General features: G+C 44.9%; 1 protein-coding gene across 3 annotated transcripts; it reads right to left on the bottom strand.

The window, feature by feature from the left end:
- Positions 1–30,050: 30,050 nt before the first annotated feature.
- On the bottom strand, positions 30,051–71,364 carry LOC119379564 (uncharacterized). Of its 3 annotated transcripts, XR_005181244.2 has the most exons (5): positions 71,259–71,359; positions 48,711–48,848; positions 46,480–46,846; positions 37,301–37,795; positions 30,051–33,444 (listed from the first exon to the last, which is right to left on the bottom strand). XR_005181244.2 is itself a non-coding variant. In XM_037648868.2 (4 exons), exons 2-4 carry the CDS (start codon positions 48,711–48,713, stop codon positions 37,359–37,361), a joined length of 807 nt encoding a protein of 268 aa, XP_037504796.1. In that variant the 5' UTR covers positions 48,714–48,848; positions 71,259–71,359; the 3' UTR covers positions 37,281–37,358. The 3 variants fall into 3 exon arrangements, 2 of the variants coding, with proteins under 2 accessions (XP_037504796.1, XP_049267978.1); XM_037648868.2 differs by lacking the exon at positions 30,051–33,444 and having other exon boundaries at positions 37,281–37,795; XM_049412021.1 differs by lacking the exons at positions 30,051–33,444; positions 48,711–48,848 and having other exon boundaries at positions 37,281–37,795; positions 71,259–71,364.
- Positions 71,365–72,089: the final 725 nt, after the last annotated feature.

Below are 72,089 nucleotides of genomic sequence, written 5' to 3'. Positions count from 1 at the left end.
TTTTGCTGCGCCTCATTTATTTATTTTATTATCATTGCTAGCGGTCATTCGCACGCAATCAGCCGACATCTCGCAGCAACGCTAGCGAGGCGGGAGTACCAACAGTCAGCGGAACAGCGCCCCCCCTCTCCCCTCCAGTTTCGGCAGCGCCATCCACGTATCACCCTATCTCAGTTTTAAGGCTATTTTCCACATGCTCTCATGTTCGAGCTCATATTACTCACGATAGTACACGGTACAGAAACTGTTATTTACTGAAACAAATAATTGAAGTCTGCGTAGCGCTTTCCAGACAATGATCTTTTTATTTTTTATCATGCAGGGAGCGAGCGTTCCAATAACACCTTGCATTTGTGTACGATGGCCCCGATCTTCCCTATGCAAGCAAGCTTTTCCTCCATGTGGACAAAGAACGGCTCTTCAGTGGGTCCAGTGCCGAAGAATGAGTAGCTGCACTCATGGCAGCACATTGGCTGTTAAATATCGACTGCCATCACAAGGCGTTCAACGTTCTCGTCGCTGTTGAATGGCTCCTTCTTGGCCAGTGGGTAATGACTCCGAGGACACAAGTAGTAAAGCTCCTGAACATTTTCAAGAAAGCCTAGAAAATAGGCCTTAGCTTCTGCTTAAAGTATGTCGCCACCTGTGATTAACTCGAGCTTAAGCCATAAAGTTATATTGTCATATGGTAACGAGTAGTTATTTGTTTTACATTATACAGAAACGAATACTATGGCGGTACTAGTATTTCATTTCAATTTCTTGCTCATTTTCTTGCGACATTTTAATACAAGCCATATTGTCTCTGCCGATTTCAACATGTTCTCACAGGTCATTCCACTTTGTGGGTTATTGGCTTAGTTTTTATATTCAAAGGAGTTTGTGACTTTTTGCAGTAGTTTTAATAATTGAGATCTTTTGCTATTGAATCTTTTGCTTAACAAAACTGCCAGTACTTGTCAGTGAAATCATTGCATCGAATATTGTTTTAAAATTTATTCTTGAGCTATATGACAAGCTTTAAGTTTTGTCAATATTTTTAAAGGAAATAAATACTCGTTTTATTCAATTACCAATGATTCTGTTGTCTTTGCTTGGAAAGGGATAATCTTTAAATTTCTATGAACATGCCCGTGTAAAATTTGATTGAACTGTTGTTATGTAGGTAATGCTTCTGCAGGGCTGTCGTGGTCATAACGTCTCTATTCCCATGCATTTCCTGCATATTGCCGCATTCAGCATGCGCTGCAACGTGCGCGTCATGGCCCAATTGCTCACTTTTTTGTGTTGGAGCCACAATCCATTGCTTTTGAGAAAGTGGGAAAGATTTCATAATTCCAGCAATGTGCGCAGTTTTCTACTTCACTCATGTACTTTCCCAGAAAAGAGATAATATGGAGGCCTGCTGTGGAAAACAACATTCTGAGTGCTTAAAATGTTGCGTGAGTTGTCACGGAGCATTGATACCCTGCTCGTGTATCAGCTACAGCTTTGTGATGACAGTGTTTACCCTACTACGAAAGTCGACAACAGGCACAATGGTGTGGGCACTGCTGGAATTTTGAAACTTTATCAATCCACTTTCTCATCAAGGAATTGCACATTTCTGAACTATCTCTTTAACAGGAGAACGACCAGACCATACCTTGTGTGTTCCTGTTGATTTCAAACACATACACTGATGTTATGCAGCCCATTTAAGACGATGGCACCTTAATTTATCAACTGTATAAGTGCAGATATAAGAAGTGGCACCAATATTTCCCTTCATAGGAAGGGCAACTACAGCGGGAAAATTCATGCTGGGGTGCGCCCGAAGGGACCAGGTGTCTGTAGTGCCCCAAGGGGGCTGACAGGGAAGAAGGTTCATTTGTGCTTCTCCCTGTAACTGCTACCTTTTCGAGGGCGGTTTCATCTATTACACCCCACTCGCACGGGTGTAGCTTGTTCTAAGAGCCATACTGCACTATACGCCTGTGTTACAATGAAGCATGTTAAATTGAATTCCTCTTTATGAAGTGGAAATAATACCCTTGCTTCATATTTTGACACAAACGCCTTGGTCATTCGTGCTCCATGTCATTTGTGCTCCTTGTTTGGCGGCATACGCGATGCCGTTCTGCACACTTGAGAAAAGTCATTGAATACCATAGAATTTGTCTCGGATGTACGAGCTCTGTGTTTATTAAAGCTTGACTTTATTTTGTACTTTTGGATAATTGTGTGAACATCTTGCAATATGTGTCAACACATTTTAAGTAATGACTTTGTATTCAGTCACGATTGCACTGTATATGTAAGGGCCATATATGCCGTGCTTCATATGCACCATAAAATCGGTGCTGCTGCCAGGATTTTCCCTCTGTGGCAGGAGGCACTACAATAGGTCATGCGCCCTTGAAAGGACTAGCTAAAGGGTAAGCTTTCTAGCGTTTCAATGGGAGCCAACTGCGAGGGGGGAACCACTCGAATTATGGAAATTTTTGCCTGGGTGTTTGGGTGTAATTGTGCATAAACACCCCAACGCCCCTTTTCTCGTTTGGGTGTAATGTGCTTTTACACCCTACACCCTTTTTTTCATTTGGGTGTAATATGCTTTTACACCCAACCACACCCATTGGGTGAAAGTTTGAAATTACACCCATTGTATGGGTGTAATCCTGCTTGGTACACCTATTTTTTGGGGTGTAGGGGTGTGAGTTATAGACACCAAGTTACACCTATACGGGTGTAAAGTGGTTTACAGTGTACGACTCCAGAAAATTTGCCAAAATGTTTCATGTTTGCATTTTTTTCGTTATAATATTGCGCTATGTATGAATATCTGAGTAATGAATACTTACTCTACAGAAGGTATATTTTGCGGTAAAAATACTTTCAAGCCACTGACGTTTCTAAAATTTACGAGAAAAAAAATCACAAGTTTGAGAAAATCGTCATTATGGTAACCATTGAGACGCAATTTACACCACGTGGTGCTCCAATTAAAAATAAGCTTTATACCTCAATCTAAAGAGAATAAATAGTTCTTCTTATATGGCAAGTTTTATCATTACACTTTTTGTTTTAAGGAAGAAAATATTTTTTGAATTTTCTACGAAAGAGGGATCAACCATTAGTGAAAAACCTGCCTTCCCGTACCCGATGCCTTGGTGTACATGCCAAGGACGACTTGCATCGCTGATATGGCTCATGAGTTGTACCTTCGCTGGTTGATTGGTCCTAAAGGTCAGAATAATTATTTAATATGCATCACTTTGTGATGATGAAATGACAACACTGGTGCATTTCACCGCCATGGGCCCAATGCTTACATCACTGTTTGGCTTGTCTGTCTGAAAATTCCGTCCGTCCGTTGTCAAAGAACAGTGTGGGCCGATACTGGATGTGGTGCAATACCGGGTCAACGCGCGGCAGAGGTAAAGCTGGCTTTCACGCCTAAAACTGAGAATGGGTTGATTCCGGAGATCGTGAAAGACTGGGCCGACCTGCAGCTTGGTATTGACCCGTTTCCTAATTCAGGGGTAGAATGTGCGTAGTTCAAGCATATGCATAGGCGTATCTACCGGGGGGTGGGGGAGGCGCTACCCCCCCCCCCTAAGAAAAGCTAGGGGGGCGGAGCCCCCCCCCCCCCCCCCTTTGGACAGTTGTCACTGTCAGCTGCACACTGGAAAACCTTGACCTGAGACGAACATTTACTTCTACACAGCAATCACTTAATTATATAATGAAATTTGTCCTGCGCTTCTGCTATGAAGAATGCCTCCGTATCTCACGACCACGCACGGTAAGTCCTCTGCGGTGCAGGCCGCCTATGCGACGCTTTGCGCTACAGCGTTACAGAGAAGGCTGAGTAGGGGCTCTTAACCTTAGAGCACTCTGTCATGATTTTATTCTGCTCTGCCTGGCCTGAAATTTACATAATCGACGACGCAAATACGGGAAGGAACCTGTAAACGCTTCATGGACCGATCAAACGCTCTTCCTGCTTCAGGAAATTCATGTTCTTTCATAGGAAACGATAGCATCACCGTTGCTCTTTATCCAATTTGCTATTAGTCGATGAGTGTGTAGAACTGTTGAAGGTTTAAACGCGATAGCGTTAAAGAGCCCGCCTCGCAGAAATTCCGGTGTCGGCTTCGGCATCACTGGTTGTGAGCGAAAAATCATCATTGTTCGTGACCGAAAAATCGCCATGGAATCAAATAATAAAAAAAATATGTATGCGAGGTGGAATCGAACTTCGGCCTTCGGCGTGACAAAGGAGGTGTTCTAACACAGAGCCACGCCACTGCTTGGAACTGCACTGAAAGTAACTTTCCTGTTTCACAAACCTACGCGTCCTGTGTACAGGCGTCACAGTACGAGATGTAATATCGCAGAAAAACGTGGTGCAAGAGTGCATTGCTACCGGGCGTCACGGCATATGACTTGCATAAAGAGTTGGTGGTTTAAAGCCGGCCACCCATTACAAAAGGCCCACACATTACTGCGCGTATTCCTTACGACCAAGTTACAAAGGGCAGACACATTAATGCGCGCATTCTTTTACACACACGTAATGGGTACACTGTTGTCATAAAAGTGCTGTTGAATAGGGCAGAAACCTTTACGTTTACTATAGGTATGCCGTGTTTATGTTTGTGACTGGGTGACTGAACATAATGACAAGCGAGACAGAGCGCGACGAGGATAGGGCCGGATATCGATATCGCGTTCAACTCTTAAAGGCGAAGCTTATGGGTCCCCCATTTTTAAATTGAGCCGCATTGGGGGAGCTAAAGAATGTTTCCGCTTGAGTTTCCGATTAATCTGCTTCGCCTTGCCAACGTATTTAGATTAATCTAAAAACACATGGGCGTAATGTGATGGCCGTGCGATGGCTGCAGTGTCCGTAAAGGGCCCAAACTGACCCGCAAATAAAGTTTTTCCTGCCTTGGCCTTCCTTACCATGTGGTAGCTTGCAGCGATCGCGGCGTGTCGGAAAAAAAAATTACACCATTTCCCGCTAAAGGGGACCATGAGGCGATGCGAAGCCGTAGCACTTGCAAGATCGCGTTCCGTTGGCGCTCTTTGGGCATGCTACCGACCTCGCGTCGTGGAACGCGAAGAGGAACGCTACGCGCGCCTTGTCTTCCCTCTAGCCTGGCCGTTAATTCTCACAGGGCGAGCGGGGAACGCAGTCGGCAGGCGTGCGAGGAAGAGTGTGTTTCAGAGGAAGAGTGGAAAGGGGAGGGGAGAGAAGTGGAGAGGGGAGAGGGAAAGTGGAGAAGGGGAAAGGGGAGAGGGCGAAAGGGGGGAGCGGGAGGGGAGAGGGGAAGTGAAGGGGGAGGGGAGTGGGTGAGTGGAGAGGGTATCCGCATGCGCAGTAAGGGTGGTCACGCCGCACACCACCGGATTGAACTCCGCCATAAGATACTTCGCATCTAAAAGGTGAGGAATAGGGCAGTTGACTCGAGTACATCGGGAAGCCCATCTTTCAAGCTTGTCCCGCAACTTGATCTATATACCGACCAGGGAAATTCTCAAGGTGCACGGTTTTCTGGACTATTGGCCTCGAGGAGTTACGGAGTCTCCCTCTAGCGGACGCGCCTCGATTGCGTGCTAGGCAGGATACCGCCGGCGCGCTCCCCATAGGTTTTGCTGTCGGCGCTCTACAAAAACACATCGCGGAAGCCCTCCAGGGCATTTCTGTTAGTACTTTCGAAATGAACTGTGTTCTTTAATGTCAAAATAATCATTTTCGACAATCTGAAAGCAGAAGATAGTCTACAGTCGCTGTCTCTTTGCAAAAAACCGAGCACCCGCTTCACGCTGTCACCGCGTTGGAGACCCCTGAACCGGCTTCTTGCGTGAAAAGTAGTCACTCGCTGAGTGCAAACTATGTGAAATATCTCGTTAGAGTAGACTGCCTGTGTAACCAAACGGAGCATAGCAGAAAGAAGCCTCAAGCCAGCGATCGCACGGGTTCGCGACGACTGACGGTGATCTGCATGTATGAGCGTCTGCATGTATGTTCGTACTGATGGTTTCGCTTTTGCTACGAGCGCGTTTTGGCACCGCGCTGTGAACTTTAGGCCGAAAAATATGAGAATTTGTGAGTAAACAAACAACTACTGTTGCGCGGACGCTATCAGAGCTGTTCAAAAACGATTTCCTTACAACTGCGGCTTCGGTGCGCATGGTAACTTTGTGATCTGCCGTCCCGACGATTCAGTGTTTTTCTTTTTTTTTTCTTTTTCAGTCTAAATTCGGGTACGTTTCAATGTCATTTGACAAGTTGTCTCGCACTGCGTATTGATCGGTGTTCTCAGCGGGCAAATGCCGCTGCTTCTGTTTATTTATTCAGCGCATTCGTTTCGTTTGGTGCTCACACAAAACGTGAGCAAACGCGACGCCTTTTTTGAATGCTCCTTAATTATCGTTCCGTTTGCATTCCAGTGAACTTGCCGCTCTCTGTCATCAACAAATTCATAGACCAAAGCTTCACCACTTCGAGATTGCTGGTGGAAGAAGAACCAGTCTACGAGACCGAGCATGTAGTAGCATGCGACGCCTAGGAAAAGAAAGAAAATATAGTAACGTTTGCCGGACTTGTTGTGCAATCGTCGGCTGTGAACTAAGACCCACATGAACTTGAAATAGCGGTGAATAAAATAGAAGGTATTGCAGCAACCAGCAGCCGCAAAACAGGATAGTAATTATTTGGCGTGTACCCCAGCAATTTTGGCAGCAGTGTCGTGTCTTAACGCCAACAGCGTGGCATCTTTCCCACGTAAATAAATGAGGCTCCAAGAAAATACATGGGGTTGGCCGGTGGGCCGATCACGGAGGCAATGCAAAATTTATGTAGCTTATGAAACAATGCAGGCCTCATCAAATGGGAAGGTTGCCCATCGGCGTCCAGCGTCGGCGGCGTCAACACGAGTGATGCAAAAATAATCGTCACGTGATGGTGTCACCATATGACGTCATCATGACGTCACAGATCGCCAAAATAGTAGCGTCATTATGACGTCACATAATTTGACGTCACATGATGACGTATTCACACGTCATGGTCGCTTTGCATTACCTCCGTGATCGGTCACGGAGGCCGTGCAAAACCGCGTTAGGCGCAGAACGCTTTTGGAGGGGGGCGCGGGAGAATCAGTACATCGACTGACAAGAAGAAGATGGCTTTCGCCTTCTAGTCATCTGTAACGAATGCATAAGGGACCCTGTGCGTTTTTTTTAATTTAACGTATCTAAACAATGACTTGCGCATCTGCAGCCGATTTTGTGGACGCTGAACACGGGGCCGACGATGAAGAGGTCGCATTGGAGGGTTCTGAGATGGCATCGCACGTGGTAAAAGGTAGCACTTTTACCATCCTGTGGTAGATAAGCATCATTTGCCGGCGGGAAGCGCGCGCGAGCCATCGTCTCAGTGTGCACTGTCTGCTATTCACCGAACATCGCAGGCCCGACGCAGTAACAAAAGTCTTCGTCGCGGAAGTGCTTGTTGCACACAAGACTCGTAGCGGATGCCTACTTGCCGGTTCTTAGCTTTACAACCCATGCTTCACGCTGTTTCTTGTCCCGCGGTTACCAGTGCAGGCTGACACTCGGCTCCTTTGCGTAAGCGCGGCACTGCGGCACCGAGCGGTAGAGCCCCATGTTCGTCGCCTTCGGAGGCAGCCACTCTATTAAAATGGTTTCAATTGAGTAGAAAATGAGAGAAAACTTCCGAATTTGAACAGACCGCAGCGCATGTGGGACTTGAAACTCGTTTTCAAAGCACGCGGCAGTGCGCCACAAGCAGCCGACGCGGCCGCTGAGACCACGTGATCCTGCCAAGCACGTCACGCCGACGGTGGCGCCGGCGTTTCCAGTGGTGGGCCTCGAGGCCAATAGTAATTGTTGAGGTTTAACGTCCCAAAGTCACGATATCATTATGAGAGACCCCGTAGTGTAGGGCTCCGGAAATTTCGACCACCTGGGGTTATTCAACGTGCATCTAAATTTAAGCAAACGCGCCTCAAACATTTTCGCCTCAATCGAAAGTGCGGCCGCCGCAGCCGTGATTCGATTCCGGGATAGGGATTTTCAGGACTAAGGAGACAAGTGACAGCCGGGCCAGTTGGTCTTGAGTCATCTCGAGTTGACTTGTACAAGGCAACATAAATCTCGGACAGCAAAAAAGCACACACGCGCAGCGCTGTTTCTCTCCCTCTCTTCCTCTGTCTCAGCGAGGATAAGTTCACGGAGTTGTACACGTTCACGAACAGCTCAACATCGTTATACTACAACTGGAAATATTTATTATACTCATATATGAATCGATCTCGCCAGCTGCTATAAGTAGCCGCTTCCAATGTGATCGGCGGGCAGCCTTCTTGAATTAGATTCAGAATGAGACGTACACAGACCGGCTGTTCCAAAAAAAAAAATGTTTAGGTATTGTTCAGCATAGTAATGCGCTGTTTAGTGTGCGCACGTCATTTTAACACCACGAGATTTCACAGATTTGCGACGACGCGTAACTAGGGTTGCCACCTTTTACCGAAAAAAAAACCGGCCCTTATTCGGGGGGGAGGGAGGGGGGAGTTAACAGGAGATTAAAATAATGATGAACAATAGACGCTATGTCAATTCTTCGGCATTAGTGCCATTTAATGTAACATTGCTTTCATTGAGCCAAATAAACCCAATGCACAAACAAAAGCAGCACACTCAGCTAACCAACTAGCCTAATTGCTGACATAAAAGTATCCGTGATTGGAATGACGCTTCGCTTATTAGTCTGAATGTGCTGCACTGAAAAGGAACCACAATGCTTCGTCCCTAAAAAAGCTCTTATTTGCGTCTGAATCCAATAGGCCAGTGGCATTATAGACACAAAGGAACGTTAAAATGTACCTAGGCCACAAAAATGTCGGATATTCATGTACCATACACGTGCAATAATATGCTCTATTCCAATGATCGCTAGACTTGAAGGGATCCCAGAAAGTGCTTGACTAATAGCGTAAGAGTTTTGGTGATTGACGATAAATATTTACCGTCGTAGTTGTTGGACAACGCGGTCGGGGACTGACCGGCGGTCAGTCCCCGACCGCGCAGGTGGAATTCCTCAGTCAACACGTGCGGTCAACACGGAGAAGAGTAAAAAAAATACCCGGGATACGATGAGCAAAAAACCGGCCAATGACGGCCGGTCTTAGGTGCGGACCGGCGACCGGCCCCTTGTCTAAAAAACCGGCCCGGCCGGTCCAAAACCGGGCAGGTGGCAACCCTACGCGTAACAAGCGCGCGATTTTAAGGCGCACCGAAAATTTTTGACGAACGGCGAAAAAAATAATGACCAACACTATGCCGTACTGAAAACAGCGTATGCTTTCCTATTTTTTATGTAGTCGTGCTTGAGTGGTAATTACGGAATGGACCATTTTGGGGTCATTTGTTGCATCGCGTTACGAGCACGTGCCGTGTGTATGACCCAGAAAATTTCGACCAATCATAAACAGCTAACGACCAATGCGGAAGAAAAAAAATGCGTTGTATTGTTACGTTATAATCACCCATATTTTTTTTTCAAATAAAATTTGTGCATACACCGTTTGCATATAGGTGTATGCAATTGGAGGGGCCGGAGGGCCGTCCAAGCAAAGTAGAAAACAGCTCACTACAACGGAGGCAAAGACCAAACACGACCAGCGCTGTTCAGCGCTGGTCCTGTTTGGTTTTTCTTGTCTTCTATTATTGCGCTGTGTTCTACTATGAAGTTCGCACGCTTCAAGCAAAGTTGCAAATAGAAACACGATTAGTATTGGCCACGGATGGATGGATGGATGCTATGAGCGTCCCCTTTAAAACGGGGCGGTGACATGTCTGCCACCAGGCTCGAAGAAAAAAAAAAAAAAAAAAAAAAAAAAAAAAGCTTCCTTGTTTCATGTTGGCCTAATACCTTATCTACATTGATTAAATCTATGTTATTATACCAAAAATATAAATTCACGGTCCATCTCTCTGCCTCTTAAGGCAGAATGACCTTATTTTTCCCCCATTATTTATTTTTGTTCTTTATCTCTACTTTTCTGCCACCAATACTCTAACCGTCTCTTACTTATTTCTATCGCGGACGTGTTCAGCTTTCCATTGTTGTCCCTAAAACCCAAGGCTTCATGTAGACTCGTGCCCACACGTATACCTGGGTGAATATCGCCACATTCAATCAGTACATGTTCCATCGTTTCCTTAGTTCCCCCGCAGCATGTACATTGTTCTTCTTCGTTACTAAATCTCGCTTTATAACTACGCGTTCTAAGGCAGCCCGACCTTGCTTCAAACAGTAAAGCGCTTCCCCTTGAATTATCATAAAACCTTTCCCTCCTTATTTCGTTTTTTCCTTTTCGGTAGTTACTCAGAGCCGGCTTCTTTTCCATCGCTGTCATCCAATAAGTCCTCTCCGCCTCTCTGACCTTCCGCTTAATGCTCCTTGTTGCCATATCGCCCGCACTGCCAGCCGTATATTTACTGGTGAGCCTCCTAGTTCTTTTTCTCCACTGCGTGTCAACGCTTTTTCTATACAAATACCTGAAAACCTTCTCTGCCCATCTACTCTCCTTCATTTTCCTCAGCCTCTCTTCGAATCTCATTTTGCTCTGCGCTTCCCTCACTTCAAAGCCTGTCCATCCCATATCACCCTTTACCGCCTCATTTGTCGTCTTCCCGTGAGCGCCCAACGCGAGGCGGCCCACCGTCCTTTGATTTACATCCATTCCTGATTGCACCTCTGACTTCATGCACACCACTGAGTTCCCAAATGTAAGCCCCGGAACCATCACACCCTTCCACAGCCCTCGAAGCACCTCGTACCTATTGTATCCCCATAAAGCTCTGTGCTTCATAATTGCAGCATTCCTCTTTCCCTTTGCTACCGATGCTTTCTCTTGTACCTCCATATATCTATCCCCCTCATTTACCCATACTCCGAGGTACTTGTACTCGCTTACCCTCGGTATTTTTTGGCCCTGTATTAATACCGTATGGTCTCCGTGATCATTGAATACCATCAATCCACATTTTGTTGCACTAAATCCTAGTCCTAGAGCCTCACACTCCCTTCCGCATATATCTGCCAGTCGCTGTATATCATCTTGACTGTCCGCAAATAAGACAATATCATCAGCATAAAATAGACCTGGAAGCTTCTGCTCAACCATCGCTCCGACCTGTTTGTGTGACAAATTAAATCCAATGTTGCTACCTTCTAGCGCTTTTTCCATCCTCGCCATGTACAGCATGAATAACAGCGGGGACAAAGGGCATCCCTGTCTCAGCCCCTTGCTAATTTCAACGCTGTCCTTGCTACTTATTCCTTCCCATTCTATACAAACTGTATTTCCTCGGTATATTTCCCTCAAAAGCTGTACACAGTCGTCACCTATGCCCACTTCCTTCAATATATCCCACAAAATTTCCTGATTAACGTTGTCATACGCCCCGGTGATATCTAGATAAGCTACGTATAAGGGCCTGTTTTCTATTTTAGATATTTCTATACACTGGGTAAGAACAAACAGATTATCGTCTAACCGCCTGTCGATTCGAAATCCATTCTGAAGTTCTCCCAAAATATCATTTTGTTCTACCCACGCTTCTATTTTTAATTTTACTGCCTGCATCGCCAACCTGTATAGCACCGATGTAATTGTTAGCGGTCTATACGAGCGAATGTTATCCTTTTCTCCCTTGCCTTTATAGATTAAGTTCATTCTACTTTTTCTCCAACTGTCTGGTATTTCCCTCTCCTGTAAGCACTTTTCTACGGCTTTCAGCAGTGCTTCTTTAGTGTTATGTCCGAGTTCGTTAATGAGGCTGACGGGAACCCCATCTAAGCCCGGAGTAGTGCGCTTAGGAATTTTTCCTTCGGCCTTCTTCCAATTGAAATTCTCTAGTACTACCTCTTCGTCGGTTGCTCTCCTTTGCGTACTTTTACTCACCGGGGGAATCCCCTGGGGGACCTTTTTAAACGAATCGGCTGTTATCTTTCGGATGTAACCTAGCGCTTCATATCCTTCCAATTTATTTCCTCCTTCATCTACTATATGTTGTTGCATTGTGACAGACTTCCTACCCAGCGCTTTTAGGTGGCTCCAAAATATCCTAGGCGCGGCCTTCTTCTTTTCGCGAATCTCTGTCATCCAGCGTTCACTTTCACCTTTAATTTTTGCCTCGAGTCGCCAGGTGGCGACTCCGCACGAGATCGAGCGGAGTCGCCACCTGGCGGCCTCTGGCTGAACCGCGCCTAATGTGGATTGCTCCATGCGTCGTCTGCTAGCCACGTTGTGTTTGCATGTGCGCGTACGTCATGCAGGTCCTCAAAAGGCGGTTTGTTCCGTTGCGTTAGCGCAACTTTAACCACTCGTACGTATGCCTAACACGATGTAAAAAAGCATTTGGCCTTGATCGGCTGTCGAGTCGAGCAGTCTGCAAGAGTGCTTGCGAGTCTCCTTGCGGCGGATGGCATTGCAGATCAGCTTTTCTCGGGAGTCTAGTTTCGCCACCTGTGCAGGTGGTATTGAGCGGAGATCGACCAGTGTCGCATACGTCCTTGTAAACGTCCAATAGGGGGCCGCGGCTGTTGTTGCAAGCCGATGGTTTAAGAATGAACCACGATTCCAGTAGTTCTCCTTTGCCCCATTTTCGTTCCCGAGCCAACGTCGTCGCATCGTTTGAGTCGAAGCTATGTCCTGTGCAGGGGTGTGCATGGGTGCATATGTGGCGAGAAGTCTGTCATTTTGTTAATAATTTTTTTGTAAATTGGAGTAAACATTTTACAATAATGAATTCACCCGTATTTTAGAACATTTTTGCATTCAAAGAGATGTGTACATCCTGCACCTGCGATTTTCTCATAGAAACGGAGTGCTTTCTTCGTTCCCAGCCCGCGCGGCACACGGCCATTTCATAGTTTTATAGCCCTGACACAAGGGCACTCTAAAGTCCTTTACGTGAGGGGACATCTTCCGGAAAGTCCTTAATGTGTAGTGACACTGTTACAAGTTGCCACTCTAGCGTCGCCAGCGCGAAGTCGGCAGGTTAGGTCGTTCCGTACGCAAGCAAACACAGCGAAGAGATCAGAGATGTGTTTGGAAAACTAAAGAACAACTTTAATCTAGCGGTATCGCAGCTCAAGGAATTTCAGCAGTACAACACTTAAAGCAAACTAACATACGTATTTTCGAGCCATAAAACCCAACATAACTAACAAACGTATAAAATCGATCAATCAGCTTACAAGAGGCAAGTATCACACAATTACCAACATTAGTAGATATCAACGCAGGCTGTACATCTAGGTTAACAGCGGACGTTAATCGAGTTAACAGTAGCTAAAGATGTGAAACTTCGAAAGTATAAACAGATGGAGGCATACGTGCGATGACCGGAAGCGTTGAGTCCCCGACGATCGGATGAGAGAAGTCACAGAGAGGTCTGGCACCACTGCGATGTCGGCGGAGTTTCAACGTTATCTTTCCGGGGGCTGGGGCTTGAAAGTGATCTCAAGCAAGTTGAGCTAACTTGAGATTGAAGTTCCGATGCCTACATTGCAGATATTAATTACGCGTATCAACTAGATGAACGGCTAAGTTTAGGTGGCCAGCCGATACAGAGCCACACTAAAAACTTCCCGAAGGGATATTTGCTGATTTGCTTCTACACCATGTTAGACAAGCAACTAGACTGATTAGCAGGGCGATATCCCTTCGTGTCCCCCACTTCTCTTACTGGGGCAAGAGGGACCTCCACATGGGTCCAATCATGCGCTTTTTATTGTTACCAATTCGGCCCTAAAAATATATTGACCACGCCCCTTTTTAATTATGGGGGGGGGGTACTCAAATGAGCGAGAGTGACAACCTGTCAAGGCGATAACATACGGCTTGCCCACCTGCAGTTTTCACCGCGAGAATGGTCCATTTCCTTGGCTCTCAGCCGGTGCGTCTTTCAGTCTGGTTCGGGGTACATCGCGGCCTTCAACGACCCTGCCGTCGCCGCCGGTACAGGTACAAAGGATCAAACGTCAGCGGCGAACGTTCGAAGAAGAATACCCCTTTGGCTCTAAAGACAACCCTCTCATGATCAAGAGGTCCCACCTAAAGTCCCTAAGAAGAGGGAAAAATCTAGGGACTTTAGTCCCGCCGGTCAGCGGGGGTGCACGGCGTCCGTTGGTATTCAGACGGGGGACAAATCCTCGGGGGATAAAAGCGGAGCCTAGTGACGTCAGCTCGCGAGGAGAAGCCTCCACAAATGTCCCTCACTCACACGGACGAGGCTATAGGAGAGGGTCCGAAGCCTCCTAAATTTTCTTAAATTTGCAAGTGTATGTGTCCACGAATTAACATTTATAAATGGTGGCTCACCGCCTCCCCCATCTTCCCCAGAAAAAATTCCTGTCTACGCCCCTGTTAATGACATATACGTACATAAACTGCCAATTTACATCGCGATTCACGACATGCCACTGCCTGCTTAAAAAAAAAAACAAAGAAAACGCAGCAGGAGTATCCGTTGCTACTTACACAGCAGGCAAATTGACGAGCGCCAAGCACCCGCGTCCTAGCATAGCACACCAACCTAAAATAGAGGTCGGCCCACGCCCGTGTTCCGACCAAGCCCGAGTGGCGTTGGCAGAAGGTAAAAACGTCGGGCCAAGCGCACTGGCCAACTCGCTGCCGACCTGGTCGATGGCCAGTCACGGGCCGACCTCTTTCTTTGGTTGTATGGCCGACTAAATTGGCCAACGACTGCTTCCCAACCCGTTGCCAACCCTCGGCCACTGGCCATGTCCCCTTGGGGATGTACACATTGATGGCTAGCAGACGACACCAGGAGCAATCGACACTGAACGCGCTCCTGACGGCAACTCCACTAGATTTCGCTTGAACATTCAGCACAAATTGCTTTATGAACTTGCCCACTAATGTTTCCATAACTCGAGCAGGAGAGACTGGTCGGCAGCGTCGAGCAGCCTTCACGTAGCGAGAGCGCGCGCGAGGAGCAGCACCAGAGTCCTCTCTCTGACGTCACACGCGGAGGAAAGTCTGAGGAAAGTCGCTCGGAGGAGCTCACGTTTGACGTCTCGTCGTCCGCGATCCCGTCTAACCGCTCTCCGTCTTTCCTCTCTATCACTACTGCTGATGTGTCCTCCTCTAGACAATTGCGGGGTGCATTTTTTTTAAATGCGAAGCATTTCTTAGCGAACTTCTGCGACTTTGAGCGTATCTATCTATCTATCTATCTATCTATCTATCTATCTATCTATCTATCTATCTATCTATCTATCTATCTATCTATCTATCTATCTATCTATCTATCTATCTATCTATCTATCTATCTATCTATCTATCTATCTAGCCGCCTACGACTTTGTGCTCTCCTGGTCGCTTGGTTAATCGAATGTACACAAAAGTTGGTATGGCGTAACTTGACTGTATGACGAACATAAATGACAAGCCATAACATGAAAATCATGACACGCATGTCATGTACAGCATGATTTACATGCCACGCTCATGGTGCGCTGGTGGCCGTTTCGCTAGATTTATATACACCAAAATTGGTATCTTGAGACTTGACTGTGTGACGAACACAAATGACACGAGTTAACATGAAAATCATGGCACGCATGTCATGTACAGCATGACTTGCGTGCCACGCCCATGGGGCGCTGGCGGCCGTTTCGCTAGCTTGATCTACCTCGAAATTGGTATCTTGCGACGTGACTGTGTGACGAACATAAATGACACGAGTTAACAAGAAAATCATGACACGCATGTCATGTACAGCATGACTTACGTGCCACGCTCATGGTGCGCTGGTGGCCGTTTCGCTAGCTTTATATACACCAAAATTGGTATCTTGCGACGTGACTGTGTAACGAACATAAATAACACGAGTTAACATGAAAATCATGACACGCATGTCATGTACAGCATGACTTACGTGCCACGCTCATGGGGCGCTGGCGGCCGTTTCGCTAGCTTGATCTACCCCGAAATTGGTATCTTGCGACGTGACTGTGTGACGAACATAAATGACACGAGTTAACATGAAAATCATGACACGCATGTCATGTACAGCATGACTTACGTGCCACGATCATGGTGCGCTGGCGGCCGTTGCGCTAGCTTGATCTACCCCGAAATTGGTATTGCGCGACATGACTGCAGTGTGTGACGAACATAAAAACACAAGTTGACATGAAAATGATGACACGCATGTCATGTACAGCATGACTTACCTGCCACGCTCATGAGGCGCTGGCGGCCGTTTCGCTAGCTTGATCTATTCCGAAATTGGTATTGTGCGACGTGATTGTGTGACGAACATAAAAACACGAGTTAACACGAAAATCATGACACGCATTTTCTTTAGTGACATACAAGACGATGTATGCAGCTCTTTGCTGGCTGCTTCGCATTACATCGATTCCCACAATGCGTGGGATCTGCCGACTTTTTTCTCTTCATTTCCTGTTATTAAATGCGAAGCATTTCTTAGCGAGCTTCTGCGACATTGAGCGTATCTATCTATCTATCTATCTATCTATCTATCTATCTATCTATCTATCTATCTATCTATCTATCTATCTATCTATCTATCTATCTATCTATCTATCTATCTATCTATCTATCTATCTATCTATCTATCTATCTATCTATCTATCTATCTATCTATCTATCTATCTAGCCGCCTACGACTTTGTGCTCTCCTGGCCGTTTAGTTAATCGGATGTATACCAAAATTGGTATGGGATAACATGATCGTATTGCGAGCATAAATGACAGGTCATAACATGAAAATCATGACATGTCATGAACAGTATGATTTACATTCCACGGCCTTGGGGCTCTTGCGGTCGTTCCGTTAATTTAATAAATACAAAAATTGGTATGGTGTGACAACAGTTAATGACGAACATAATGACAGGTCCTAACGTGCAAATCATGACACGCATGTCATGTGCAGCATGATTTACATGACATGATCTCGGGCCGCTCGCGGCCGTTTAAATGAATGGATATATACGAAAACTGGTATGACGAGACATTTCTGTATAACGAACATAGCTGACACGTGGTAACATGAAAATTATGACATGTATGTCATGTACGAGATGATTTACATACCACGCTCATGGCGCACTCGAGGCCGTTTCGCTAGATTGATATACACCAAAATTGGTATTGCGCGTTGTGACTGTATGAAGAACATGAATAACAGGTGGTAACATGAAAACCATGACATGCATGTCATGTATGTCATGATTTACATGCCACGCTCATGGTGAATTCGCGGCCGTTTCCCTTGCTTGATATACACCAAAATTGGTATTGCGCGACCCGACTGTATGACGAACGTCAATGAGAGGTGGTAACATGAAAATAATGACATGCAAGTCATGTACGACATGAACCGCTCATAGTGCGCTCGCAGCCGTTTCGCTAGATTGATATGCACCAAAATTGGTATTGTGCGATTTTACTGTATGAAGAACATGAATAACAATTGGTAACATGAAAACCATGACATGCATGTCGTGTATGTCATGATTTACATGTCACACTCATGGTGCATTCGTGGCCGTTTTGCTAGCTTGATATACACCAAAATTAGTATTGCGCGACGCCACAGCATGACGAACGTAAACGAGAGGTGGTAACATGAAAATAATTACATGCAAGTCATGTACGACTTCATTTTCTCATGGTGCATTCGCGGCCGTTTCGCTAGCTTGATAGTATACACCAAAATTGGTATTGCGCGACGCGACTGTATGATAGCCATAAATGCCAGGTGGGATCTTGAAAATCATGATATGTATATCATTTACGGCATGATTTACATACCACACTCGTTGTCCGATCGCGGCCGTTTCGCTAGATTGATATACACCAAAATTTGTATTGCGCGACGCGACTGTATGACGAATACAAGTGGCAGGTGCTAATATGAAAAGCATGATAGGCATGTCATGTATGGCATGATTTACATGCCATACTCCAGGGCCGTACCCAGGAATTTTTTTCGGGGGGGGGGGGGGGGGTTTGCGTGTAGAACGGCTGCCATTTGTTAAGATTTATACTGTCTTATTTTCGTGAATAAAACAAGTACATCGCTTACTTGTAATAATTCGATGGTACTTTTCAATTATTTGTACCCAAATAAAGAAATTGGTATGTCAACCTCAAATGGTTAAAGCAAGAAATAAGTTTGGACAATAGCACCGCCAAAGCCGGGGACACCGCGACCAACGGCTCCTGATGAAGTAACACAATGTAACCGCGGTACAAAAACGGTATGTATGTGTTACAAGCTGCCACTCTAGCGTCGCCAGCGCGAAGTCGGCGACGGGAATGGCAGCAGGTTAGGTCGTTCCGTACGTAAGCAGAGACAGTGAAGAGATCAGAGACGTGTGTGGGGAAAAACAAAACTCTAGTGATATTGCAGCACTGCAGAGGAATCTAGGAATATTGCAGAGGAATCTAGTACAGCACTTAATACCAACTAACAAAATACATATAAAATCAATAAATCAGCTTACAAGAGAGAAGTATTACAAACTACACAAAACTAACCAACAATAAAACTACAGATGAGAAAGTCCGAAGGTATAAACAGGTGAAGGGATACCTGTGATGACCGGCAGCGTTGAGTCCACGACGATCGGATGCGAGAAGTCAGAGAAAGTTCTGGCACAACTGCGATGTCGGCGGTGTTGCAGCGCTGGTGTTTCCGGGAGGCTAGTGCTTGAAGCCGATCTCGGGCAGGTTGAGCTTACTCGAGATTCAAGTACCGATGCCTACGTTACAGACGTTAATTTCGCGTCACAACTAGACGAATGGCTAAGTTTAGGTGGCCAGCCGATACGGAGCCACAACCACTTAAGGGATACTTCTTGATCTCCTTCTACACCATGTTGGTCAGCAACTAGACTGCTTAGCAAGGCGAAATCCTGCGCTTAAATCGACCTCCGTGTCCCCTGATTCTCGTCCTGGGGGAAAAGAGACCTCTACATGGGTCCAATCATGCACGTTTCATTGTTAGAAACTCTACCCTAAAAATATATTGACCACGTCCCTTTTTAATTAGGAGAGGGTCCTCAACTGAGCGAGAGTGACAACCTGTCGGGGTTCTCTCATACGGCTTGTCCACAAGCAGTTTTGCCCGTGGGAATGGTCAGTTTCCTTGGTTTCAGCCGGTGCGTCTTGCAGTCTACAGCTGGTTCGGGGTGCATCGCGGCCTTTGACGACCCTGCCGACGCCGCCGTAGGTACAAAGGATCAAACATCGGCGACTAACGTTTGAAGAAGAACACCCCATTCAGTACTTCCCTGCACTAAAGGCCAGTCTTTTCATGAGCGAACGGTTCCACCGGTCAGCGGGGGAGTGCGGCGCCCGTTAATTTGCCGTTACGCCGGGTCGCAAAAATGGCAGTCCGTGACAGCATGTATGCAAGCAAACAAACAAGTCGCCCGACATTCCGATCTTCTTGTTACCGTTCGCACATTCTGCTTGCTGGATAGTTTCCTCGTAATTGCGAAAGAATAGAAGGGTTGAAGCTTGGGCTAGCTGGGTTTAGCTTTTAATCGACTCTTGAAACATAGAGGGAAGTTTAAACGAGGAAGTTTTTCCTTCTCGGCAACTTGCAAAATTCTGTGAGGACTTGTTCTGGGGTCACTTGAAGTTCTCGATGGATGCTGAGCAGTGCTAGTCCGGTCAATCTGTCGTTGTTCATATGATATCGAAGGTAGCTCTTCAGCCTTCTCAGTGTGGAAAAAGTCCGTTCCGGGGTCGACGTCGACACGGGTAAAGTCGCCAGGATAGAAAGTAGGCTGTGGATGTTCGGAAAAAAGTCGCGGTTGCACATCTCTAAGGCCTGTAAAGCACAAGCTGGGCGATTCTTTTCTTCGATCTGGCAGCACCCACAGTGTGAACTCTGCTTCGATGGCATTAGCCGAAGGAATGTCGCCAAGGTAAAACTGCACTGCATCATCAATATCAGAAAGGCTAGCCGATGCGCAGAATTTCGGCGGCAGCATGTTAAGGCCAACCACGACCTTCTTATGGGCATCGAACCGGTCTCTTAATTGATTTTCGAAGTCAGCCAGCAAAGGCAAATACACATTCCTCCGGTAGTACTCTTCGGGAGTAGCAGAAGGTACGTTGCTTCTTTGCATCTGCCTTCCAGTGATGCGTGGTAGGTACATCTCAACATTTGTGATCTTCAGCAAAGAGAGCGACTTCAGAAAAATCTTATTAAATTCCGTTTCCGCACTAGCCCTTTTTGTGGAAAGAACGTCTATAACATTCTTTACGTGATCGCACGCTTGAGCCAAGTCACAGTCAATTTTTTGAAGAAACTTGCAAAGTGGCAGTGTCAAAGAGAAGAGGTCGCTACAGATCTGAAGCGAAACGACAAACTCAGGCTTCGTAATGGCATTGAGCAGTTGAGAAGCTTTTGATGAAGTATCAGATGACGCGGCCTCTTCTTCCAAATATTCGAAGAATTGTACAATAGGCACGTACAGTTCAAGGAAACGCTGAAGTGCATCGTGACTCTCTACCCACCTTGTTTGGCAAAAGGAGAGAACTGATTTTCTTTTTTCTTGTGTTAAATCTTCTACTTTGTCTCGCAGTTGGTTCGTCCTCTGGCGAAGCTCTCACAAACGTACAGGTTGAGGATACAGTTCCCAAACAGTTGCGGATGCTGGGGAGTTTGCATGCGTGAAGCAGAGCAAGGTTCAACGAGTGGGCGCTACAATGCACGTACAACGCTTTGGGCGCTGTTTGACGAATGAAGGCTTGAACACCGTTAAGGTGGCCGCTCATTGATGCCGCGCCGTCGTATCCTTGCCCGCAAAGTAGGTTCAGGTCAAAGCCATGACCTCTAAGGCTGTTCAGGATTGTGCTCGCCAGCGCCTTGCCAGTGAGATCGTACACGGGAACGAAATCTACAAAATCTTCTTTAAGTATGGGCACTCCCGACGTGTCGTGTCCAACGTACCTTACACATAGGGATATGTGGGCGGTGCGAGATATATCAGTGGCCTCGTCAGCTAGAACTGAAAAACACGAACCTGAGTTGACGTTTTCAACTATCTTTCTTTGTATGATTTTACCACAGAGGGTGATCAACTCATTTTGAATTTTTGGGCTCGTGTACAGCGCATTCACCGGAGATGTTTCCATGTGAGCTCCCAAGGCGGCATCTCCACATTTTGCTCTCATCCTAAGCAGTGCGCGGAAATTTCCATCATTTTTGAATGGCAGCACTTCAGACATATTTATCGGACCAGAGTCGTCTGTGCCGCGAAGCGGTACTTCTTGCCTGCCACAGAAAAGGATTGTTTCTATTATTGGCAGCAAGTTCTTGCGGTTTTCTTCCGCCTGCTTTTTAAGGCCGTGGTCAAGTTGTGTTAAGATGTCATGCTGTGAGCGGGACCGGACTGCTAAAAAGTTCTCCGATAGCGTTGTTGACATGGCGTGATAACTGCTGGATGCGTCGCTCTTAAAGGCGTCCATGGCTTTCTTGTAATTGGTGAACTCCTTAGTTACAAAACAGCCCAAGCGCTGGTGCTCCCCTTTTCCTGCACACTCGCTTGCGAAGACTACGCAATATTTGCATAATGCTCCTTGAAGCTTCTCTGAATAAACAAGCCATGGGTAACGATCTACCCAGTGAGGTTGGAACTTCAGATTCCTTTTCCCTGTGGCTGGATAATCATAGTTAGCCGGAGGGGTCCACGGATTGAGCAGCAGCTTCTCCGTCGTCTCTGGATCATTTACATTATTGCTTTTCGAGACAAACAGTGCCAAGTCGAAAATATTCGCACTCGTCGCACAGAGGGGAGGCGAACCAGAATGTGTAGGTGCCATGCCACTCACCTTCCTTGGGCATTGCCCAGTGGTAAAGGCGTCACTTTGCCCAGCGTTGACTGTAGAACAAAGGTCACTTGGAGTTGCACTGCGGCCGCCATCATTTCCCGGCGGCGCATGGGTGTCCTGCTTGTGTTCGTTCTCAGGTGATTCATATAAACCGGTGCATTCTCCTGAGTCGCTACAGAAGTTCGGACGCGCTTGGCTTTCCACCAGTGCTGAGGAGGGCGAAGTTTTATCCTTCGAAGGAGGCGGTTCTTCTCCGTCCGCTTCATCGGTTCGAACTTTCTTGAAGTAAGACGCAAGACTCCTTTGCTTCGTTGTTGCAGAGTGTCTTTTCATTTTGCTGCCGCAATCCTGTGCACGCACACAGAAGTGGCCAGTGGCTCCAAAAAGACGTTTGCGACTGCTTCGACTGCCTGGCGTGAACGGCGGGCGATGTTTTCTTCCTCTCTTATCCACTTTACAGTGGCTAGAATGTAGAAGTGTGATGAACGCGCCGGGTCCCGCGTGGCGCATGTGTTTTCTGAATTCCGCTACAGCTGGTGTGCATGCAGGCCCATTATTGTACTCCAGCTGCAGCAAACTGGATTAACGCTACTTAAAGACCTTTTCACAGAAGACTCCATGGGCACTGCATACTCCCCTTAATATACGTGAACCCCCAAGAATGCACTGCCGAGACATTTGCACTCCCGTGGTACAGTCCAGAAAGGAGGTGTTGCTCCGTTCCTGTGAAAAAGTCACCTTTTCACAGACGGCTCCCTGGGCGCCTGCATAATTCTCTCTGGGCTGCGCTAATTAAATAGCCGTGACCCCCCAAAAATGCACTTTGTAGGCTGTGACGTCAGCCTCTGTACTCCCGCGCGCAGCCCAGCTTGGCGGCGTTTTTTCTCTCCTGTGAAAGTTGACCGCTCAGGGGCGTAGCCAGGGGGGGGGGGGGGGGGGTTGGGGGGGTTCAAACCCCCCCCCCGAAATTTTTCAGTTTTGCTTGCGTATATATACACGCACACATACAAACGCACGCACGAACATACATAAAGTATGGTTGAAACCCCCCCCCCCCGAAAAAAATTTCTGGCTACGCCCCTGTGACCGCTGGTGCCGGATTGTGTGCCGCCTGTATCCTCGCTTTGTGCGCTTTGTAGGGAGGCGCATATACCTTCTGTGTACAGAAGAGGTAGATTTCCTTGCGTGTGGTTAAGGTTGTTCGAAGTTGCTCGGATATGCCAGTCTTTCAGTAGATGTCATCTTCGATGATTCGTTTCGGTGGCGAGGACTACAGTTTGAGAAAAGTTTACCCTGCAGCCTGCGTCCTCGGAATGCGCCGCTGAGTTTTTCCGCTTAGGGGTTTCGTTCCCTGGCAAATTTGCGCACGTCGTGTTGGTGTTGCTGTCGAACTGTTTACCTTCACAGAAGGAGACGCGCTTTTCGTAGGAACCCAAAGCCGACACGTGCGGTCCGCACAGACGGATAACTTCTCCAGCGGCAATGCACAAGGAAAGCATCTGGAATCAATAAAGGAGCTGCTACGGGGTGAAAGACGAAGGAACGCGAGGGCGAAGTGCAAAGCTGTACAAATAGGGCAGGTGCGGGGGAGGGAGCGCTGAGGTGTTCTGGTAAAAGGGTAGGTTTGAAGAAAGGAAGAAGAGGGAAGCAATGCCAGGAAAGTTGCAGTGTAACTTTGGCAGCTGGTGGTCGCTGTGAAGGCATGTAAATATTTTAGTATCACCCGAAAAGTTAAAGCATAAAAAAAATTCCGGGGGGGGGGGTCAGAACCCCCTCACCCCCCCCCCCCTAGTTACGGGCCTGCCATACTCATGGTGCACTCGCGGCCATTTCGCTCGTTTGATATACACCAAAATTGGTACTGCGCGATGTGACTGTATGACGAACATAAATGACAGGTCCTAACATGCGAATCATGTTATGCATGTCATGTACGGTATGATTTACATGACACTGTCATGGTGCGCTTCCGGCCGTTTTGTTAACTGGGTATATACCAAAACTGGTATGGCATGACACGAGTGCGTGAACATAAACGACAGGTCATGCATTGTACACACCAGAATATACGTCTCATTAGCATGGCATATACCAGGTTGTGGATGCATGCGTGCTTGGCAAACATGCGATATATGGTGAACTAGATGGTATGGCATGAATGATTTCATTTGGCTCAAAGTCAACTTTTCCATAAAACTGCCCTCAAGTTGATAACTAAAAAGCAATTAACCACCTCGACGTACAGTTCGTAAGCGAAGACGACAGGTTCCTTACAGTTGTAGCCCCTTATAGCAATAATAATAATAATAATAATAATAATAATAATAATAATAATAATAATAATAATAATAATAATAATAATAATAATTTATTTCCCATCAATACAATTAAGGCTTCATGGAAGGTGTGAGACTAAAAGCGGGGAACGCTTGACTAAGGTCTCACACCTTTTACAGCAGGCAGCAGCAGGGTACATCATATATATTGCATTTGTATTCACAATAAAAAAAAATATCTTAAAGGGGCCCTGCAACACTTTTTCAGCATGGTCAGAAAACGCTGCCGATCGGTAGTCGAGGCTCCGGATAACACGCGATCCAAACATACGCGGCCCGGAATTTACAGTTAATTCTCAAAGTCAGCTAGAAATCCGTTTATTCTCTCGACAAATGATGCTGTAAACCCAAATGACCGCGCCATAAACCCAAAGTCCATGGCATTGGCTGATTTGAGCATCGTGCGCAGCATAGATACCGCGGCCGCCACGTGCCCGCGCTCGCGATCCCACTGAAATAAACACTGAAATAGAGTGCCTCGATGTCCTCCTCGCCCACCACTCCGTAGGGAGTGGAGACAACCGCGTCATCTGCTACGGCGTCCGCCATTTTCACGCCGGCTCCGATAAAGGGGCGCATTGACGGCGCGCGTGTGAGCTGTTTTCAGGCGGTAAGCACACTTTGCGTAGACTATAATACTGTGGAAATGTATTAATGTGTTATCATGGTTTATTAAATATTTTTTTATAGTTTACAGTCTAACAGCACTATGAAATTCGCTGCTTCACGCGATGATATGCTGCTACCTGAAACCACTTTTAGACGCCCTGCGACCGCTTGTTGGCGCGATAGGTTATTTACTTTAAAACGAAAACGGCGTCGAAGAATTTTTTCATGGGCTAGTTGGTGCTTGCTAATAATCAGCATGTAGCGCGAAAAGACAAAACGGATACACAGAACCACAAACCACCGGAACTGTGGTTCTGTCTGTCCGTTTTGTCTTTTCGCGCTACATGATGATTATTAGAAAACGGCGTCGTTTGACACCGGTTGATCTTGCTCTGCGGGTCTAAAATAACACATTGCTCGGGCTTTAGTGTAGAGCAGTGGGTAATTGAAGGTCGATTCACCATATTACTTGGCATTTCCGCTCTTCAGGAATATTCGCGCAGCGAAGCTGTGCTGGTTCAAAACAGTCATTATGCAGCAATGATGATAAAGTTACTTGAGGACATGTCGACATTAAAGGTAACCAATTATTAAATGACCAATGAATACGTGATTGTTTTCAGTATATTTTGATCCAATTGCATATTTTTGTTATCTATTATCATTTAATTGTCACACGTACGTATTTTGGCAGAACCCCTGAGGCAAAATATAATAAGCTAGCAAAATGACAATTTAATAAATTTCAACACGTAAAATAGCAATACCCCTCTGCGGATCTACTTGACAAGCGAAAAAAAAAAACAATATACATCACAAAAAGAAACGAAAATCTCGCACTTGTGCCTAATACACCAACGCACGATTTCAAAGTTCACTTCAGGCTCCCTCCTGCACATGTCTTGCTTGCATGCCTATTAGCTCCCTTCGCTGAGACTTGACTCAGGTAGAGGTGCACGCGCAGCCTCAGCCTCGCGTAGTTTGAAATTAGCAGCTTTTCCACAGCTTCTTCGCGTTGCTGACAGCAGGGTCGTAGCCAGAAATTTTTTTTCGGGGGGGGGGGGGGGGCACCTTTTTGATCTGAAGTGGGGGTCGGGTAAGCAGTTGTGATCGAGTGTCATATAGTGCTCTGTATGCTATGCAAAAAAAAAAAAAAAATTCGGGGCGGGTGGGGAGGAGCACAAGCCCGGTGTGCCCCCCCCCCCCCCCCCCCGGCTACGCCAGTGGCTGACAGCATCCTGCCAACTTCGGCCGCGGAACCTCATTTAGGTATGCAGTCAGAACCTTCCGGGGTGATTTCATCAAAAATACGCTCTCGGTTTAACCGGTAACATATTACTATAACTAGAGAAGACAACGTGCAGCATGCCGTCCCAGTCTCTTGGCGTACGAAAAGAAACAGCTTCGGTAGTCTTCCACGTCACGTGCAAGTTTGCGTGCGCTGAGTACGAATTAGGACTCCAAACGCTATTTCTGAAACTGGTACAGACACGCGCAGAACTTTACAATGGGATTTGTTTTCTGAATGCTTTACACTCACACCTAAGAGTTAGCGTAACTTGTAAATTACTTCGTACCGCGCTGTTTCTCCTCAAGAAACATCCCCCCGAACGCGATATATAAGGGAAGATCTTTCAGTCACCACCCTCGTGCTGGAAAAATATTGCAGAATAAACGAATATTTTGAGGGAATTGCGTAATACTCACAATTCACAGGGACGAGGTGTTTGTAGGCTGCCAATTGTTGCGCTTGATCTTAGCCACCGAGACAGTTCTATTTTTGGGTCCCTCGGAAAGTTGAACAGTCGCCAACCATTGCTCGAGTGGTTTGAGCACAGTGGCACACAGCCGTAGGCAGAAATGTTTTTCGGGGGGGGGGGGGGCACCTTTTTGATCCGATATTGGGTCTGTGCAGATAAGTGGGGTAGAGTGTCATATCGTGTTATGTATCCCATGAGGAAATAATTCTTGGTGGGGGGAGGGGGACACGAGCCCGGTGTCCCCCCCCCCCCCCCCCATGGCTACGCCACTGCACAAAGGAGCCAGGCATTTCGAGTGAAAGCGCTCAAAGAACGCCGTAGTTAAACCCGCATCAAATTCCTGCCGACTACCGCCACGTTGTATAGCCGCGTGGCCGCGTCTCGACACGCACACTCGGCGTGAAAATGGCGGACAGCACTACGAAAACTGGTTTTGGCGACAGGAGCTCAGTCAACGGATGTCTCCACTCTCTACGGAGGGGGCGAGCGAGGAGGACATCGAGGCGAGGAGGACATCGAGACTCTACACTGAAAGTAAGCCGTGCGTTCGAAAAAAAAAAGTGCTCAAGGTCATAGACGTCAGACTCTGCCCAGGCGGCGCTGCGAAAAACACCGCCACCACCGCCCTCATCGCAGCGCTGGCACTAACTGGGTAGTGCAAAGAGAGCCGTCCGCAAGGGAATGTGCATAGGCCACAATATATCCCTCCTCTTTCGTTGGTGTCGAGGCGCCGTTTCCTGAAAATCAAGGACCTGGAAAGCTTCTTCCGCCAATCCACGCTTCAGAAACAAAGGAAACTGATCAAAGCGAACTGCGAGTACAATGCAAAATAACTTTTAGTTATTCCCGCGCGCTGCAACTCGCAAGTACAAGCGAGCATCACACGACATCGAATTCGAGGCAAGCTCTCCGACATCCGTTCTCTAGCGCCTAAATGCGTTAAAATCAGGTATATACGTAATGCCACAGCGATAAAGTACATACACGATCAATTTACTTACCTATGCATCTTACGATCAGTGGTACACAACTCCGTTCATCAGGGACGAATGGGCCCGGCGATTTTCGCCTTTGCAGTTGCACTCTCCGTTAATTCATCTCTCGCTTCCTGTGCATTGGACTGTTTTATTACGCATCCTCAAATGGTCTCTTGATGGTCGTCTTCCGTTTGTGTGTACTGCAAATGGGGATACGTGCGTCCACTTTCGCGGGGTACAACCAAAGGCAAAACCGTGGCCTCCGAGATAGCTGCGGCAACCGCGGAGGACACGGGCGAAACAAACCTGAAGGTGGTCACGACCAACATTCTGCGATTTACTTGTACGGCGCACGTATTAGCTAGTTAGAATCAGAACTCTGAGCCTTCAAAACGTACGTCCGTGATGATGTGTTGTGATGACCAACTCGTCGCGGTGTGCGTATCACGCGTCTTCAGACTGCCTCTAGCTGCTCACTTCGTGTTACACGACAAGCACCGCGGTCAGAGCCTCTGCTGAGCTTCATGGTCAAGGTTACCACGGTTCTACATCAGGGCTACGCAAAACAACAGCCGAGCAACACTATCACACTTTCTCATGCGACCGGCTGTGGAGAACGCGGGTACTTCGCTTACCGAACACGCTCGCAACATCCCATATCCAGCGCTCTCGCCTTTCTTCTTCGTACGACAACTATGGAAATCGGTAAAACTGAACGTCGTTATTCAGTCTTTTACATCCGTGGCAATTCACAACGCAACAGTGCATCTTTTGCGGCGTTTCTTTGTAGCGTGCGGAGGGGTCTCGTCTGCTGCTGTTTTCGCCGTCGTTCTGGCGAGTGATTCAGCAAGCACTTCACGACGGTACGGTGGCGCGTCCGACAAGCGGAGAGCAATTCACAGCTTTCGTTCTGTGTGTTAAATGCGCAAACACACGCGATATTAAGCTCAATCGTTGTTTGCACTCGGTAGTTGCACCTGGTCCCATAGCAAACTGTGCGAGGGAGTCTGTCTATGCACTACTCAATACTTCTCCGACAGGTGGCGCCACACGTCTTGGAAACTCCAGAGACGTCTATGCCCCCCCACCCTATCCGTAGCTTTCAACGCGCTCGCTGGTACGAAAGGAGAGAGAAAGCGCTTTGAGCGTGCAACGAATCCCTGCAACTCCGTTCGTACTTGACGGATTCTAAAAATTTTTGCGGCACTCGATTCGTGAGGCCACAAGCTCTTTTAATGAAGCCATTCGATGATTACTTGAAAAAGTGTAGCATGGCCTTAAATTAAAAAAAAAAAACGTATTGTTTAAAAAAAAAAAGGCGCCCTGTATATATTTGCCCAAAGTCTGATGTGAAGGCTGCAGACTACCATAACCCTGTATGCAATTGTACACATCAAACTGTAGCGGCTTGACACAAACCAGGGGCGTAGCCAGAAATTTTTTTTTTTCGGGGAAGAGGGGAGGCTCAGCACCCCCCGGGCTACGCCACTGTCACGAACAGTGTGTTACTTTTACCGGCTTGAAACACGATGTGCACATTTGTGCAGGATTCCTGATTGGACAGCTAGTGCTTATTTATTTTTTATTTTATTTTATTTAAAAATACCTTACAGGCCTCTGTTGAGGCATTGCGTAAGGGATCATAACTTCACTTTGCTGAAGACGCTACCATAGAATAAAGAACCAGTTTACGCTACCATGTGCGACAAGCCGTTCGACGTGCCCCGTTCCGAGAGCCATGATAAAATTATAATTTTTGTTTGCTCAGACTGAATATAACCGATAACCGATTGTCCACGTATTTCAAACCCGAGAGTTTATTATTTTTATAGAAAAATGAGACATGACTGCCTTGAGAATAAATGTTTTAATTACTGTTTGAACATGTATTCTCGTTAGCTGTTGTATTTAGCAAGGGCTGACTTCTCGCATTGTTGGTAAAGGAAACAACTTCATATATAGCTGTTGTATGTTTGTTCTATATCACTAAAGGGAAAACAGCGCTTAAAAGACGGGGACAAGTAAACGACGACACACGAAGTGCATTGTGTGTCATTCTTTACTTGTCCCAGTCTTTTAAGCGCTGTTTTTTCTTTGGTTATGTAATACCAACAGGCCCAACGTCATTCACTATTGCAGTCTATATCACTATTTTTGCTAATCATACCCATCCCCCCCTGTAATGCCCTGAGGATAATACACTAATTAACATTAATTACTGAAAAAAAAGGCACCAACCAGTATATAACCGCCTTCTATTGCAATACAGTATCAAGCACCTTGGAATAAAGTTGTGTAAATTTGACACATTTACAGACAGTGCATCATAATTTGCACCTGAAGGGGATAAAGTGATTGGATCCTCAGTAAGCCGCAGTTTGGGAAAGTGGTATATAATGTTTTCATATTTTATGCAATGACACACTTAAGTATCTTGATGAACACACTTTATTCAGTTTCTTGCACACTGATTTACACAGAATATTGAGATTATAGACGCCCTCTATAGAATAGACTCTGAAGCACTGTCAGGCGCTGCAATTGAGCAGCTTTCTGTTCTCCTCAGCCATGTATATTTATGTATACATGTCTGGAATAACCACTCAAGACTCCCTACTCCCCCTCGAAGACAAAGTAAAAATTACATGAAAAGCACATACAAGTATCCAGAAAAGATTTACCATGCAAGTTGTGTGTATAACACTCCTGTCTTACGTGCACTCAATGCAGAGACTTTTGAAAACACAAAGCATTAAAATTCTCGAGCCTCAGCGACTCCACTCAAAAGGCTTTTGGTGTAGCGTGAAAGGAAACACGGACACGAGAAGGCACACAGGAACACCACACAGCGCTACTAGCAACAACATGTTTATTTTCAAGAACCAGACCTGTTGTGTTCCTGTGTGCCTTCTCGTGTCCGTGTTTCCGTTCGCGATACACCAAAAGCCTTTCAAATGAGTAACCAAAAGCCCACGTTGCAACCCTCATCCACTCAAAATGCTCATGCAATGAAGCCCATGGGCCTCAGATCTTAATGATAGTTTCAGAGGTTGTTCAAATTATGTTACCAGCAGCATGTATGTACAAGGCAATGACCATTTTTACATGTTGAAACGATGCATCTTCAATGATGCTGCAAAGGCTATAGTCACTAATGTGAAAAACATCCTACTAAAACATGTTACTAGGCTCATACTTTAGACTGCACAAAACGAAGTAGAAACAAAACATGCCCAAACTCGCAACCTAATGTTAATTCAGGAAAGACAGAAGGTACACACAGAAGCAAGGAAACTTGTGCACAAACAGTGCCATATATAAGTGGCAAGGAACATTAATTACTCCATATTGCAGTGTAGAAGAAGCAAACTACAGAATGTTTTAAAATAATTTTTTGTTCACTGTTGTAAAAAATTGCAGACCTGCAATTCATACACGGCTTCTTATACTTTTGCATACTAAAAGTTCCCATTAAATTGTGCACAGGCATATATCCAGAGTTACCTAGAGTCTCAATACTTCGAATATATTTCTCCCCAGAAGGGGACCTTTTTTTTCGTGGCCCAGGAATAAGTAATACATAGCCCAGCCAGCTTATGTTGGCGCTGAGAAAATGCTGAGAAATGCAATGCTAGGAAAACGAGATGCCTGCATTTATGCAGCCGGTTTCAATCAGCGAGTGGAGCTGCCCAGATCACTCGCAACAGTTGTGTGGAACCAGGGCTAGCAGGATGGCATTCACAATTATGACACAACTCGGGCATGCAACACGACAAAGCATGCCTGCCACTTGGTAGTGACCAGCCTATTGCCATGTTACTCGATGCTGTGGTCATTGAAAGGAGTGTGCTAGTGACCAATAGTCCCAAAACTGGACTAACATTTACCAATGCTACTGATGAACAGGCACAACAAGAACCTGCCCATTGACTGCCAGTACAAGCAACAGCTAAATACCTTGGCTAAGACGTTGGGCGAACATTAATTCGACAATGAATCTGAATACGTTGGTAGTTGCCATGGGTGCCCCAGCACTAATCATTACATCAGGCCTCCCCATTCCTAAAAAGTTTGTCCATGCTCAATGGCCTATATCTCACAAATGTGTTTAATAACCTGGTCCAATCACACTTGCTACATTGCCTTGTCAGGGCAGTAGCTGCTGCCCTGACGAAGATGAAGTTTGTTTGTTGAAATGTTTGATCCAGCAACATTCTATGTTCAACCACTCCTCATCACTACGATGTTCCTTGCCACTAGTTTGCAGTGTGTTCTGTGGACCTTCCTTGCCTATTGGTGTGTACACTGTGTGCTCCAAATAAACTTTAGTTGAGAGTAAGTGCACATCCTGTGACTTCTTTCCTCCCATCTAAGACATGTGCTCATTTAACATTTTAAAATGAACCATTTACTTTTTGTAGTGACAAGCCAACAGAGCCTGTCTTCACTATTCCTTTACTGCACTTCTGCTTGGCATTCTCGAAAACCAAAATTTACAGCATGGGTGCATCTTTGGAGGTGAGACAGCCAAATGAATGTCACTGCAATAAGTGATTCAAAAGGTCTTTTCTCTCAGTGAATATTTTTGTGTTTTTTTTTTTTTTGCTTTGAAAAGTTCACAATCTTGCAGCCACCATGCAACTTTAGGCCTAGAACCATCTGGGTAGAAGTGCAGATAACACCAGTATCACAAAAACATTAATGATTGGACAATAAATTCAATTCGCAATCGACCACCACCTTGAACAGTAATTTCTTGATGCGCATACTGGCTAAAACGACATGACAAAAGAAAGTAGCATGTAGGACGTACAATTAAGCCTTGATACTATAACAACCTTCAATATATTTGAATATATATCATGAAGTATGGAACATTTTGTAACTTTATGTCCATAGAATACCATGTATTTGTTATGTTAATATACCTAAGTGCGCTTCACTACTGCTGTAAAAGAATACCGAAGCAATAAATTTACACTGCTGTGGGTGCTAGAGATCAAATGACTGAATTATATGCATGAGAACTAATAGACAATAATGCCAAGAAAAGTAGAGGGGATGTTATTTGTAGTAATTAGGATATAGATGTTACTGAAGTTAATATAGATATAAGATGGGAGAGGCGAGAACTTCAATTCACACTCAATTTTTTCATATAAAGAAAGGGAACTTGCTTAGCAGTGTTTAATAACATCAGAGAAAAAGTAAAGTCCGTTTTACGTAGCATACACTTTGACAACCATACATACTATGCGGTTCCTGCCAGTGGCAAGTTATCTTTTTGTCCACTTTACTTTCTTCACATCTATATCTTAATTACTACAAATAACATCACCTCTACTTTCCTTGGAATTATTGTGCGTTAGTTCTCACTAATATTGTGTCTAACAAAGAAAAACGAGCCCTTGAAAATCATCTTTCCTACATTCATAGTGAGGGCCTCGTTCTGACAGACTTGATGCCTTCAGGTAGTATGCGAGGGATTATTGGTCAGCAGTCAGCTCGTAAAAAGATCACGTGCTACGCAACGCCAACAGGCAGAAAAAGAGTGTTCCACACTCGCCGCCTTGGCTGCGATCGGCGCTAACACTCCTAGGTTTAAGTGCCCATATATGCCCCATAAAGTGGACGGGAAGATGACCGCCGCTGTAGCTCAGTGGTAGAGCGTTGAACGCATTAGTCGAAGGTCGCAGGTTCGGTCCCTCCTAGCGGCAAGTTACCTTTTCGTCCACTTTACTTTCTTCACATCTATATCTTAATTACTACAAATAACATCCCCTCTACTTTCCTTGGCATTATTGTCTGTTAGTTCTCATTAATACTGTGTCTAACAAAAAAAAAAACGAGCCCTTGAAAATTATCTTTCCTTGAATCATATGCAGAAAACACACCTTTCAAAGCACGTGCCACATGACAGAATGACTGCTTAAATACAGCGGCATCTTTTCTGGCAGCCAGATTTTGGAGGCAAAATGTGCCAACTAGTATGACAGGTAATTCTTTAAGGGGGGACGTGGCAATGGGAATGGTAAATTCGGTCAAATTGTTCAATTTTTCAATTTATTTTTTTCTGCAATCCTGAGACCATGTTTTAAGTCATGGTGAAATATTAGACCAAAATAAGCAGAAGTTGAAATAAAAAGCATTTTACTAGTGTGCTGTCATCGAAAACTATAAGAAAATTGGGCTTTAGAAAATGCAAATCTGAAGTTTTCCCTTGGCACAGTGCCATTATATTGATGTCATCATAAAGAGGACAGATAGAGCTCAAGATAGCCGCAAAGCTGCATTTCTCAAATGAAAAACAAAACCAGCTTCCTTCAGAGTTCCATTTTCTTAGCTTTTAGCTCCATTTTCTTTGAGCTCCATTTTCTCAGCTTTCATTTTTTGAACAGTTGCTGTCAGTCATCCCTGAGCCATTTCACAACAAATAAAGATATAACAATTCGGTTTTCTGTGCTTAGATCCTGAGACATTGGTGAGTGCCGTAAAGCTGTCCATATTTGTCTGCACGTCATACAGATTTTTATAATTGGCTTTTTGTAAAAAATATTAGTAAGACAATATGTACAAGAAATTTCAAAAATTTTTGTGTGTGTTTATTTGAACATTAAAAAATAAACCAATAGCATTACGGCACAGAATGGGCCCTTGTGCATATCCTTATGCAAAAATCTTGATGAACTTAGGTCTAATTCATTAATTAATTTTGGGATGACCAATGAGAGTCTATCAAGTGTTGTAACTCAAAAACTACAAAAGATAGCTCAAAACCGATTTCAGTTATGATATCAGCACAACATATCACATCTGCATGCCAAATTTCATCACTTTATCTCCATAAATAACAAGGATAGTTTTCATTGCCACGTCCCCCCTTAAGTTATTCTATTCACTTACTGACAGCTTTGCTTACACCGTTGGACAGAGCGCTTTGCTTCCGCCATGTACAACCTCTATGAAAATGACTTCATTGCTGCGGCACCTAACTGTAAATGTGGTTGACAGCTCTCAGGTTAAATAAAACTTTTTTTTTCATTTAAGGTAATTCCTTTAGAGTACTCAGTTATTCGGACAGTTCTTATAGACCTCTCAATGTTAAGTTGGCAGCTATACTTTGCATAAAGAGTTCAATTTAAATATAGCTGACTCCCGATATTACCAGTTCTATTAAAGGGACACTAAAGAGAAAACAGGTTTTTTTCGTATTAGTAAGTCACTCTTTAACAATACCAAAATCACCATGCTTACCACGAGAAGACGCTTGGTAAGCGAGAAAACGCACAAAAAGAAAATGCGGGTGACGACGCCACCTTAAAGTTCCCGCACCAATCGCCATGACATCATAAATTTTGTCGGCGTCTAATAGGTCCTACGTTGTTCCCAATTGGTAACAGCAAAGTACATCGTCATCCGAGGGGGCCAAAGACTTAACATACCAAGTTTCAGGATTTTTCATGGGGCCAATGTCGCCAAATACGAAAAATGCACTTTGAAATATGTGACGCCATGCGAGGAGATTTCGGTGCAAAGTCTAGGAACGAGACTTGGACCATGATTTTCTCCTCTATTATTAAGCCTATGATGGTGAAATTAACGATATTAGAGTTAGAATTAAGATATTAGATTCATTGCTTCACTTTAGTGCCCATTTAAGTCGAGGTTGAACTGCGCTTCCTGTCCGGTTATAATTTTCATGATGATTGAATGACTGATCGATCCGCTGGATGCAATGTCTCAAGGCAACATGCACACTATAACGTGCACAGGGATGAGGAGGCTATGCCATAATTTAGACCATGCACCTGGGGATTCTTTAACCCTGAGTATAATTGAAGTGCACAAGCTTTTTTTTCTGTGCAGTATACACACACATTATAACACCGCCACTGTTGGTAGCCAAGCAGAATGCCTGGGCTCGATTCAGACTCTGACCCTTAATCTTTATTCTTTGCATCCACCGGGACTTTTTGCTCATGGACAACACCACCAATGCCGGCACAGAGATTTCTGCGAAACTTGCTCTTAATGCTATCGCGTTAAAATGCTGGCCGATGTTTCAGTCGTCCAACCCATGTAGGTTGCTCCAAGTCAGGTAGGGCCCAAAACTGCTTGAAACAACAAGAAACAACAGCCCCAAAAATGCTCGTACATGTGCGAAGGGGGACCCTACTTGGCACCTTGATTATGATGCTAACACGTTGTGAAGTAACCTCCTATATAAAATTTGACACAACAGAGCTTCTTATGACTGAACTTCTCCATTACGAAGTGTCATGAGTGAAGCCCAAGAAGAAGGTCAATGAGCACCCTGTGAACTTCAGCACACACTGTGAAGGGCACCATCTTTTGATGACTGTCACAAATGAGCGCTTAATTAGGTGTGCGTCGCTGATTTCACACAATGGCATGAAATCCCGGTGCCGATGGTTAGCCTCGACAGAGTGCGTGCATCGAAAAAACAAGTATCAAAAGGTGCTCCTTACCCTCTCCGCAAAAGATACCGCCAAGACAGCCTAATGCCCATGCAAGATCGAGAGAATTCGAGAAATCAAAGCGGCGCATCCGACTCCGCAGATGAACATGAGAGAAGGATCTCTCTTTTTCCGCAAGCTTTCGCTGTGTTACGCACAGATGACTCATGTAGAAGCTTTGCGAACCCGGGTGCGACCCGATATCAGTACGCTGCGATGGAGAGTAAGTCATTAAGTGGAGTGAAGAAGTTATGTTGTTCAAGTGACAGTGTAGTTCGGTCGGCCAGAGAAGACGTGTTGTTGTATGACTTAGTGTGGTCAGTCGGTCTTTGAAGTATCGAGAGATGACGCCAAGAGAGCAGTGAAATGTTTTGAAGAGTGTCGCCGAGGAGACGTGATCACCGACTGCGAAGGGGGAACGACTCGTCAACGCTTGTCTACACGGAGGGATTTGTCACGCTGGTGAATATGAAAGGACTTTAATTGTTCTGCAATATTCTCAAGTGTTTGCATTTGAGCTCATGTGATTCATTGTTTCCCCTTGTTTGTTAAACTTGTGTGGGTTGTACTGTGATTGATACCAGCCAAGTGCGCATGTTTATGTGATGTTTGTACTGCCTTAACCGAGAATATAGTATTTTGTTTGTGTTGTCAACTCTTGGCTCTGACTTGGTCTTTGGACCACAACCAGCATTCGCTGGTGCGCCAAAAGGACCTACCCTTAAATTGTCCGTGCTTTCACGGTGCGTTTCGGCGAGCTGATACGTCAGCCCTTAAAATCTGTCCGGCGATAGCCTCCCCATTAACGGGGATTAGTGAGAATGACAAAGGCACCCACAAAACTGCACACCTTTCAGTCAATCTATAAATCTATCGTCATGCTGAATTCTTCCTGTAAATCTCACTGTATGATGACATTTGTATCAATGCCTAAAAAAAAAACACAGCAAATGCATACGCCACTCTTAAGCGGAAACAGCAGATGCATTCAATTTACAAATGGTGCCTTCAACAGTGCTCATGGATTGAAACGAGACATCAAAACTTTTCGTGTCATAACCGACTGGCATCTGCAATTGCTCAACATAACCACATCATGTTGCTACAAATCTGGCGATTTAAGCTCTGGTGTAAGTGTTTGAGTTGAAATTATGCCAATACGACATGAAGTGAAGACAATGGAAACAAAAGTATGTGCATTACTTAGCCCTAAATTGTTGCGTTTGAATCCATGAGCACTGTACATCAAAAATGTGAGCCTTCAAGATGTTTCCTGAATGTCCCGATTAAGAATCTGTGCGCAGACAATTTGTACCGAGACAGCCTCGCCACGCTGCGCTTGCAGCTCACACCCTGTCTTACACAAAAGGCACTTTGAGCTCACAGTCATTGCCATGTGAAAGCCGTTCTTGATGTCTTCAGAATAGCTAGGGCTGACCCGTTCACTGGCCAGGTACTTCAGTAGCAGTTTTACTGTGGCATGTTGCGGATGTTTCTTCCTCCAGGACTCCATAACTTCAAAGCCGGAACAGGTCAGACACCGCTTGAGCTGTGGCTTAGAGGCACATGCCATTGATTCCAGCCGCTCAATCTCGCCCTCCTTGACATTTAATGTTTTTGGAAATGCTCGAACAACTGTCTTCCATGGGCACTTCTGTTCACAGAGATAGAGAATGGCACACACCAACTCTTTCTGACCTAGGGAGAACAAAATGAAAAAAAAAAAAAATTAGTTCTTCACAGTCCAGTAAGAATAAGAGAGTAGGGAAGTGATGGTGCAATAAACATGAAAGGCAGGAATCTCTTTCACTGTGGTAGTAGCCTCACTAAATATCAGTGTCAGGGTTGCGAGATAATGTCAAGAAAAAAAAAAACCCCAATGGACTCAATGTAGCCCTAAAAAAGACAAATAAAAAAGTGCCATGTGACAAATGTAGTCACTAAGATTGCCGAAAGGCATGTTCGGTATGTGTAGGTTTCAGCCTTACTAAACCTTTCTATATTTAGTTAACACTTAATATATACCAGTGTTGCCCCAATACTACCTTGTTTCTAACAGTCATTTGCCTCGCATGGCTGGACTAATTTTTGTAATGTCTGTGGGCACAGCGAGCTCAGATGTACAGCTTTCCCATAGATCCAGAATGCGCTCCATTTAGTTTGTCTGGCATGTGTAACTTTAATTGAGACATATCCACATAAAATATTGCAAAAATATTCGCACTTAGCCGTTTTATTCTAAAGAACAGGTCGACCAGTTTCAAAAGGTCTCAATCCGAGGCATAACAGAGAAAAGCGAGCACAGCCTTTTGATGACTTTCGGTGCTATTCAGGGAGTTGTTTGCATTTGAGTGTGAAAAAGCTGAACAGAAATGTCGCTTCCACAAGTGGAATGAGAATATGGTTTCAGTATTGCATAACTAAAATCATTCGCGAAGTTAGACAGATCGGTCCTCCTGTGATGGCATACAGAGGTAAATAATGCGATTCTCAAGCAGGCATTCGAAGGTTCTAACACACGATTGCCTCAATATAAAGCACTAAGAGCATGATACATACATTGAAAAGCTTGACTGTGTACTAGCCCAAATTTTTTTCGGCACTTTTATTGTTTCCTTTTAACACTATAATAATAGACAAGCATACAACATGTGCACAAAATGTCAGTAGTCATGTATGTCTGGGTTGCTAACTTTTGCTGAAAGGTAGCTAGGCACCCCATTAGCATTGAATGGAAAACAAGAGGAACGCGCAAATAATAGTGCTCTTTTCTTTAATGTTTGTGTTTAGTGTTTCATATTCGTTGTTATATGGTATTTTATGGCACAAGGGCCAGTGGTGGCCAAAGAGTGCCAGGTCATGGTATGGGATGTGATCAATGAGGATGTTAGATGGCTGTATAAGGGCCTAAAATTGTTCGCAGTGACGGTGCGTAAAAAGTATAATTGCTAAAATCATGACAGTGGCGTGAATTGTGTGGTGAGGATAAATCAGTAGTGCTTGCGTTACTAAAATAGAGCATGGAGGTAGCACGAAAACCTCACGTACGCCCTTGAGACCAAGGGCCTGAGGTAGGTGCTTTCTCTTAACAGACTACCGTAACATCGACCTCTTGTGAGAGGCCGTGCTACGGATCACCTGTGTATATGATGTGAAAACTACGAAGTTCTTTGAAGTATCTTAAAAGATATTCATATTTGAAAAACGGATCCTTGCCTAGCAGCATTGCTGGGTGTAGTGGGATTTGCTGTAGGACTGGTACTGGAAAATGTTTTCTCCTAAGCACTTCAAGTTCTCGGCATTCCAACAAGACGTGAAGGACTGAGAGTGGCTGGCCACATTTATCACAGCTGGGTGGCTCACCACCGGATAAAAGGTACGCATGTGTGCTGTGTGTGTGTCCTATTCTAACTCTGCATAATGTTACTTCGGTGTGGCGTGTCTTTGCAGTGGGCGTCCAACTACAAAGGTGTGGCTTAATCAAGTGTAATTTGTTATCTAGTTCTAGATTCCATGACCTTTGCCAGAAGGCCCTGAGCTTTTTCCTTAAAAAGGGTTTCAGGTCCGTTACGGGAACCCCCATAGATGTTTTAGTAGCATTTACGTGGACAGAAGTGGCTAGCTGGTCAGCCAAGACATTGCCTTCGATGTCTCTATGTCCAGGCACCCAGCATAACACGATATGTTGGCCAGATGCATACATGGTGCAAAGGAGTGCATATAGTTCCATCACTACAGGGTTTTTATTCTTTCGGAGAGACATGATGGCTTTCACCACACTGAGAGAGTCTGTGAATATAATAGATTTTTCTAACTTTTCTTTGCTGATATGTTTCACAGCAGTCAATAGTGCAAAGGCTTCTGCTGTGAAGATACTTGTTTCTCGGTGCATAGCGCCGGATTCTGTAAATGAAGGACCGATCGCTGCATAATGAACACCGGCATGCGACTTAGAAGCATCAGTAAAAAACTCAGCACAACAGTACTTTGCCTGTAATTCAAGAAAATGTATGTATATGCGCTTGTGGAGCATGTTTGGAAGTTCTGATGAAGGATATGTCACAGTCAATTTGTTGGCACTGCCATGGCGGGAGTGGTCTCGCCGGAGGCATTACATGGTGTGTAACAATCGAGACACCCATTTCTTCATTAAGCTTCCTGACACGAAGTGAGAACGGCTCTCTTAGTGCCGGTCGCTTGTGGAATAGTGTGGCACATCCTGTATCATTTACAGTAGGATAAGCAGGGTGTTCAGATTGTGCATTAACTTTCAGAAAATACGTGAAGATATTGTATGACCGTTGCAAACTGAGTGACCACTCGTCTGCTTCCACATAGAGACTTTGTACTGGACTCGTCCTGAAGGCGCCAGTGGCTAGGCGTATGCCCAAATGGTGAACCGGATCAAGCATTTTCAGCGCACTTGGTGTGGCAGAGTGATACACCACACTTCCGTAGTCTAAATGTGTCTTGACAAGACTCTTGTAGAGGTTCATTAAGCACTTCCTGTCACTTCCCCAAGTTGTGTGTGACAGTATTTTTAGGATATTCATTGTTTTTAGGCACTTTGTTTTAATGTACTTGATATGTGGGATGAAGGACAGTTTTGAGTCAAGAATGACACCTAGAAACTTATGTTCTTTGTTGACCTGCAAGCGTTGTCCATCCAGCGTAACCTCAGGATCTGATACAAGGCCTCTTTTTCTGTTAAAAAGAACACACGAGCTTTTAAGGGGGTTTATCTTAAAACCATTTTCATTTGCCCACTTAGTTAAGTGTTTCATATTCACTGTGTGGCATTATTCTCAACAACAAAAGGCAATTGCATGGCTTATCACTCCACAATAAAGATGCCGAGGCTTTAAATGAACTTATAACACATACTACTGAATTTTACCTAAAATAAACTTTTTTTTTTCCATTGGTACGACAGAGAGCTTATAATAGTTGGGCAGCTGTAGAGGTCAACGACCCTGCTATATGGAATGCACATGCAACAAGTTCTCTTGCGTGCACCCCTTGAACATGTTCATGTTACCTAGCTGACGGGAGAATATGCTGAAATTCAAAGATTTTAGCAATGAGGCCAACAGCCAAACAGTGTGCATTTGTGAAAGCATTGCAGCCATGGTGTTACACACCATTGCCTGGTGTTGTACACCATCAGTACATTAGCTAAGGTCTGCTATTGCCACTAGACAGCATTTCGACTTACAAAAGTAAAACATAGCTCAAATATATCCATGCAGCTGAATGAGAATTTGAAACACCAAAACAAACAAAAAGTAGCCCAATCTGGCAACCCTGCTCAGAGTGGAACTTCTCTTTTGATCAGGGAATCAAAGTTCCAGAGAAAGTGTTCCTGTACGCCTCTATTCTTACTAAACAAGTAGTACTTCTGTTCTAGAACGTACAAATGCTAGCACACATGCAAACCCCATTGCCTGTGCTGTGGTTTGTTATCTTTGTGGCTTCTGGCAGCCAGACTTGTGGTGCCATCAAGTTTGCAATGGTGATGATGCTGAGAAGGGTCCACAGTGAGTTCTACAAAAACCTATTTATAACTGTACTAATTGAGAGGGGTGCACTGAACGAAAGCACTGAACGACATGAATGAAGAATGCACTGAACGAAATGCTATGGCCCCCAAGTGCAATAAATATCATCATGGTAAAATATAATAATGCCAATCAGTCACATGCATGTTTCTAACTTGTACAGCAGCTCAAGTGAGAGTTTACTCTTTTCCTTGAATTTATAAAGACTGGAAGCAAAGAAGCTGATGGAGGCCACAATTATCAAAAACAGCAGAAGCGTGTGTGTGAGCCAATCACAGCTGGTCGTTCTGGACAAAGAACTTCCTCTCCTAGTTATCGGAGGTCTGCGTGTCTTGGTGGACAGTGACACGATGGCAAACGATGAGCATGCGTGAGAGAAAGCTTCAAACCAATCACTACAACCTGCTGAGCCACGTCCACTTTTTACTGCCATCAAAAGCTTTAGGCACCGGGCATGGGGCGAGCTTGTGGACTGGTGGCGCCTCTATCGGTGGAAGTGCCGAACTAATGGCATGTGGGTGCTGGAAAGGGGCAGGCGCTTGCTGCAGGGACGCGGGGCTGGATGTTGGCTGAGCTTCACTGTGCTCGCGTTGCTTGTGTCCTGCGCTGCTGAAATATAGGGGTGCGCGAACAGCGATGACCACGAATCGGATACGAATACAAATCGAATACTGTTTGAATAGCAAGACAACCATTTTCAAAGCAGCTCTAGGCTGGTTAGGTAACAATTTTTTTAAAAAGCCCAATAATTCCACAACATTTTATTTGAAACAAATATTCACAAGCTTTGACAAAGGAACATTACGATTACTTTTAACCGAGAAAGAATACCGCAATTATTCAACCTGAGGCAAGCGCATATACAGTAGCAACTATAGAGCCTTCGAAATATTTTGTAACTGCTGGCTGGAATGTAGCAGTGAGTACAGTTTTCAAGGTGGTACCTTGTCAACAGCTTTTAAATGAAACTGATTCATAAACATGAAGCAAGTTTCAGGAGTTAATATTATCATGTATGTCATGCTAGTGCATTGATGTCACGTAGTGGATTGATGACACTGTCGCATCGGTGACACGAGTTTTAAGCAAAAGCCCCTTGATCCTGTGATCAATATAGCGTCCGTAGTCCTGTAAGTACACGGGCTGCATGCACCTGGATAATTTGGCAATTGAAACAAGAAAAGTTAGCCCTCGCTGTTCCAACATCTCGTTCCTTCGGGCATTTTTCGTCATTGCTAATTATTCGATAAATATTCCGTATATCGAATATGCACTATTCGATTTGGTACTCGAATCGAATAGAATGCAACTCGATTCGTTATTCGAATTTTTCGAATATTCGCACACCCCTACTGAAACACCTCGGGGAACCAAGTCCGAGCAGGCATGTTGCGCTGTAGGCTGCACAAACAGCTAAACAAACATGGATAAAGCTGAAGAATACATCCAGTTCCATCAGTTCCCATGTGCAATTGCCATCGACACCGGCCTTGCTCGTGCACAGGCCGCCAATGACAGCCTTCATTGCGTCAGGCTATGTGAAATACACAGACTGAAGATTACCATAGCTGTTAGAATATTAGGAACGGCGAAGCATCGAAAAGGAAACAAAACAGGAACAGGAGTGTGCAAATACAACTAACGTGTGCAATCGGCGGAGTATCGCGTAAAAAAAGACGAAAAGCGAATGGGAGACGTACGCTCTCCTTTTTTAAATGTTAGGAGATAATCTTAACGTGTAGACAGAATAACAAAGTATTGGGAAAATAGAAAAGGTGCTACTTATATGTAGCTCCACATCGTAGCTAATCGTGTTGTTTCGTCTGCGGGGAGCACTTGCAACGCAATTTGCACTCGTTGTCTCCTTTATATATTCAGTGATATCGTACACGTGGCCTGCTTCGTGCAATTGGCGACCCTTCTTAAGAGCAGACGCACGAAAACGCACATGCCAGCTGATCAAGCCTCTAAACCGCAGCGCAAGATAACTGGCAGCGCCATGGGTGCACTTGCGCTGTCGACTATCCTTCCCACGAGGCGCCCTCCAGACAACAGTGAGGAACAGAGAGTTCGGCAGTTAAAATGCAAAGATGCTTATTTTACAACGCGTCGCCAATCGGGCCTGTCTCATTCGCAGTCCTGAAAGAGAGCAGGCATCGTGCCCCTTCTAGTCCGCCTCCAAACAAAAACAAACACCTAAAAGCACACCACCCCACAAAGAACCCGACTCGTTTGATTTTCCGACGGCACTCCTCGGTGGGAAGACATGAAAGGTTAAGGAGTCATCCTTTCTAGGTGACTTGACGGCCATTAAACGCGCTCACAACTGCAAACGACTGCACAGAAGTCTCTCAGAGCCCCGCCACGGTGGTCTAGTGGTTATGGCGCTCGACTGCTGACCCGAGGGTCGCGGGATCGAATCCCGGCCGCGGCGGCTGCATTTTCGATGGAGGCGAAAATGTTTGAGGCCCGTGTACTTAGATTTAGGTGCACGTTAAAGAACCCCAGGTGGTCGAAATTTCCGGAGCCCTCCACTACGGCGTCTCTCATAATCATATCTTGGTTTTGGGACGTTAAACCCCAGATATTATTATTATTATTAGAAGTCTCTCAGAAGCCCGGCGACGGGCCCTGTTATCTGATCAAATGTTCGACAGTCAAACGCTGCGTGCATTGTTTAAAAGAACACTGTTGCTGCCGATTCTCTTTGGCATGGGCGCCAAACAGCAAACGCAATAGCGTACAGCTTCGCATGGTTCAACAATAAACGCAGCGGTTTCTCTTCGAATACGGTCCCCAACGTAACAGAGCCTACTCCGCGTCGTCTGCTTCACATGCCAGTGCTGTCTCTGCCGCCGCTTGCAGCGCTGTTCGGGAGGGGCGCTCCTGGTGGCTTACGACGGCCGCCCGGTGCCTATGAGCTAGAAAATGTGGTAAATGTCCCTGTCTATGGCGGCGCAGAACAGTGTGCAGTAAGCAGGACAGGGCTGGTAGGCATGAGACCAGAGAAGAAGCTTCTTGCCAGTGAACTAGAGGATGAAAAGCTGCAGTCATGGCCTTTGCACCCACTGCGACAGCTCAGAAATAGATCCGTAGGATTTACAGGAGGCAGAAGATGGTTCAGCAGCTCAAAAACAAACTGGGAAAGCAAAGGAGCCGCAAGAAAACATTGTAACTACTGTCAGCAAAAATTCCACTTGTGGGAATAAAAGTGTCATTAGGGCCAGTGAATTGTCTAGTAAATACAGTAATTTGCACACACATGCATCCAATTAGTGCTCATGAAAGGTTCACCTTTGGCTGCTGTTAAGTCTATATTAATACACGTGCCTTCTGGTACTCTCCATTTCACAGTAAAGGTGTTGCAAGGGCTTTGCAATAATCTTATGAACCCCTTTTAATCACAAAGGCTTAGGTCAGTATATGGATTACTGCTTATTTACATTTGTCTATAACAGTGCACAAAGACACAGCATAAATTCTGTTACAAATGTTCATTTTAATTTAGTGCGTTAGGATAACAGGCTCTGTGTTCAAGAAATTTGTAGAGCGTTTAAAGTGCAACGCAAGTTCATAAGTTTTTTTTTTTAAAGAAGACAGCTTAAAAATCTTGTAGACTATTTAATAAAGTTTACAAACATTGAGAATTGTGTGAGGGTATTAATCAGTAAGCTTTTGTAAACTGCTTATTTTTGCTAACCTGACTTCCCTAAAGAGGCAATACAATGAATTCTAATCGATCATGAAGAGTAAGTACTGATACGATGAGGGCACACCAGGTGACCTTTATGCAAATTAATAACAACTTGTTTTCATGGTGAGTGAGTTGGTGTTGGTTCATTCCAAGAACAGTGCTTGCAACAGCGTGCATCACATGAGTAAGTTCTTACCTGAGAGTAAGTATCACTCAAGCTCTCACCTCTTAAAGCTAGGGACACTAAACGTAATCACTAAATCAGTTTAGAGTAAGGAATTATTTGTTGAAAATACTGGTGTCATTATTATTACAGTCATAGGCTTATTACTAGAAGAGAAACTCAAAAGATTTGTTTTCTGAATTTTGCACCGAAACTCCCATGCAGGTACGTCTATGGGACATTATGGATTTCGAAGTATTTGCCATGGAACAAAATAATGCAAATTTTATTGACAAATTACCAAGGCCCTACCACATCATAGGGTCAAGATCTATGACATCATAGTAAGCTGGCACTCGATTTTCAAAGCAGAAATGCCAGCAGTTTTTTCTTCTTTTTTGGTCTTTTCTTGTTTACCAATTATGTTTTCATGGCAAGTGTGGTGTTCTTGGTATTGTAGAAGGGTAATTCAGTAAGACAAGTGAAATCATCTTTCCCTTTAGTGTCCCTTCAAGAAATCGTTCCACCGACCCTGCCATTTATTTTTAAAACCATCTCTGGCCACACAGAAGCTTTATACCACACTGAACTAAGGAAACTAAGTTCTTTGCACTTGGTTCTGTGAGCCATTTCCATTCCTGCAGAATGCTCATGCCACAGCAGTGTTCTGTAAACATGCGTTGCACTGAACCAGCCATTTTTAGGCTATGCATCTTGCAACCTCCAATTGAAGCTAGTTCCTACTGCATGGCAACACTGCTCGCGTGGTTGTATGAAACAGTTATCTTTACATAAGGATAACTACCACCAGCTTCTATCATTTTTCTCTCGTCGCATTGCCAACTGTAGTGCGCGCTCCGACAGCGTGTTGGCAGTCTCGTAAACTTGCTGCTGTAAAAGTTGCTAACATTTACCCATAATATGAACAGAGATCAACAACAGAATGGGACTACAAGGGATGTCTCACCAGTGTTTTCCTGAACAGGTGTGCGGTAAAGTAATGATGCCTGACATGGTGCAGAACACACGCTGCAGGTGTCTTTGTCCAGTGGTATTTTTCGAAAGGCTTGAATATGCTCCGAAGCCTCCTGGATTGAGAATACAGCAGCGAGCCGCTCCAACAGCACTGTTTCTTGTGGTGTGATGACCTCCCGGTCAGTGAGAATGTCAAGCATGTCGCGGACAGTGCGGCAGCTGAACCTGGATCTTCGAGGGACGTCCCGCTTGAGCAGGCGCCATATGTCATCTTGTTTCTCACAGAACTGTTCTGCTGTCCACAATGCTTCCAGCTTGCCCAGCAGTTCCCTGAACTGCATTTCATCACTTCCGTTACCCTGCACATCAGGCAACAGCAACATTTCAGCCAGTGATATCAAATGTACGAGCGAGACTGCAATGGAAGCTGTGCAGATGCACTGGCAGGAAAGTGATGCTGCAGTGCAGCTTTCTATATACTGAAGAAATGAACAAAAACAACTCATCAATCCAATACAACATTGCAGATTTACCCATAATGAACAGACACTCACTGCCACAACTAATATTACCCCAGCATTGACAGACAGGCTGGTGCTGCAGAGGGAAAAGGGAGTTAACACGTGAAATTCAAAGGCCCCATCCATACGAAGGCACAAAGCTACAATAAGTGACATGGAAGGAAGCACTCCCTGAAGGCTCAGATTGTTCAAGTGAATCACTAAAATTATCACTTTTTTCTACTGTCCACAAGATTTTTATGCGCACAAGTCTCACACGAGATCAAAAGCCAACTGCATAAGAGCACCCTTCTATTGTACTCCTGTCAACATTTGATTTCTGAAAAATAGGCTGCTTTAATTACCAATGTGGATAATGAGAGACGAGGCGATCATACCAAAACCACTATATTGCGAGACTTCCATTTCCCCCCAAACAATCCTATCTACAAAATGCAAATCTTATAACTAACTGTCCAAAGATGATCACAATCTTTCAGCCTTTGATTAGCAGATCTAGTCATGGGTATTTGGTCACGTTTTGAATGGCGTTTGAGAAGCAGAGGACGCCCGCATTTCTACTGCGCTACCTGTACTAGATTATGCGGCCAACATAATGCTGTAAGGTTTTAAAGATGGCCCTTGAAGCAAGGCTGAGATTAAACTGGTTTTGCTGAATCTGCATCAGGTAAGCTTTGAGTCAACGCGCGCGCGCACGCACACACACACACACACACACACACACACACACACAAACACACACACACACACACACACACACACACACACACACACACACACTTTTTCGTGTGGAATCCCATCTATCAAGCACAAATCTCAAAAAAGAGAAATGGTGTTACAAGAAGCAAACCTAGTAAATATTGTTCCCTGTACACAGGAGTGGTTGCCAGTCATTTCCTCGTTAATAGGAATTAATTAAAATTTCACAACTTGAAAAGTTCACTTAATTACAAAAGGGTGAATGAGCAATCTTTAGGTATTCTTAAGGGACATGTAACTGTGCTAAATGCTTGCAAATTTTTTTTCTGGCTGAACAAGAATGCCCACAGATATAAAAATATGTGAAAACACAGAAACACTTATTGGGAAGCAGCGCCCTTAAATAGGCTCACAGTAAGGTGGCCAGCATTAAGGAAAGAATGCGAAAAACAACAACAACAAAGATCTAGCTAGTGCTTTATCTGCCATGCCCTGGCCGAAGCAACGAGTCACTTTTGTATTGGTATGAAATGAGCTCCGACAGCTACTGTTGCAGCCTTGTTAATTTGCATGGATATGCTTTTGGGGAGCATTTCTGCCAGGCAACTATAATAGTCATCTACTTCACATGCTTTCCTTGTGTTATAAATGTGGTCTCTGCCCTTCCCGGCCGTGAATGGCTTGTGTGCTACCAGCGCGACATAGCACTCTTGATGGAAAAGTGGCAAGAGCCGAGCTTTCAAGAAAGGAAATGCAAGCAAGCCAGATGACGATTATTGTTCTGTGGCAGAAATACTCCCAAATTACTCTATTTTTTGCTTAGAGTACAGTCATCCCTTTTACCACAACACCTAAGGCTGCAAAAGCTAATTGACAAATTCAGGCCACGGTGAAAACAGCACCGTGGCCGTTGGCCGGGAGATATGGATAATGATAGTGGCTTATAATCGAGTGGAGGGAATCTCTCCAAAACTGCAACATGTAGCTGGCACTTGACCCTTACCATTGTCAAGATACGGAATGCTGTCCCTGGCAGCAGACAACAGGCGAAACAGTTGCTTCCAACAAGCTCAGCTGCTTTCTTATGCAGGTGGGAGCGCAGTCATGTGGTATTTCACTTATTGCAGGCTTTCTTTACCAGCTGGAAAAATTGAACACTCAATCAGTACACTGTCCAAAAATAGTGCAGTTAGACATAACTTGAACATGCACACATGTGACTCGACCTTTTTTATAATTAGGTGGGTACTTCTCAATTGACAAAAGTTATAATTAGCTAATTAAATCTCAGTAACGAACAAAATATTGGCAACTAATCCAGTGTACTAGGAACGACATGTACAAGGTTTGCTTCGCATAACTGCTTTACATGGAATCTTTAAAAGATTACAGCATTACGTTGGCCACATAATCCAGTACAGGTCGTCATCGTCATCATAACTATTAGCCTATCTTATGTGCACTGCAGAATGAAGGCCTCTCCCAACAATCTTCAACCCACCCTGTCCTGCATGAGCCAATTCCATTGTATGCCTGTAAATTTCATCGCTCCAGCTAACACTTTGCCATCCACTGCCGCACTTCCTATCGGTTGGTATCCATTCCCGATGTTCTAACTGACCATCTGTTATCTGTCTCCTCATGACATGATTAACTAAGATATCAGCTACCCATGTTTGTTCTCTGATCCTCTCTGCTGCCTTCCTATCTCTTAGGGCTACCCATATCATTTTTCATTCCACTGTGCAGTGGGTGGTCCTTAGTGTCTTTTCGAGGTTCTTTGTTATTCTCCAGCTTTCTGCTCCGTATGTTAGAACTGGCAGAATACACTGGCTGAACAGTTTCTGCTTTATTTATAGTGGCAAGTTACTGGTAACAAGTTGCGAGTGTTTGCTGTACGAGCACCAGCCTATCTTGATTTTTCGGCGGATTTCTTTTAAACAAGTGGGCTCCCGTTAATATTTGACCTTTTTACCGATTCGTGGGTCCAGTTGTCTATCACAAATTCTCGTTCTTTCGCCAGACCACCTAGGATTATCTTTGCCTTCTGCATATTCATCTTTAACCCTACTTTGAGGCTCTGTCTAATTCTTCAATCATTTTTTGCAATTCGTCGCTGCCACTGCTAAAGAGTACGATGTGGTCTGCAAACAGTAAATTACTAAGATATTCTCCATTAATCTTAGACCCTATTTCTTCGCAATCTAGTCGTTTGAATACTACTTCTAGACAAGCAGTGAATAGCAGTGGAGAGATTGTATCTCCTTGATGGACCCCTTTTTTGATTGGGATTTTCCTGCTTTTATTCAGGAATAACAGAGTAGCTGTGGAATCTCTCTCCCTCTATATATATATATATATATATATATATATATAATATAATATACACACACGCACACACACACACACATATATATATATACATATATATATACATATATATATACACATATTGGCTATGGCATGCACATATGCTTCAAGTACTCCTTGTTGGCGCGGTGCCTCCAGAACCGCTGGTATCTCTACCGAGTCAAATGCCTTTTTGTTATCTATGAATGGCATATAGAGAGCTCTTTTGTATTTGGCCATTTTATCAATTATTTAGCAGAGTGTGACGTTGGGCGAGTTGCTGCATAGCTTAATAAAATATTTGTGGCGCAACTGAGACACGCAAGAAAACAAGAGAAGATAGGATAGGGCGCCAGACTTTCAACTAGTTTATTTTCCGCACATAACCCAAATATATAGGTTTCCAGATATGTGCACAAAAAGAGGCAGCAGCACAAGCGACTACCACATAGCACAATAAAAACATATCGCACAGCGCTATCTGAAAATACATATTCATTCTTGTACAAAGAGATCTAAGGGACATTGTTCATTCATCCCCCTTCTTCCGTATGTGATATGCCTCAAGTACTCCACGCGCTAACGTTTCCCTGCTTCTTCCTATCGCACGAGTTTCTCCGAAAAATGGTGCGCAGCCGCACGAAGCACAACAGAACGGCAGGTGTGAACCCAAACCATTCTTAATTGATAATATATGCTCCCTAAGGCGATCATTAACACAGCGGCCTGTCTGGCCTATGTATGACTTGCCACAGCTCAACGGAATTTCATAAACAATGCCCACCATGCAACGCAGAACCGGTCGGATGTGCTTCTTTTCACATGAAAGCTTGGCTTTTTGCGAAGAAATGCGGGCACAAAGCTTCGAGAGCTTGTTGGGTACCGAGAAAACCACTGGAACATCATGCCTGTTTGCAACTTTTATTTTATTATCAATTATTTCATTAATCACATGAAGGTGATCCAAGGTAGAGCACCCTTTCCTGAAGCCAACTTGTTCCCTAGGCTGATTAAAATCATGTGTGGCTATTATCCTGTTCGAAATTATCTTCATGAATATTTTGTACAATGCTGAAAGAAGGCTGATCGATCTGCAGTTCTGCAAGTCTTTCATGTCTCCCTTTCTGTGAATTAGTAAAATATTGGCGTTTTTCCACTTCTCTGGTACATGCATATTAAGACAATGCGTATAGGGAAGCAAGCTTCTTACATATAGTATATAGCCTAGGGAAATGCAGGCTGTATGCCCTAACTAGGATGACATGAGACTTTTTTTTGTTGAACCTACATCCTGTAAAGTTTTGACCTTGCCTGTACATGTATATCTATGTACTAAATGGAAAAACATTGATGACCTCTGACACACACACACACACACACCATGATTAAAAAGAAAGATCAGCATTTTTTTCATCTCTATTCATGAATTATTATTTAATTGACATCGTTTTTAATCATTGCTTGAATCGCTAACATGTCAATTTTAAGTTGTAGGCCACCTCAAATAACCCCAGACTAAAGCATTTATTTTGTGCTGAAATTTGTCTAATTGTATCTTCTCACAAAAAGCAAACGCCCATGAAACTCGCGAGATCTGAAATAGACTTGTATTCGTGTGCTGCTACCCGATGCTTCTGAGCAAACTTTGATGAATTCACAGCTGCATTGGCTTATCACTGCGTCATACAGTGCTGCACATTGTTTGATGGTCGCGGCATGAAAACTCGCCACTGACCCATAGATAAGCATGGAACGTGACTGGGGAGGAGGGAGGTCGCGATTCATAGACATGGAAATCATGACAGCACACTTACGACTATCAATTTGAGTGCCCCTCTCGTTTTGTAGATAGGAGCCTGTAGAAGGCTAAAGCTATGCTGACTGCCGCATGAGACAACATGGATGCGTCGGCAGATAACGACGCTTACCTCACAGTCAGTTACGTGGCAATAAACGAAGGCGGCCAAGTGTTCATCGAAGTTTGCTTGGAAGCACTTGAGTAGACTATAGTAGCGGCGCACGAGCACACATCTATTTCATATTTCGTGTATCACGGGCTTTTGTTTTTTTTTTTCCAAAAAAATATGAGGCAAATTTTAGCACATAGATGCCTGATTTTGAGGTTACTTGAGGCAGCCTACAACATAAAATTGACATGTTTGCAATACAAGCAATAATTAAAAAAGTCAAATTAAAATTAATATCCAGTGGTGAGAAAATACTGGTTGCAAGTGCACATGACTATGACTGATATGCACTTGATATGATTTTTCTAGAAGGGTGTTCAGATAAGAACGTCAGTGCATGTCCGCGGACCCCCTTCAATTTCGCTGAAGAAAATATATTTTGGAGTTTCAAGTCCCAAGGGCCACTAAATCATACTTAGTTTAGCGAAAAATATTTTTGCCGTAGTAAAAAACACCCCGGAAGTCTCCACTCAGCAGAACCACTTTTTACAAATGTTACGAAAATGGGATTTTGACGAGGTCCTACAAAATAGATATTGTAGCTGCGAGTCTCAAAATTTTTTTTGGCATCTTGCAGTTTTGTTGGCCGTATTTTATGAAAAAAAAAAATCACAAATACGGCACATTACTCAATAACGCTCTAGTTTCAGACTTTATAATACTTAGAATTTCCAAAATTTCCCAGAGTGTCGCCACACATTAGTTTAACAGTTGTATTAAATATCATTGCAGAGAATGGTGTCAAGTACAAACTAAAAATGCATAAGTGAAGGCATGTCTATAAAAATGCAATAGTTTGCAATGCAATTAAAAAAAAAAAAGCCATCTTCAATTTTCTTTAATCTCCCCAGAATTAAAGCCCAGTGCGCGTTCTAACTGAATCCGTAAAAACATGTGGTATTATTTTTGTGAGGTCGGAGTTAAAGCTGCCAAAGAGCACAAATTGATGTTCCCGCGCAACCACTTAAATGAGCGAGCATGTAGCTATTGTTGCCATTGTCATAATTTTTAGGTCTTATGTATGTTCTCTCGTGTTCACGAAACATCAAATTGACAGAAAAAAGATGAAGTGTTGCTTTAAAGTGCAAATTTGTACATATGCGTGTTTGCTTGTGCCAGGAACAATACTATGATGACTACAATTATGGGAAAAAGTTCATCTAGATGTACACACGGGTAAGGTTTTCGCATGCAACAGTTTCTTCGGCCCTAATGTTCACAGTAGACAGGCATTGAAAGAAGGCTGGGTCCGCGCAGAAAGTGTCCTGGAGACGGCACCAATGATCTCCGCCTTCTTGCGCCCGGTGTAGGACGTCCGACTATGACGTTTCCCTTCACCGCCATCTTCAGAGGAGAAAGCTCTGTCAACTAATTAATGACTAAGTTTAGCTCCTCAACAACATTTTGCTCAGGAACAAAAGTTTTGATGGACACGGATGCATTTGTGCATTTTACTAAAATTTTTTTATAGAGGCTGAAGCAGTTTCCAAGACGAAGAGAGTTTCTTCTGGCATAAAGCTCATGAACAAGGCGTTATCCCAACCTCTTATACTCCGAAAGTTCCACTTATAGCTAATCTTTTTCTTGTGCTTGTTCAGATAACGCTAAACGCTTGCTTTGAGCTGTGCAGCTGAGCCATAAATCTCAGGGGAGTACAAGAAGCGCATGAATACTCGTATAAGGCTGCTCGGCAGCGGACTGCCGGGCAGTAGATGAGACGACTGACAGACGTGAAAGCTCATGCGCTGTTACGATTCCAACCTTTCTGAAGCGTACTGAGCTGTTTATTTTTATTGTCGGTTCGTTTTAATTTGTTGTTTAGTGAACACGAGAGGGCATATTTACAGCCTAGAAATTGCGACGGTACAGGCTGTCCTTTTGAAGCTTAGCGCGCTGAAAAAAAAAAAGATAATAAATAGATAAATAAAAACAAACAGCTCAGTACACTTCAGAAAGGCTGAAATCGCTACAGCGAATCAGCTATCATGTCAGTCAGTCGTGTTGTCGACTGCCCGGCAGTCCTCTACCGAGCAGCATATCTGAGCATGGCTATCTGAGTATCGTATTTATGGCTCAGTTTGACAGCTCAAAGCAAGTGTTTAGCGCTATCTGAACAAGCACAAGAAAAAGATTAGCTATAAGCAGAACTTTCGGAGTATAAAAGATTTGGATAACATCTTGTTCATAAGCTTTGTGCCAAAAGAAACTCTCTCCGTCTTGGAAACTGCTTCAGCCTCTTCAATCAAATCGTCGTAAAATGTACAAATGCATCTGTGTCCGTCAAAAATTTTGTTCCTGAGCAAAATGGTGTTGAGGAGCTAAACTTAGTCATTTACTTAACAGAAATTTAACCTCTGAAGATGGCTGCGAAGGGAAACGTCATAGTCCGACGTCCTAAACTAGGCGCAAGAAGGCAGAGATTGTTGGTGCCGTCTCCACGACACTTTCTGCACGAACTCAGTCTTCCTTCAATGCCTGTCTCACATAAGGGCTGAACAAACTGTTGCATGCAAAAACCCGGCTCGAGTATGCATCTAGACGAACTTTTTCCCATAATTGCTTTCGCCAGGAACAATACTACGATGACTACAAACACGCATATGCAAGAATTTGCACTTTATAGCAACACTTCGTCATTTTTCTGTCAATTTGACGTTTTTTGAACATGGAGAACATACTTAAAGGGGTGGTGCCATCAAATTTCGAGGCTATAACAAGCCTGTTGTGGGTTTCGTTTGTATGCAAGGACATTCCACACGAAGGTTCGGACACAGCAAACGGTTAGAATATATTTTAATTCACTTCCAAAGTGTACCTAAATGCTCATTCTCCCGATCGAAACCCATCGCTAGCGCGCCAACACTGACGTAGATCTGTAGGATGGGCAACGAAAGTTGTAGTGACGTCACACCAAATCTGCTGTAGTAACGTGAGTGACCTCCGGACCTCCGCCACTTCCGCAACGTACGTACCGGCTGTAGTGAACTAGAATACATTCTAGTTCACTATAGTACCGGCAAAGCATCGGTGGCTGCATCACTCGCCGAGTTTCGATCGCTTCCTGGTCATGTGCGTCACAGCCTTGTGTGGTCACGTGACCACGCCTCCTACACTTCTACGTCACTGCCCAACCTCGGCGCCCAGAAACCGAAACCGAAAGTTGTCCAAATAAAAAGGCGATATTAAATTATTTAGCGAGAATACATGAATTTTGGTGCGTGCATCATGCTTCCTGGAGCTATAGGAAACGCTTACAGCAAAGAACGCGCAAGCCACAAATTTGGTGGCACCACCCCTTTAAGACCTAAAAATTATGACAATGGCAACAATAGCTACATGCTTGCTCATTTAAGTGGTTGCGCGAGAATGCCAATTTGGGCACTTTGGCGGCTTTGTAACTCTGACCTCACAAAAATAATACCACATGCTTTTACGGATTTAGTTAGAGCAGGCACTGGGCTTTAATTCTGGGGAGATTAAAGAAAATTGAAGATGGCTTCTTTTTTTTTTTTTAAATTGCATTTCAAAGTATTGCATTTTTATAGACATGCCTTCACTTATGCATTTTTGGTTCGCGTTTGACATCATTCTTGGCAATCATATTTAACAATTGTTAAACTAATAATAATAATAATATTTGTAGTCATCGTAGTATTGTTCCTGGCGAAAGCAATTAGTCCAAAAACCATGATATGATTATGAGAGATGCCGTAGTGGAGGGCTCCAGAAATTTCGACCACCTGGGGTTCTTTAACGTGCACCTAAAGCTAAGTACACAGGCCTCAAACAGTTTTGCTACCATCGAAAATGCAGCCGCCGTGGCCAAGATTCGATCCCACGACCTTCGGGTCAGCATTGGAGCGCCATAACCACTAGACCACCGTGGCGGGGCAATTGTTAAACTAATGTGTGGCAAGACTCTGGGAACTTCTGGAAATTCTGAGTATTTAGACGCGGAGCAAGAAAATCTGAAACGTGCGTTATTGAGCAATGTGCCATATTTGAGATTTTTTAAAATAAAATACGGGCAACAAAACTGCAAGATAATAATATTTGGTAAACATACGTTACTCGTATGCCAAAAAAAAATGTTTAGACACACAGCTACAATATTTATCTTGTAGGACCTCGTCAAAATCCCATTTTTGCCCAATTCACAAAAAGCAGTTCTGCTGAGTGGAGACTTCCGAATTTTTTTTTTACTAAGGCAAAATTTTTTCTGCAGGACTAAGAATTGTGTTATGAATGAATAAAATTTTGGTTTGATTGATTGAATGGTTTCATGGCCCTGGGGACTCTAACCGTAAAATATATTTCTTTTAGCAAAATTAAAGGGGGTCCGCGGACATGCAGCGACATTCTTATCTGAACACAGCCAAACTTTTTTTTTAACTCTTGGTCCGAGATAGCTGGAACACCCTGTATATTTAACAATTATTTTTTGCATACAATCCTTCCAGAGTTTTGTGTTTTTAACAAGATGCTCCCCTAAAGGGGTCATGAACCAACCCTCGCATTTGTTCAGAAAACACATCCTGCGGATAGCAGACACTGCTATGAACATCTGAGCCAAACCTTGCAGTCGTGCGCAGCAAAGAGAGTTTAGAAGCGGAGTGCGACGTTGCTATTTTCTCAGGCGCCCTCTTTCCATACAAAGTCCTGTGCTCACTCTCTTCAGAGCTGCCGGTGCCTGCTGTTTGACATCGAACAGCAGATAGCATGCTACTGGCCAACAGCAGACATAAACCAAAAGCCACGTTTGGATCAATTGTACTTCTTGCCTCGGATTGCCGCCACAGCTCTCCATAGACCTGCTAGCATTACACAGTAAGCCACACTCGCACATAGGAATCGTGACCCTAGCTTTATTGCGATGAGGGCACACGCTGCGCCCTTGTATGGAAAAAGAGTGCACAGTCGGTAGAGCTCTTACGTACCAAATTATGGCGGATGCTTTCGTTATTTCCTGGTTTACGCGAAAGACAGCAGTGAAACATTCCTCGATAATTTTGATAAAATTGTGGGGTAGAGGGAGGGAGCAAAAGCAATTTTAATGTGAAACAGTTTGCCTTAGTTTGTCAATACTATCTAAATAGCACTAATTCAGTTTTTTTAAAGCGAGACTGTGACAAAGAAATACACTTTTCCTGCATGTTTGCAAGTCTGCAGACAACCGTGCGTCTCAGAAGTGCTCTGTAGCAGTAATCAAAGGCGCAAGGAAAAAAAGGGGGTCAAACTGTCAATCCGTAAAATGCGAAAATGGCATCTTTTTTTTTTCACCTAAAACTGCAACGGTGGAAATGAACACATAGCCACCAAGCATGCCGTTTGTGCTCCTTCAGTTTAGGAGTGAACGAGTGAATACAATAAATTTCTAGGCTCACGTAGGAAAATTGCAATTAAAATGTCAACAGACCCCTTGAAGGTGCACGTTAGACTCTGCGAAATGGTCAGTGGGGCTGCGAAGGGGGGGGGGGGGGGGCTCGGCGGTTTACCTCCACTCCCCCCCTCCCTCACCCCAGCCCCCATCGATTTGCCACTGTAAACACCCTTACAATTATCTAATGATATCGCGTGAGGATTGACTACAGGACATGGTAGCACCTGATATAGGCAAGTAATGAGATTTTCATTTATGATGTGCAAGCGCCATCTGCTACGCTGTTTTCTTAGAGATTAATACACCCTGTCAGCATTACCTGTGTGATCATGTGTTGAGAAAGCAAGTCCGAAGCTGATCATCGTATCGCTAATACGTAGGGGCATGCAAATATTCCAAAATTTCAAACAACAAATTGAATAGCATTCTATTCTATTCGGTACTTGAATCGCATAGTGCATGTACGAAATACTGAATATTTTTCCAATAATCAGCACGGATGGGAAAACCCTCAAGCAACAAAGCTTTCAAACAGCCATAGGTAATTTTTTTGCCTTAATCATTTAATTACCAAGACGCATGCAGCCCAAGCTTTTACAGGACTATCGACGCTGTATTCATAGCCAGATGAAGGAGTTTTGTTTAAAAGCTCAGTTTTACTATTTCATCGCTACGCTGCAGCTGCGCTGCATTAATCAGTTCCCCCACTTCATCTTGCGATTACTGAATGTAAGGACTACGGCTGCATTCAGCCTCAGAGTCACAAGTTTTGGACACATTTACACGAATAACAGAAGCAAGTGTTGTACTTGTGTAAAGCGTTCTTGCAGATACACCTGCTTTTGGTACTAAGGCCCATGCTGTGATAACTGGTTTATCTGCTTCATTACATATTTGGCTGTTCGGCTCAACATGGTATAATATTTATGTCACAGTTTTAATTAAAAGCTGGTGACCCTTGAATACTGCAGTCACTGCTGCATTTCAACCTACAGCCACAAAATATCTCGACGGCTCTAGTCTCTGCTGCTTACCTCGGTTTACAAGATAGGGCTATTTTTTTGTCATTTGAAAGTAATAGTCTAACATTCCTTCGTTAAAGTTTGCGAATATTCGTTTCAAATAAAATGTTGGGGAATTCTTGTTCGAAAAGAGGCTTCTAGCCTATGTTAGAAACTAGGAAGTGGATATTCGCCCGGCATCCGGCTGAATTGCGCGAGCGGAACTTGGCCGGCAGTGCCTCCTCATTGGCCGGCTGTAGTCACGTGGTTAATGCCGGCATCCTGTGGCAAAAAGCGCTTTGCCGGCATGGGTATTTGCCGAGTGTCATTTCGCGAGCGGCCGTCAAGCGAAGATGCCGCGGCATTTAGTGAGGGAACAATTATATGCCGGTAGTTTGACTTACCCACGCCATCACCACATCTGAAAACGCACGCTGTGACGGCAACAGTTGTCCGGTTCTGGTTTGACCGGCAGTTTGCTTTTGCGGCCGGCCGTCAAGCGACGAGCGCCGGCACTTAGCGCACGTGTATTTGCGAGTTTCATTTCGCGTGCCGGCATTTAGACCCACGCCGTCGCCACGTCTGAAAACGCATGCCGTGACGGCAATAGAGTTGTCTGGTTGTGGTTTGACCGGCAGTTTGCTTACGCGAGCGGCCGGCCGTCAAGCGACGAGCGCCGGCACTTAGCGCGGAGACAATTATTTGCCGGTAGTTTTACTTATCCATGGTATAGCCTCCCCTGAAAACAGGCAGCTGTGACTACTACGACGGCACAAGTCGTCCGGTTGTGGTTTGACCGGCAGTTTGCTTTCGCGAGCGGCCGGCCGTCAAGCGACTAGCGCGGAGACAATTATTTGCCGATACATGTCAAGATAGTAGCCCCGTCACGTCGGTGACAAACATGGTGAAATAAAGGGGAAAAAAATCACCGACGATTACGATACCACCTAATATTCTGAGCGCAACTGTTTTGGTGTTATCAGTGCCCTCAGTGGTAAAATTCTTGAAGAAGATGTGGAAACAAAGCCAGATTTGCTGAACTGTGGTGTTTTGGATGAGTGCATGGACATCAACCTTGTAAGGCCCTTTTTCAGCAGTGATGCATGGCTCGCTATAATGAGCACAGTGAAGGTGAAACATATCAATGCCCCAGTGGGAATGTGAACAGTGTCACGAAGAGCTTGAGAAGTTTGACTCTATTTTTTGTGATTGGCGTCTCTGTTGGTACCATATATCGTGCACATTGTTGAAGAGGCAGCCAAAAAAGAAACTGTGGCATGTTCCAAGTGTGTGTGACTAATATATACGTCAACATTGTACATTGGCTTTCACGTCAACATTGTACAAACAACTTTGTTACTTGTTATTGATGGCTTGCATTGATGTCATTGAAAGCACCGTGTTGGAGCACCAGCATGTGGGGACGCGGTGTTTGCGATGCCACATTAATGTTATCAAAAAATCACATGCATGTACTTTTGTTATTTGCCCATAGAGATGTTCCTGCCATGTTCTTTTCACATAGACAAAACTTGTTTGTCATCAGAGCCACCATCGTGCAGTGCCAGTTCATTCAGAAGCTGCGTCTATGACATCATGTGCAAGCCATTCTGAAATGACCTTTTGTGTACCATGCAACAACAACAAAAAAAATGAGAAATGTCATGGAGACAATGAAGGGTTTGACTGGCACTGTAGCTGGTATCATACCCCTCCATCTTATTTGAGGTAGCCAAAGAAGAAACTGTGCAATGTTCCCACTGCGGGTGACTTTTGACAATATTTATGTGCATACCTTCCATGTTAAAATTGTGTAAACTGAGACGTGCTACTTTTTTATATTACCTGACGCAGGGCTGGGCAAAGAAACTTTGAAATTGTATCGCGATACGATACAAGATACTCGGACAAGAAGTATTGGAGATACAGATACAAGATACTGCCGCAAAAATTATATCCGATACGATACTTGGCAATTGTATCTCAAGATACTTCGATACATTCTCAAATTTGTTATTATAGATCCATGTAATGTAGCAGCAAACGCCTATGCACGAAAATGTCTGCTTGAAAATTTCTTAACTGTGACCTATTTTGTTTCACTTGAATGAAATGTCTGTTAGTATCTCAAAAGATTTGCCCTTCTTGCTCAAAGTACATTAGTTTCCTTCCAAAGTAACTTATTGGGGTTTGCTTTAGCTTCTTCACAGGACAACTCTTTGTACACTTCGCTGACAGCGGTACTTGCTTGTCATTTCTGCAATTGATGGGAGTCGCTGCACAGCTTGCCGACCATCTAGCGGGTCGCCAAGTAATCACAATAATTTCAATAAGAAGCCTTCGCACGACGGCGCAAATACCGGTGTGGACTTTTACCTTGTCCGTAAAAGACCGTTTGCACAATACCGTATATCTGGACAGCAACAACAACACTCATAACGATTTTTTTTTTTGGGGGGGGGGGGGGGGCGCATGGTGTATACTAGGGGTTTGAGACCTTTCGCTAGTGGCCCGGCCCGCACGCATGACCGTCTTCGTACCATTTGTTTTTATTTTCTAAATAAGTATGTTCGTGAGCTGTGCAGGCATGACTGGTCTCGAGCATTCGTTTCGTGAGGAACATGTGGTCACCATGAGCTGAAACATAACAGTGAAACAAAATCTATATATTTGAGAATCCGCATCCAGATATCAGTCATTCTGCACATCGGTATCGATGTTTCTGAAATCCTGACTCCAAATACTCTTCAGAAATAACCTATATATGAGATATGGGAAAGGCTTCCTTTCAAACGTCATTTTGTTCAAACTCTTTCCCACCATCTTTACTGACCCGGCCTTTGCAACTAAATTTCGCGACTGCGGCCTGCTGGCGATAAGCTCAGTTTGAGACCCCTGGTGTATACGTAGATGACGTAAAACTGCAGTGAATTTTCATATTCTACTTATCTGCTGGCGTAAAGGAATCTTTGTTGATATACTCACTAACGCGCAATCTTTTTAGCAATTTTTCTTCAACGAGAGAACATGTGCAACACAGAAACGTCTCAGACGTATTGTATAGTTCCACAAAGCAGTTATGTTTTTCTTTTGTTCGTTTTCTCCTTGATGTGGATTGAAGTCCCGTCAAGGAGATGATCGACGTCGATGAAGCAGGAGGCAGGTTGGAGGTAATGAAAACTTGAAGGTATATTGCAGCGAAATATTTACAGTCATATGTACATCTTGCCGAAGCACACTGATGATAACATAGACATCAACAGCATCTTACTCTTCTACTTAACTTTTCTTAAGTTAGAGCCTAGAACACTGTTACTACATACGAAGAACCGAGTCTCACTGTTCGACCACCAAGTGGTTACGGCCCAGACGAAAGTTGCATCGTACGGAGTCTTACTGATCGATCAGTTTAGTGATTACAGCCTAGACTGAAGGGAAACGAATTCCGTCCAGTCTTAAGTACCTTGCGGTAACAAAGAAAAGGGGAGGTGGCCACTGGTGGTCCGCCTCGACATTCCCTTATCCAATCCGTTCATTCTCAGATTAAGCCACTCCCTACCGGGCTGTCCTTAATCTCGACAGCAGTGTCTTTACAGCGCAGACAGGCGTTTTGGCACTCTTTCCCATCATGGCTCTCCCTCTCCTTCCCACGCTCTCAGGGATTCTCACGGTCGAAATACATCTGTATTTTAGCCCTGGTGCATTCACGCCATTTTCCCATACACATCGAGTTGAACTCGCGGAGCCAGTCGTTAAACCGTTCCGGGAAAGAAAAGGCGTCTGCGTGACCCTGCCTCCCACGCATTCGACCTTGCATTGTTGCAAAAGCACATCTTGGTCCGTGTTGGGGTCACGCATACTGTCGCCTCGAGCGACTGCTTAGAGCGGGGGATGTCCTCCTCATTTTCCCACACATTCAGGCCGCCGACCTCTGAGAACGGTCGCCTGACCGCAACCCATGCTGGCCATCGGGGCAGACAAGCTTGCTCAAAGGAAGCCGTTTGCTTTCTCTTGATAATTGCCCAGCGAAAAGACCAGGCAGGGGGAGAGCCGAGAAAGAAGCTTTGTACGACGTACCGTGCCGCGCCGTCCTGTCTGCAGGATCGACTTATGAGCGGCAAACATAACACGTCCCCCCTAAAGAGTACGCTGGGCTGTTCTACGCTCAGTGGTACGATAAATCACTGCCGCGATTAGGTCACTGGACTTTCTAACCATACAACAGTCTACACAAACATCAAACACAATTGCGAGACAACACGACAAGAGAATACAAGAAATGTAAACAAGTACATGCTAAACAATCAAACACACCATTGCTGCTTCAAGCAGTATGATCACTAGTGTCTGTTTCTTGAATTCACAATCACACAGTCCACAATATACAGCAGCAAGTGGGCAGGAACATTCACGTCCCCCCCAGTTGGCATGGCACTGTTATTCTGATGGCTTCCATAAACTATTCTGAAGCCTTGATAATGCATCCGCATTACCGTTACATACGCCCTTCCGATGTTGTACCGACACATGATATCGCTGTAACGCCAGCGCCCATCTTGTCAATTTCGCCCCGTGCGGAGTCGAAGTTGTAAGGTACGACAGCGGATTGTGGTCGGAAACGACGTTTACTATGGCACCAAAAAGCCAGTAGTCAAACTTCTTTAAGGCCCATATTATTGCGAACGCTTCCCTCTCAATAGTCGACCAGCGCATCTGGGTCGGTGAGAAGCGGTGACTTGCAAAGGCGATAGGCTTCTCTTGCCCCTCGGCTGACATTTGCGCCAAACATGCTCCCGCCGCCGTAGCTGATGCGTCTGTGAAAAGCCAGTAGGGCTGAGATGGCTCTGGAGTGTTAAGCGCCACGGCCTCGCACAAAGATTGTTTGAGAATCTCAAATGCCGTCTGGGCTTCCTCCGGCCAGGGTATCTTGTTAGGTACCGCTTTCTTTATTAACAGCGTGAGCGGGCTCGTCACCTCTGCGTATCCTCGGACGTACTCGCGATTATACGCACTGGCGTAACTCTCCTGATGAGTTGCACTCATTAGCTCAGCAATATTAGCGGCTGTCTCGAGCTGCTCCTTAAGTTGCTGTAAATACTTAGCGGGGTTTTCTCTCAATGTTGCGGGCACCGGCATTTCTCCCGTCCACGTCCTCTGCAGTATTAGAAGCGGTCCCGTGGGATTCCTTCCATACAATAGACGAAACGGAGCTACTCCGGTTACCTCATGGGGAACTTCCCGATAAGCCCATAAAACCATTGGGATCAATTTGTCCCAATTCTTGGAGTCTCTCTGAATGACATGATACAACATGTTTTTCAGTACCCGATTCCACCTCTCTACAACTCCATTACTCTCTGGGTGTTCTGGGGTTGAGAATCTTGGTGTGCAGCCTAATTTCTCCAGCATCGTTTGCGTGAGCTGAGATTTAAAATTAGTGCCTTGATCGGAGCAGATCATCTCCGGAACGCCTGTGCGACTGAAGATCTCAATCAGTGCGTCACAAGTCGCCTTAGCTGTCAAAGAGCGCAGTGGGACCACCTCTGGCCACCTCGTGCAAAGGTCCACTAAGCACAGCGCGTACTTATGCCCTCTCGCTGACGGTGTGTCTAGGGGTCCGATTACATCTACATTGACAACTTGGAAAGGGTGCTCGGGTCTAGTGAGCGGAGTTATAGGCACCCTATCCGTGCGACGCCTGTCTGAACGAATTTGACATTCATGGCACGAACGACAATGCTCTAATATCTCCTTCGCCATACCCGGCCAAAAGAAGTTATACCTAATGCGAGCTTTTGTTTTCTTTGGCCCTAGGTGCCCCCCACATAGTGACTCATGGGCTAAGTGCATTACCTCAGTGCGCTTATCTTTGGGGACAACTAGCTGACTCACTCGAGTGCCTGCTATTGAGTCGCAGTGGTATAATAGTCCGTCTGAAATGAACATGCCGGATTTCCCACTACGAGCATCATCCCAACATTTTTTTAGCGTAGTGTCACCCAACTGCACTTTGCGGAACTCTTCTCTTTGGCCTAACGACGCCTCCTTTTCTTCATCAATTTGCGCATCTTCCCCGGAAACGTCTTTTTCCTCCAAGGTAAGATTGCAGGCCACTACTTTTGGCTTCTCTACTGCTTGTTCCTCATGAGTAGGCTCGGCCGGTGCTCGACAGGGTGCCAGAGGGCTGCTGGCCTTCAACAAAAGTTTCCAATCTTCCTCGGTCAACAAACCGTCTGTGCCCTCGACGAGCTCATCAGTTAACGCGCAGAGTAGGTCGACGCTCTGAGGCTCCGTCACCTCTCGCGGGCTATTTAATTTGACCGGCAACGTAGCTAGCCTCGCCTCGATAGTTTTACCAAAAGCAGACACCAATCTCACCTTGCCACACGACTCTATTAGACTACGCGGAAGCAGACTCTCCCAAATGACGGTTATCTCACTCCCCGTATCCAAAATCGCATCTGCGGCTATACCTGCACATGATACAGGAATTAACTGCAGTTTATTTGTGCCTTGACCCTCGTGTTTCAGAGACTTCCCCTTTGCGCTAAGTACTCCATCAGGTATTTCAGTTTCCGTCTCGTGGGATAACGTTACCTTTTGTACCTTCCGCTTTGGCTCAATAGCCTTCTTGGGGTTGCTCTCCTTATCACTAGCCTTCGGGCACTCTTTAGCGAAATGGCCTGAGCCGTGACATAAGTGGCACTTCAGAGCGCCTTTCTCAACTCGTGTCGCCGGCTTTTGCCCCATTTCTACCGCTGGTTGCTTTGAAGCACGCCCTTTCCCTTTCGCTTGCTCGAAAGTTTGGAGCACTTTAGCGATCTCAGTTGGCCTAAGCCATCCCTCGCCTTCCCTTAATCTCACATACTCAAGACCCTCCGTACTGAGTCCCGATTTTATACGGTCAGCAACCATGAGTTCGGCCATCACTTCTACCGTGTCGGCCTCTCTCACTTGAAGGTAGTATGAGAAATAAGTTCTCACACGCGACGCGAACTGCGCCCATGTCTCTTCCTTCCGCTTTACTGCTCGTTCAAACCTCTGCAGATACTCTGCCGGAGAAAGCTTCAGTTCCGTCAGCACTGCTGCTTTAACTGCCTCGTAATCTGCACTCTCTTCAGGGTTGAGGTTACGCAGTAAGTAACGAACTCGTTCCGTTAGTGCTGGTATAACCAAATGCACGCGACTCTCATACGGTACTTGGTAAGTAGTAAACAGCTTTTCTACTTCCTCAAACCATAATGGCACATCCGCGTCACTCGGCAGGCGAAACCCTTTCAGCACTTTTGCACATTGCTGGACAGAATCGAAACACCGTCGCCTCTGATCACCCGTCTCCGACCCAGAGTTGGACAACGTGCCACTGAGACGTTCCGCGTTCATTCTAGTTTGCAATAGCTTTTCGTACTCAATCTGGAGATTGAGCTTTTGGATTTCAAGTTCGAGCGTTCTCGTTTCACTTGAATTCGGCAAAACCTGAGATGCCTGCTGCATCGATTCTTGCGTCTGAGTAGGCACTCTCGCCTCATTTGATTTATCAGAATTTAGACTACCATTATTTGATGGCTCTCGATTCCGATCCACTTCCGCTACACTCGCACCTTCATCTCCATTAAACTCCATTGTTTCAGCACCTCCGCGTGTTCTCACCATGTGCTCTACACATAAACTGCCATGCCAACTTGAGAAAGACGCAAGAAATCCTGCTCACCCTTTGCTGAATGCTTTGTCGTTCCTGGATCTCCTCCACGGCGCCGGAGTTGACTGCTGTGGGATCGTCTCGACATTGCCGCTGGTGGCTGTTGGATGCCTTGCTCCTCGGTCTTCTCAGGGCTGGTCCAGTGTATGGTGCTGTAGAGCTCGCCGATCCCTGTCAGACTGCGCCAGTTATGTTTTTTCTTTTGTTCGTTTTCTCCTTGATGTGGATTGAAGTCCCGTCAAGGAGATGATCGACGTCGATGAAGCAGGAGGCAGGTTGGAGGTAATGAAAACTTGAAGGTATATTGCAGCGAAATATTTACAGTCATATGTACATCTTGCCGAAGCACACTGATGATAACATAGACATCAACAGCATCTTACTCTTCTACTTAACTTTTCTTAAGTTAGAGCCTAGAACACTGTTACTACATACGAAGAACCGAGTCTCACTGTTCGACCACCAAGTGGTTACGGCCCAGACGAAAGTTGCATCGTACGGAGTCTTACTGATCGATCAGTTTAGTGATTACAGCCTAGACTGAAGGGAAACGAATTCCGTCCAGTCTTAAGTACCTTGCGGTAACAAAGAAAAGGGGAGGTGGCCACTGGTGGTCCGCCTCGACATTCCCTTATCCAATCCGTTCATTCTCAGATTAAGCCACTCCCTACCGGGCTGTCCTTAATCTCGACAGCAGTGTCTTTACAGCGCAGACAGGCGTTTTGGCACTCTTTCCCATCATGGCTCTCCCTCTCCTTCCCACGCTCTCAGGGATTCTCACGGTCGAAATACATCTGTATTTTAGCCCTGGTGCATTCACGCCATTTTCCCATACACATCGAGTTGAACTCGCGGAGCCAGTCGTTAAACCGTTCCGGGAAAGAAAAGGCGTCTGCGTGACCCTGCCTCCCACGCATTCGACCTTGCATTGTTGCAAAAGCACATCTTGGTCCGTGTTGGGGTCACGCATACTGTCGCCTCGAGCGACTGCTTAGAGCGGGGGATGTCCTCCTCATTTTCCCACACATTCAGGCCGCCGACCTCTGAGAACGGTCGCCTGACCGCAACCCATGCTGGCCATCGGGGCAGACAAGCTTGCTCAAAGGAAGCCGTTTGCTTTCTCTTGATAATTGCCCAGCGAAAAGACCAGGCAGGGGGAGAGCCGAGAAAGAAGCTTTGTACGACGTACCGTGCCGCGCCGTCCTGTCTGCAGGATCGACTTATGAGCGGCAAACATAACACCCACCATCTTTACTGACCCGGCCTTTGCAACTAAATTTCGCGACTGCGGCCTGCTGGCGATAAGCTCAGTTTGAGACCCCTGGTGTATACGTAGATGACGTAAAACTGCAGTGAATTTTCATATTCTACTTATCTGCTGGCGTAAAGGAATCTTTGTTGATATACTCACTAACGCGCAATCTTTTTAGCAATTTTTCTTCAACGAGAGAACATGTGCAACACAGAAACGTCTCAGACGTATTGTATAGTTCCACAAAGCGTCGCAGGACACCACCGCTATTCGCGCTATTGCCGCTTATAGCTCCCATTACGTGGCAATTAGTAATGTGAAAAATATTTAAGAAAGCCTAAAACAGGAAAACAAATATAAGTAAAATAGAGAGTTGGTTCTGTATCAAACATTCACATTGAATGAGTACAGAAACACAATACAGACGGCGCCCTTAATAGCTGTGAGCATGAAGTATCGTCAACTTACCTGTTGAGACAATATAAAATTCAGTGCCTATGGAAATTGCCTGAAACAGCTCGTTGGGAAGCTCATGAGTAAAACGGAGCATTCAGTAAAACAACGTTTCTCGAATCCCCCTCCTAACATCTTTAAGATGGCTCCTAATGATTTCATTATTATAATGCAAACTCAATTTTGCTATTTTTTTAAGCGGTAAGCAGAATATTTTGTACTAGTTACTCAAAGTACGCCCACATAATTATATATTTGTTTTCAAAATCGCCTTGGCAACGTGTACATGTGTAAACAGTAGTGGAAATAAAGGAGACCGAAGAATAAAGCAGAGGTCTTATTTTAGGAGCGCGTTACAAAAGACATAATGCATTGACCAGACCGGAAAAACAGTGCAGAGACCTAGGTAATGCATGGGATGCAAAATGACAGTTAAGAAAGCACTTGTGCTAATAATCAAATTATGATTTCATAAATTCTTTGAATAAATGTAGCAAGAAGTGAAAAATACGGTACGCCAAGATATTTGCTGTTAGGTAAACGCTTGCTCTTTTAGATGTAGCATCAGTACCAGTGGTGCTAAAGTTGTTAGAATATTATTTGCATATAAGTTAATTAATGGCATCTAAGTCAAACTTACATCCACGAGATCCTTCATATCGTTGATATGTAAAATCCACGCGACGCAGAGGACCCCATTCTTGCAGGCATCACATTTCGTTACGGAGCAAGACGCAAGAGAATCTTCAGTAACGACACTGTAGAAACATCAGAATTTGCGCGATAGACGCGGCGCAGGACAGTGGCTAACAGCAAGTGTCACGGTATTGGCAAAAGAAATCGAGCGAAGAAAAGCTGCGTGAGCTGGGCGTAGAAGTCCGCGCGCTTGTCTTCCTCATCTTCTGCCCTCAATGGAGTACTCTGGCGGAAAAATAAAATTGCGTCACTGCCCTATGACTTATTCAGATGGCTTAGTGGCACCAGTACCAGCTTGAGAAGCACAGCTTGGCCCGCGATTATTGTTTCGCACGGTTGTGTTGCGATAGAAGTATCTTGTATCTTAAGATACACGATACATTATCGAATGTATCAGAAATACAGATACAGATACTCGTCTTTCGAGACATATCGCGATACAGATACAAGATACGCATAGAGTATCTAAGATACATGTATCTTCGATACTGCCCAGCACTGAACTGATGTTACCTTTTGTGTAGCTTGACCTCTACTAATTGCCATTATCATATTCCTCCATCTGATTTGAGGTAGTCAAAGAAGAAACTGTGCAATGTTCCCACTGCGGGTGACTTTTGACAATATTTATGTTCATATCTTCCATGTTAAAATTGTGTAAACTGAGACGTGCTACTTTTTTATATCACCTGACGTTACCTTTTGTGTAGAGTTTGACCTCTACTAATTGCCATTATCATACCCCTCCATCTGATTTGAGGGAGTCAAAGAAGAAACTGTGCAATGTTCCCACTGCGGGTGACTTTTGACAGCATTTATGTTCATATTTTCCATCTTAAAATTGTGTAAACTAAGACGTGTTACCTTTTATAACGCCTGAAATTACTTTTTGTGTACCGCGCAACAAGAAAAAAAAAGCAAAGTGAGGTGTGTGTTGTCGACATTCAAAGACAAATTCAGGATAAGATGGAAGCTTGCAGAGAGTAAAAAAATCCTTGAAAAGGCATGTTGGCTCCAGCGACATTCTCTGGCCAAGGACTTTTTCATCTCATAGAAACGCACAAGATGCTCAGTAGTGCCTTTGCTGATATCATACATAGCCCTTCCATATGTCATCAGAAGGAAAGGAGATGACTCTTAAGGGCTCGTTTTCTATGTTAGACACAATGTTCACCTGAGTTCTCATTAATATATATGTCATCAGAGGCAGCCAAAGAACAAAAATATGTAACTTTCTTGTGAGTATTGTGCATTTCAGAATTTTTCGTAACCTCTAAATGTCTGATGTTAATTTTGGCAACATAGAAATAAAAAATTGAAACACGCCCCCCCCCCCCCCCCCGTTTTTTTTTTTCACTCCAATGTGCACTATGAAAGGCAACGGTACACTTGCGAAGTTCGCAGGGCATTCTAAGTGGATGATATACCGTCAGGTTCTGACTGAGTTAAACGAAGTAACAACGCAAATGCCGGTCACACCACAACCGGGCGACTTGTGCCGTCGTAGTAGTCACAGCTGCCTGTTTTCAGGGGAGGCTACACCATTGATAAGTAAAACTACCTGCAAATAATTGTCTCCGCGCTAAGTGCCGGCGCTCGTCGCTTGACGGCCGGCCGCTCGCGTAAGCAAACTGCCGGTCAAACCACAACCAGACAACTCTATTGCCGTCACGGCATGCGTTTTCAGACGTTACGACGGCGTGGGTCTAAATGCCGGCACTCTTCGCATGACGGCCGCTCGCGAAATGAAACTCGCAAATACACGTGCGCTAAGTGCCGGCGCTCGTCGCTTGACGGCCGGCCGCAAAAGCAAACTGCCGGTCAAACCAGAACCGGACAACTGTTGCCGTCACAGCGTGCGTTTTCAGATGTGGTGATGGCGTGGGTAAGTCAAACTACCGGCATATAATTGTTCCCTCACTAAATGCCGCGGCATCTTCGCTTGACGGCCGCTCGCGAAATGACACTCGGCAAATACCCATGCCGGCAAAGCGCTTTTTGCCACAGGATGCCGGCATTAACCACGTGAGTACAGCCGGCCAATGAGGAGGCACTGCCGGCCAAGTTCCGCTCGCGCAATTCAGCCGGATGCCGGGCGAATATCCACTCCCTAGAAACTATCGCAACCTGGGGTAAACGCTCACGCGATATTAAAATAATTGCAAATGAAAATGACCATAGACGTAGCCAGGGAAGCGTTCACCCCTTCTTCCTCCTGAACCCCCTAACCCATCCCCCCTTTATACACAGTCTGTACACACCCACACAATATAAGCAGGCGATTCGCCGATGACGACGCAGACGACCACTCTACACGCGCTCGCATGATCCGCATCCTTTTGTGGTCGACCGCTGTATGCATACATAAACTAGGCTGATGGGATTGCCATTTTGCTATGTAGGATTTCATGGGTTTCGGAGATTGAGCCAGTGAGCATCCATAACCCGAAGGCTGCCGGCTGGCACAATCAGCGCTGGGAGATGGTTTGGAGCTGCTGACAAATCACTTTATGAACCGATAAGAATTCGGAACATTGAGCTCGTCACAGAATGCAAACGCTGACTCGGGTAAGAAAGAGGTTGTCCATGAGACCACCAAAAATCGAAGAGAACTGACAACGAAAAAAAAATAGTGAAATCAACGAATAGTGAACCTACGCAGCAAAACCAATCGCATAGTACAAGAGTGCTCGTCGAACGGCACGTAGTACGGAGCGCATGAAACTTTACGCGGTGCAGTGGAAATTATCTTACCATTATTTGTCAACATGAAGAAAACGAACACTCGTAGAAGACGAAAGCACTCAGCACTCCCTCGAGCACCAACTTTGGTACGCGGCGCTTGCATACATTTGCGCAAAATTGTGCAATCGTGCAATGTGTGCATGTGTGTGCATAATATATGCGTGCAGGAAAATGACGTGAGCGTAATATGTCGTGACCTATCATCACGTTACAACCGTTACAACATCCGGCAACATGCCGACGGTTGCTTCCGGCCATGGCTTCCGGCTTCCGGCTACAGTGTACTTCCGGCCAACTCCGTTCCTGTACGTTCCTGATGTAGTTCCTGAGCATGCGCCACGCGCACCAAAAGCGCGGTTTCTGAGATTTGAATTTCGGAATTTGTATTTGTAAAAAAAAATTAAATGTGCCTAGCTTTGTTATAACTCTAGTTATAGCAGGCCATGGTTGTAGCAAGAGCCGATGAAAATCAAACGACAGGGTTGCCGTTGGTGGCTACTTTGCGCCAAATTGGCTACTTTACTAGCCTGTCTGGCGACGAAAATTTCAGGTTGGCTCCATGGCTACTTTCTGGCTACTTTTGAACTTATATTTTGCAGCATGAAGTATCCATCTTTGTTATTATTTGCGCATCAAATACAATGTTTCGAAGTTTTTCTGTGCGGAAAAAATGCGCGCGGGCGGCCTCCCCTCACCAGCAGGCTACTGTGCATCGAGGCACTACAACGCAAAGCGCGGTGAAGTTGCGTGCATGTTGGCAAACGCGTGGCTAGCGCGCTGCTCACGACGCTCGCTATCTATGCTGATGCTATGCTCAAGGTTGTCATTATGATGCGCAGC

This window comes from Rhipicephalus sanguineus, chromosome 1 (assembly GCF_013339695.2).
Source record: "Rhipicephalus sanguineus isolate Rsan-2018 chromosome 1, BIME_Rsan_1.4, whole genome shotgun sequence".
NCBI classification, from domain to species: Eukaryota; Metazoa; Arthropoda; class Arachnida; order Ixodida; family Ixodidae; genus Rhipicephalus; species Rhipicephalus sanguineus.
The sequence above is the reverse complement of the archived record's forward strand: the minus strand, read 5'-3'. Positions and strand labels throughout refer to the sequence as shown.

What these genes read in the sequence shown, in the direction of transcription:
- LOC119379564 (XM_049412021.1), bottom strand. An exon ending in ACCTGTTCAGGAAAACACTG is followed by an intron (nt 37,796 to 46,479) that starts GTGAGACATCCC and finishes TGTTCTCCCTAG; the next exon opens with GTCAGAAAGAGTTGGTGTGT.